We start from the raw sequence: 72,089 nt of genomic DNA, 5'->3' as shown, positions 1-72,089 counted from the left end.
AGAGCAGCTTTTAACCCACAGCTAATGGTCACTTACCATTCACAAGGACTCAGGGCTGTAAAGGACACCTGCCCTCAAAATTGTGCTGAGGTAGGGAATGGATAAAAATTTCAAAACAGGCAAAATTTGCAAGAAGATAGTATGAAGAGGTATGTTTTACTCACTCTCTTTTTAAAGAAAGGAAAATGGATAAAAGCTCAGCCTCAGGAAGTATTAGACTCATGCAATCTAATCTACAAAAAGTTTTCAACTCACACCAGTCGACTGACCATTGGAAAAAAGACTACAAACAATAAATGCCTAAGAGGTTTTAGAGAAATGTGTACCCTCTAGCTGCTGGTGAGATGTAAAAGGGTTAGACGCTAATAATGAGAACAGAAAGGAGCTGCGTTTAAAAGTAAAAATTGAGGTACCATTCAATCCAGCAGGTGCACCAATGGGCCTCTCACCTGAGAAGACCAGAATGAAGAAGACCCGGGCTGCAAAAGCTGCACTGCAGCCTGATTCACAATAGACAAGGCAGTGAAGCAACCAAAATGTCCATCAACAGATGAAAGGATAAAGAAGAAGTGGTCCATGTACACAATGAATACTAGACATGGAAAACAATGAAACACTGCTCTTTGAGGCACCATAGATGATCTTGGAGATAATCACAGAACATGAGGTAAGTCGGAAAGCAAAAGTCCTATATCCTACGATATCACTTATAGGCGTTATCTAAAAACTGACACAAATGAACATATTTCCACAGAGAAAGTCAATCACAGACTTATTAAAAAAACTATGCTTATCTAAAAGGAAAGGTGAGGGGAATGGATAAAGGAAGATTAGCGTTACCATATGTATACAAATACATATTATATACATATATCAAAAAGACTGACCAAATAGCAAGGAAGGTTTACGGAACACTCTGTAATAATTTACACGGGAAGAGGAACTCGACATAAATAGGTATATAGACTATGTAGATGAACCAGAGTGTGTACACCTTGGGCAAGCAACATTCTAACCATTAGGCTAATTGAAAAAAATTAAAACAACAAACTAGGAGTAATGAGACATAAACTTATGGGGGGTTTTCCTGGCACGTTCCATTCAAATTTACAACCTATACAAACGACTTCCAGAATGGTTCTGCTGCCCTAGTACCCAGATTTGGGAATGGAGAAATGCTGCATCCTTGTGGCCGTTTCCCACAACAGCAGCTTTAAACCCACTCCAAAAGGTCACTAAATATTCACCAATTGCAGTTCTGTAAATGACACCTGCCCTCCAAAAAATCCTGAGGCCGAAAATCGACCAAAAAATTCTAGAGTGCAACCTTCCAAAAAGAAAAATTGAAGAGGTATATTATACTCACACATTTTTTCTTTTTTCTTTTAACAGAAAAGAAAAAGGTGTGGAGAAATGATGAATTGTAGGAATTTTTACAGACATGTAAACCCAAATTACAAAAACCTATCAGCTCACACCAGTCAGAATGGCCATCAACAAAAATGCTGCAAACAATAAATGCTGACGTGATTGTGGAGAAATGCGTACCCTCGATTCTAAGGGGGAAGTGGTAAGAGCCACTAATGAAAGCACAATTGAGGTGCCTTGAAAAGGTAAACGTTGAGCTACCATACCAGTCAATCAATCATACCCACTGCTGGGTCTACCACCTGAGAAAATGAAAATCAAAAATCACAGGCTGGCAAACCTGCACTCCAGCAATATTTACCATAGGCAACACTTGGAAGCAACGAAAATGTCCATCAACAGAGGAATGCACCAAGAAGAAGTGGTCCATGTACACAATGGAATATTAGCTATGGAAAACATTGAAGCACTGCTCTTTGAGGCACCATAGATGAGCCTGGAGATAATCACAAAACATGAAGTAGGTCGGAAAGCAAAAGACCTATATTATCACTTATGGCATTATCTAATAACTGACGCAGATGAACATATTTCCAAAGAGAAAGACACTCACAGGCTTAGAAAACAAACTATGCTCATCGAAAAGGAAAGGAGCGGGGAAATCGAGAAATGAAGATTAGTGTTACTATACATATACAAATACATAGTATATACATGTATCAAAAAGACCGAACATATAGCAAGGGAGGTCGACAGAACACTGGAATATTTTACATGGGAAGAGGATCTGTACATTAATAGACATACATAATGTGTAAATGAACCAGATTGTGTACACCTAGGACAAACAATATTCTAAACTTTACCCAGATTAAAAAAATTTTAAAACCAAGAAGAAATAATGAGACATAAACTTATGGGGATTTCTCCTGGCAAATTCCATTCTAATTTACAACCTAGGACAATGACTTCCAGAAAGGCTCTGCTGCCCTAGTACCCAGATTGGGGAATGGAGAAATGCTACCTCCTTGTGGCCGTTTCCCACAACAGCAGCTTTGAACCCACTGCAAAAGGTGACTAAATTTTCACCAACTTGCATTTCTGTAAATGGCACCTGTCTTCCAGAAAATTTCTGGGGTCAAAAATCGACCAAAAACTTCAGAAGAGGGCAACCTTCCTAAGAAGACAATTTCAAGAGCTATATTGTACTCACGGTTTTTTCTTTTAAGAGAAAAGAAAAAGGAATAGGAATATGGTGAATTTTAAAAATTTTAATGACATGCATACCCATGTTACAAAAACCTATCAGCTCGCAGCAGTCAGAATGGCCATTAGGAATAATGCTGCAAAAAATAAACGGTGAAGGGAGTGTGGAGAAATGCGTACCCTCGGTTGTAAGGGGGGGCATGTAAAGAGCCACTAATGAAAACACAATGTAGGTGCTTTGAAAAGGGAAACATTGAGCTACCAGTCAATCAATCACAACCACTGCTTGGCCTATCACCTGAGAAAATGAGAATCAAAAAGTCACAGGCTGGCAAACCTGTACGCCAGCAAGATTTACCATAGCCAGCACTTGGAAGCAATGAAAATGTCCATCAACCGAGGAATGCACCAAGAAGAAGTGGTCCACGTACACAATGGAATATTACTCTAATAATAAATATAAATTAAATTTAAAAACAAACAAAAGCAAGGAGACATCAACATTTGTGGGTTTATCCGGGCACATTGCACTCTCATTTATAACCGAAGAACACCACTGGCCGGTAGGTCTGTTTCCCTAGTACCAGCATGGGAAACGTAGAAAGGCTGCCGCTCTCTGGCCGTTACCTGCAAAAGCAGGTTTAAAGCCTGAGCTAATGGTCACTTCATGTGAACAAGTACTGCAGGGCTGTAAATGAAACCTGCCCTCAAAATGTCTTGAGGGAGATAATGGCCAAAATATTTCAAATGGTGACACATACTTTAAGAAAACACTTTGAAGAAATAAGCTCTAATCACAGCTGGAAAAATAAAAAGGACATGTCTTAAAGCTCAATTTCAACGCATTATGAGACACATGCAAATTCAACCACAAAGAGGTATCAGCTCACACCACTCAGAATAATCATCAGCAAAAACTACAAAGAATAAATCCTGAAGGTGCTGGGAAGAAATACATGCCCTCCACTTTAAGTGGGACGTAACCTGGAAAGAGCCACTAAGGAGAACAGAACAGAGGTGCCTTTAAAAGGTAAACACTGAGCTACCATATGATCCAGCAGACCTATTCCTGGACCTATAAACTAAGAAGACAGAATTGGAAGGACACAGCCACGCAAATCTGCATTGCATACTATTACAATAGCCAAGATATGGAAGTAACCAAAAAGCCCATCGGCAGATGGGTGGACAAAGAAGAACTGCTACCTGTACAGATGGAATATGAGCTAGTGAAAAAATGAAACAATGCCATTTGCAGCACCATAGATGAGTCTAGAAGTAATCACGCAACTTGGAGTAAGTGAGAAAGCGAAAGACACATATACTATCATATCACATATAGGGGTTACCTAAAGAATGATACAAACAAAGATATTTCCACAGACAAACACTATCATAGATACATTAAAAAAAACTTATGGTTGACCAAATGGAAAGGTGTGAGGATTGGATACATTACCATATTGAGGTTAACAGAGAGATACAAACACAAGTGAAATATATAATCACCAAAGACCTATGCAATACCAAGAGAAGACTACTGAACATTGTGTCATAACCTACATGGGAAAAGGATCCAAAGAAGAATAGATATATGTATATGTGTGAAAGAACCACATCTTGCACACCTAGAGCAAACAAAACATTGTATTCAAGTTTGCTGTGATAAATAATAAAAATTAAGTTAAAAATACCAAGAAGAAGTAATGAGACATAAACTTAAAGAGCTTTTTCCTCGCACATTCCATTCTAATTTACAACCTAGAACACCACTTCCAGTAAGGCTCTGTTGCCCTAGTAACCAGATTTGGTAAAGGAGAAATGCTGCCGCCTTGTGGCCAATTCCCGCCAGAGCAGCTTTTAACCCACAGCTAATGGTCACTTACCATTCACAAGGACTCAGGGCTGTAAAGGACACCTGCCCTCAAAATTGTGCTGAGATAGGGAATGGATAAAAATTTCAAAACAGGCAAAATTTGCAAGAAGATAGTATGAAGAGGTATGTTTTACTCACTCTCTTTTTAAAGAAAGGAAAATGGATAAAAGCTCAGCCTCAGGAAGTATTAGACTCATGCAATCTAATCTACAAAAAGTTTTCAACTCACACCAGTCGACTGACCATTGGAAAAAAGACTACAAACAATAAATGCCTAAGAGGTTTTAGAGAACTGTGTACCCTCTAGCTGCTGGTGAAATGTAAAAGGGTTAGACGCTAATAATGAGAACAGAAAGGAGCTGCGTTTAAAAGTAAAAATTGAGGTACCATTCAATCCAGCAGGTGCACCAATGGGCCTCTCACCTGAGAAGACCAGAATGAAGAAGACCCGGGCTGCAAAAGCTGCACTGCAGCCTGATTCACAATAGACAAGGCAGTGAAGCAACCAAAATGTCCATCAACAGATGAAAGGATAAAGAAGAAGTGGTCCATGTACACAATGAATACTAGCCATGGAAAACAATGAAACACTGCTCTTTGAGGCACCATAGATGATCTTGGAGATAATCACAGAACATGAGGTAAGTCGGAAAGCAAAAGTCCTATATCCTACGATATCACTTATAGGCGTTATCTAAAAACTGACACAAATGAACATATTTCCACAGAGAAAGTCAATCACAGACTTATTAAAAAAACTATGCTATCTAAAAGGAAAGGTGAGGGGAATGGATAAATGAAGATTAGCGTTACCATATGTATACAAATACATATTATATACATATATCAAAAAGACTGACCAAATAGCAAGGAAGGTTTACGGAACACTCTGTAATAATTTACACGGGAAGAGGAACTCGACATAAATATGTATATAGACTATGTAGATGAACCAGAGTGTGTATACCTTGGGCAAGCAACATTCTAACCATTAGGCTAATTGAAAAAAATTAAAACAACAAACTAGGAGTAATGAGACATAAACTTATGGGGGGTTTTCCTGGCACGTTCCATTCAAATTTACAACCTATACAAACGACTTCCAGAATGGTTCTGCTGCCCTAGTACCCAGATTTGGGAATGGAGAAATGCTGCATCCTTGTGGCCGTTTCCCACAACAGCAGCTTTAAACCCACTCCAAAAGGTCACTAAATATTCACCAATTGCAGTTCTGTAAATGACACCTGCCCTCCAAAAAATCCTGAGGCCGAAAATCGACCAAAAAATTCTAGAGTGCAACCTTCCAAAAAGAAAAATTGAAGAGGTATATTATACTCACACATTTTTTCTTTTTTCTTTTAACAGAAAAGAAAAAGGTGTGGAGAAATGATGAATTGTAGGAATTTTTACAGACATGTAAACCCAAATTACAAAAACCTATCAGCTCACACCAGTCAGAATGGCCATCAACAAAAATGCTGCAAACAATAAATGCTGACGTGATTGTGGAGAAATGCGTACCCTCGATTCTAAGGGGGAAGTGGTAAGAGCCACTAATGAAAGCACAATTGAGGTGCCTTGAAAAGGTAAACGTTGAGCTACCATACCAGTCAATCAATCATACCCACTGCTGGGTCTACCACCTGAGAAAATGAAAATCAAAAATCACAGGCTGGCAAACCTGCACTCCAGCAATATTTACCATAGGCAACACTTGGAAGCAACGAAAATGTCCATCAACAGAGGAATGCACCAAGAAGAAGTGGTCCATGTACACAATGGAATATTAGCTATGGAAAACATTGAAGCACTGCTCTTTGAGGCACCATAGATGAGCCTGGAGATAATCACAAAACATGAAGTAGGTCGGAAAGCAAAAGACCTATATTATCACTTATGGCATTATCTAATAACTGACGCAGATGAACATATTTCCAAAGAGAAAGACACTCACAGGCTTAGAAAACAAACTATGCTCATCGAAAAGGAAAGGAGCGGGGAAATCGAGAAATGAAGATTAGTGTTACTATACATATACAAATACATAGTATATACATGTATCAAAAAGACCGAACATATAGCAAGGGAGGTCGACAGAACACTGGAATATTTTACATGGGAAGAGGATCTGTACATTAATAGACATACATAATGTGTAAATGAACCAGATTGTGTACACCTAGGACAAACAATATTCTAAACTTTACCCAGATTAAAAAAATTTTAAAACCAAGAAGAAATAATGAGACATAAACTTATGGGGATTTCTCCTGGCAAATTCCATTCTAATTTACAACCTAGGACAATGACTTCCAGAAAGGCTCTGCTGCCCTAGTACCCAGATTGGGGAATGGAGAAATGCTACCTCCTTGTGGCCGTTTCCCACAACAGCAGCTTTGAACCCACTGCAAAAGGTGACTAAATTTTCACCAACTTGCATTTCTGTAAATGGCACCTGTCTTCCAGAAAATTTCTGGGGTCAAAAATCGACCAAAAACTTCAGAAGAGGGCAACCTTCCTAAGAAGACAATTTCAAGAGCTATATTGTACTCACGGTTTTTTCTTTTAAGAGAAAAGAAAAAGGAATAGGAATATGGTGAATTTTAAAAATTTTAATGACATGCATACCCATGTTACAAAAACCTATCAGCTCGCAGCAGTCAGAATGGCCATTAGGAATAATGCTGCAAAAAATAAACGGTGAAGGGAGTGTGGAGAAATGCGTACCCTCGGTTGTAAGGGGGGGCATGTAAAGAGCCACTAATGAAAACACAATGTAGGTGCTTTGAAAAGGGAAACATTGAGCTACCAGTCAATCAATCACAACCACTGCTTGGCCTATCACCTGAGAAAATGAGAATCAAAAAGTCACAGGCTGGCAAACCTGTACGCCAGCAAGATTTACCATAGCCAGCACTTGGAAGCAATGAAAATGTCCATCAACCGAGGAATGCACCAAGAAGAAGTGGTCCACGTACACAATGGAATATTACTCTAATAATAAATATAAATTAAATTTAAAAACAAACAAAAGCAAGGAGACATCAACATTTGTGGGTTTATCCGGGCACATTGCACTCTCATTTATAACCGAAGAACACCACTGGCCGGTAGGTCTGTTTCCCTAGTACCAGCATGGGAAACGTAGAAAGGCTGCCGCTCTCTGGCCGTTACCTGCAAAAGCAGGTTTAAAGCCTGAGCTAATGGTCACTTCATGTGAACAAGTACTGCAGGGCTGTAAATGAAACCTGCCCTCAAAATGTCTTGAGGGAGATAATGGCCAAAATATTTCAAATGGTGACACATACTTTAAGAAAACACTTTGAAGAAATAAGCTCTAATCACAGCTGGAAAAATAAAAAGGACATGTCTTAAAGCTCAATTTCAACGCATTATGAGACACATGCAAATTCAACCACAAAGAGGTATCAGCTCACACCACTCAGAATAATCATCAGCAAAAACTACAAAGAATAAATCCTGAAGGTGCTGGGAAGAAATACATGCCCTCCACTTTAAGTGGGACGTAACCTGGAAAGAGCCACTAAGGAGAACAGAACAGAGGTGCCTTTAAAAGGTAAACACTGAGCTACCATATGATCCAGCAGACCTATTCCTGGACCTATAAACTAAGAAGACAGAATTGGAAGGACACAGCCACGCAAATCTGCATTGCATACTATTACAATAGCCAAGATATGGAAGTAACCAAAAAGCCCATCGGCAGATGGGTGGACAAAGAAGAACTGCTACCTGTACAGATGGAATATGAGCTAGTGAAAAAATGAAACAATGCCATTTGCAGCACCATAGATGAGTCTAGAAGTAATCACGCAACTTGGAGTAAGTGAGAAAGCGAAAGACACATATACTATCATATCACATATAGGGGTTACCTAAAGAATGATACAAACAAAGATATTTCCACAGACAAACACTATCATAGATACATTAAAAAAAACTTATGGTTGACCAAATGGAAAGGTGTGAGGATTGGATACATTACCATATTGAGGTTAACAGAGAGATACAAACACAAGTGAAATATATAATCACCAAAGACCTATGCAATACCAAGAGAAGACTACTGAACATTGTGTCATAACCTACATGGGAAAAGGATCCAAAGAAGAATAGATATATGTATATGTGTGAAAGAACCACATCTTGCACACCTAGAGCAAACAAAACATTGTATTCAAGTTTGCTGTGATAAATAATAAAAATTAAGTTAAAAATACCAACAAGAAGTAATGAGACATAAACTTAAAGAGCTTTTTCCTCGCACATTCCATTCTAATTTACAACCTAGAACACCACTTCCAGTAAGGCTCTGTTGCCCTAGTAACCAGATTTGGTAAAGGAGAAATGCTGCCGCCTTGTGGCCAATTCCCGCCAGAGCAGCTTTTAACCCACAGCTAATGGTCACTTACCATTCACAAGGACTCAGGGCTGTAAAGGACACCTGCCCTCAAAATTGTGCTGAGATAGGGAATGGATAAAAATTTCAAAACAGGCAAAATTTGCAAGAAGATAGTATGAAGAGGTATGTTTTACTCACTCTCTTTTTAAAGAAAGGAAAATGGATAAAAGCTCAGCCTCAGGAAGTATTAGACTCATGCAATCTAATCTACAAAAAGTTTTCAACTCACACCAGTCGACTGACCATTGGAAAAAAGACTACAAACAATAAATGCCTAAGAGGTTTTAGAGAACTGTGTACCCTCTAGCTGCTGGTGAAATGTAAAAGGGTTAGACGCTAATAATGAGAACAGAAAGGAGCTGCGTTTAAAAGTAAAAATTGAGGTACCATTCAATCCAGCAGGTGCACCAATGGGCCTCTCACCTGAGAAGACCAGAATGAAGAAGACCCGGGCTGCAAAAGCTGCACTGCAGCCTGATTCACAATAGACAAGGCAGTGAAGCAACCAAAATGTCCATCAACAGATGAAAGGATAAAGAAGAAGTGGTCCATGTACACAATGAATACTAGCCATGGAAAACAATGAAACACTGCTCTTTGAGGCACCATAGATGATCTTGGAGATAATCACAGAACATGAGGTAAGTCGGAAAGCAAAAGTCCTATATCCTACGATATCACTTATAGGCGTTATCTAAAAACTGACACAAATGAACATATTTCCACAGAGAAAGTCAATCACAGACTTATTAAAAAAACTATGCTTATCTAAAAGGAAAGGTGAGGGGAATGGATAAATGAAGATTAGCATTACCATATGTATACAAATACATATTATATACATATATCAAAAAGACTGACCAAATAGCAAGGAAGGTTTACGGAACACTCTGTAATAATTTACACGGGAAGAGGATCTCTACATAAATAGGTATATAGACTATGTAGATGAACCAGAGTGTGTACACCTTGGGCAAGCAACATTCTAACCATTAGGCTAATTGAAAAAAATTAAAACAACAAACTAGGAGTAATGAGACATAAACTTATGGGGGGTTTACCTGGCACGTTCCATTCAAATTTACAACCTATACAAACGACTTCCAGAATGGTTCTGCTGCCCTAGTACCCAGATTTGGGAATGGAGAAATGCTGCATCCTTGTGGCCGTTTCCCACAACAGCAGCTTTAAACCCACTCCAAAAGGTCACTAAATATTCACCAATTGCAGTTCTGTAAATGACACCTGCCCTCCAAAAAATCCTGAGGCCGAAAATCGACCAAAAAATTCTAGAGTGCAACCTTCCAAAAAGAAAAATTGAAGAGGTATATTATACTCACACATTTTTTCTTTTTTCTTTTAACAGAAAAGAAAAAGGTGTGGAGAAATGATGAATTGTAGGAATTTTTACAGACATGTAAACCCAAATTACAAAAACCTATCAGCTCACACCAGTCAGAATGGCCATCAACAAAAATGCTGCAAACAATAAATGCTGACGTGATTGTGGAGAAATGCGTACCCTCGATTCTAAGGGGGACGTGGTAAGAGCCACTAATGAAAGCACAATTGAGGTGCCTTGAAAAGGTAAACGTTGAGCTACCATACCAGTCAATCAATCATACCCACTGCTGGGTCTACCACCTGAGAAAATGAAAATCAAAAATTACAGGATGGCAAACCTGCACTCCAGCAATATTTACCATAGGCAACACTTGGAAGCAACGAAAATGTCCATCAACAGAGGAATGCACCAAGAAGAAGTGGTCCATGTACACAATGGAATATTAGCTATGGAAAACATTGAAGCACTGCTCTTTGAGGCACCATAGATGAGCCGGGAGATAATCACAAAACATGAAGTAGGTCGGAAAGCAAAAGACCTATATTATCACTTATGGCATTATCTAATAACTGACACAGATGAACATATTTCCAAAGAGAAAGACACTCACAGGCTTAGAAAACAAACTATGCTCATCGAAAAGGAAAGGAGCGGGGAAATCGAGAAATGAAGATTAGTGTTACTATACATATACAAATACATAGTATATACATGTATCAAAAAGACCGAACATATAGCAAGGGAGGTCGACAGAACACTGGAATATTTTACATGGGAAGAGGATCTGTACATTAATAGATATACATAATGTGTAAATGAACCAGATTGTGTACACCTAGGACAAACAATATTCTAAACTTTACCCAGATTAAAAAAATTTTAAAACCAAGAAGAAGTAATGAGACATAAACTTATGGGGATTTCTCCTGGCAAATTCCATTCTAATTTACAACCTAGGACAATGACTTCCAGAAAGGCTCTGCTGCCCTAGTACCCAGATTGGGGAATGGAGAAATGCTACCTCCTTGTGGCCGTTTCCCACAACAGCAGCTTTGAACCCACTGCAAAAGGTGACTAAATTTTCACCAACTTGCATTTCTGTAAATGGCACCTGCCTTCCAGAAAATTTCTGGGGTCAAAAATCGACCAAAAACTTCAGAAGAGGGAAACCTTCCTAAGAAGACAATTTCAAGAGCTATATTGTACTCACGGTTTTTTCTTTTAAGAGAAAAGAAAAAGGAATAGGAATATGGTGAATTTTAAAAATTTTAATGACATGCATACCCATGTTACAAAAACCTATCAGCTCGCAGCAGTCAGAATGGCCATTAGGAATAATGCTGCAAAAAATAAACGGTGAAGGGAGTGTGGAGAAATGCGTACCCTCGGTTGTAAGGGGGGGCATGTAAAGAGCCACTAATGAAAACACAATGTAGGTGCTTTGAAAAGGGAAACATTGAGCTACCAGTCAATCAATCACAACCACTGCTTGGCCTATCACCTGAGAAAATGAGAATCAAAAAGTCACAGGCTGGCAAACCTGTACGCCAGCAAGATTTACCATAGCCAGCACTTGGAAGCAATGAAAATGTCCATCAACCGAGGAATGCACCAAGAAGAAGTGGTCCACGTACACAATGGAATATTACTCTAATAATAAATATAAATTAAATTTAAAAACAAACAAAAGCAAGGAGACATCAACATTTGTGGGTTTATCCGGGCACATTGCACTCTCATTTATAACCGAAGAACACCACTGGCCGGTAGGTCTGTTTCCCTAGTACCAGCATGGGAAACGTAGAAAGGCTGCCGCTCTCTGGCCGTTACCTGCAAAAGCAGGTTTAAAGCCTGAGCTAATGGTCACTTCATGTGAACAAGTACTGCAGGGCTGTAAATGAAACCTGCCCTCAAAATGTCTTGAGGGAGATAATGGCCAAAATATTTCAAATGGTGACACATACTTTAAGAAAACACTTTGAAGAAATAAGCTCTAATCACAGCTGGAAAAATAAAAAGGACATGTCTTAAAGCTCAATTTCAACGCATTATGAGACACATGCAAATTCAACCACAAAGAGGTATCAGCTCACACCACTCAGAATAATCATCAGCAAAAACTACAAAGAATAAATCCTGAAGGTGCTGGGAAGAAATACATGCCCTCCACTTTAAGTGGGACGTAACCTGGAAAGAGCCACTAAGGAGAACAGAACAGAGGTGCCTTTAAAAGGTAAACACTGAGCTACCATATGATCCAGCAGACCTATTCCTGGACCTATAAACTAAGAAGACAGAATTGGAAGGACACAGCCACGCAAATCTGCATTGCATACTATTACAATAGCCAAGATATGGAAGTAACCAAAAAGCCCATCGGCAGATGGGTGGACAAAGAAGAACTGCTACCTGTACAGATGGAATATGAGCTAGTGAAAAAATGAAACAATGCCATTTGCAGCACCATAGATGAGTCTAGAAGTAATCACGCAACTTGGAGTAAGTGAGAAAGCGAAAGACACATATACTATCATATCACATATAGGGGTTACCTAAAGAATGATACAAACAAAGATATTTCCACAGACAAACACTATCATAGATACATTAAAAAAAACTTATGGTTGACCAAATGGAAAGGTGTGAGGATTGGATACATTACCATATTGAGGTTAACAGAGAGATACAAACACAAGTGAAATATATAATCACCAAAGACCTATGCAATACCAAGAGAAGACTACTGAACATTGTGTCATAACCTACATGGGAAAAGGATCCAAAGAAGAATAGATATATGTATATGTGTGAAAGAACCACATCTTGCACACCTAGAGCAAACAAAACATTGTATTCAAGTTTGCTGTGATAAATAATAAAAATTAAGTTAAAAATACCAACAAGAAGTAATGAGACATAAACTTAAAGAGCTTTTTCCTCGCACATTCCATTCTAATTTACAACCTAGAACACCACTTCCAGTAAGGCTCTGTTGCCCTAGTAACCAGATTTGGTAAAGGAGAAATGCTGCCGCCTTGTGGCCAATTCCCGCCAGAGCAGCTTTTAACCCACAGCTAATGGTCACTTACCATTCACAAGGACTCAGGGCTGTAAAGGACACCTGCCCTCAAAATTGTGCTGAGATAGGGAATGGATAAAAATTTCAAAACAGGCAAAATTTGCAAGAAGATAGTATGAAGAGGTATGTTTTACTCACTCTCTTTTTAAAGAAAGGAAAATGGATAAAAGCTCAGCCTCAGGAAGTATTAGACTCATGCAATCTAATCTACAAAAAGTTTTCAACTCACACCAGTCGACTGACCATTGGAAAAAAGACTACAAACAATAAATGCCTAAGAGGTTTTAGAGAACTGTGTACCCTCTAGCTGCTGGTGAAATGTAAAAGGGTTAGACGCTAATAATGAGAACAGAAAGGAGCTGCGTTTAAAAGTAAAAATTGAGGTACCATTCAATCCAGCAGGTGCACCAATGGGCCTCTCACCTGAGAAGACCAGAATGAAGAAGACCCGGGCTGCAAAAGCTGCACTGCAGCCTGATTCACAATAGACAAGGCAGTGAAGCAACCAAAATGTCCATCAACAGATGAAAGGATAAAGAAGAAGTGGTCCATGTACACAATGAATACTAGCCATGGAAAACAATGAAACACTGCTCTTTGAGGCACCATAGATGATCTTGGAGATAATCACAGAACATGAGGTAAGTCGGAAAGCAAAAGTCCTATATCCTACGATATCACTTATAGGCGTTATCTAAAAACTGACACAAATGAACATATTTCCACAGAGAAAGTCAATCACAGACTTATTAAAAAAACTATGCTTATCTAAAAGGAAAGGTGAGGGGAATGGATAAATGAAGATTAGCATTACCATATGTATACAAATACATATTATATACATATATCAAAAAGACTGACCAAATAGCAAGGAAGGTTTACGGAACACTCTGTAATAATTTACACGGGAAGAGGATCTCTACATAAATAGGTATATAGACTATGTAGATGAACCAGAGTGTGTACACCTTGGGCAAGCAACATTCTAACCATTAGGCTAATTGAAAAAAATTAAAACAACAAACTAGGAGTAATGAGACATAAACTTATGGGGGGTTTACCTGGCACGTTCCATTCAAATTTACAACCTATACAAACGACTTCCAGAATGGTTCTGCTGCCCTAGTACCCAGATTTGGGAATGGAGAAATGCTGCATCCTTGTGGCCGTTTCCCACAACAGCAGCTTTAAACCCACTCCAAAAGGTCACTAAATATTCACCAATTGCAGTTCTGTAAATGACACCTGCCCTCCAAAAAATCCTGAGGCCGAAAATCGACCAAAAAATTCTAGAGTGCAACCTTCCAAAAAGAAAAATTGAAGAGGTATATTATACTCACACATTTTTTCTTTTTTCTTTTAACAGAAAAGAAAAAGGTGTGGAGAAATGATGAATTGTAGGAATTTTTACAGACATGTAAACCCAAATTACAAAAACCTATCAGCTCACACCAGTCAGAATGGCCATCAACAAAAATGCTGCAAACAATAAATGCTGACGTGATTGTGGAGAAATGCGTACCCTCGATTCTAAGGGGGACGTGGTAAGAGCCACTAATGAAAGCACAATTGAGGTGCCTTGAAAAGGTAAACGTTGAGCTACCATACCAGTCAATCAATCATACCCACTGCTGGGTCTACCACCTGAGAAAATGAAAATCAAAAATTACAGGATGGCAAACCTGCACTCCAGCAATATTTACCATAGGCAACACTTGGAAGCAACGAAAATGTCCATCAACAGAGGAATGCACCAAGAAGAAGTGGTCCATGTACACAATGGAATATTAGCTATGGAAAACATTGAAGCACTGCTCTTTGAGGCACCATAGATGAGCCGGGAGATAATCACAAAACATGAAGTAGGTCGGAAAGCAAAAGACCTATATTATCACTTATGGCATTATCTAATAACTGACACAGATGAACATATTTCCAAAGAGAAAGACACTCACAGGCTTAGAAAACAAACTATGCTCATCGAAAAGGAAAGGAGCGGGGAAATCGAGAAATGAAGATTAGTGTTACTATACATATACAAATACATAGTATATACATGTATCAAAAAGACCGAACATATAGCAAGGGAGGTCGACAGAACACTGGAATATTTTACATGGGAAGAGGATCTGTACATTAATAGATATACATAATGTGTAAATGAACCAGATTGTGTACACCTAGGACAAACAATATTCTAAACTTTACCCAGATTAAAAAAATTTTAAAACCAAGAAGAAGTAATGAGACATAAACTTATGGGGATTTCTCCTGGCAAATTCCATTCTAATTTACAACCTAGGACAATGACTTCCAGAAAGGCTCTGCTGCCCTAGTACCCAGATTGGGGAATGGAGAAATGCTACCTCCTTGTGGCCGTTTCCCACAACAGCAGCTTTGAACCCACTGCAAAAGGTGACTAAATTTTCACCAACTTGCATTTCTGTAAATGGCACCTGCCTTCCAGAAAATTTCTGGGGTCAAAAATCGACCAAAAACTTCAGAAGAGGGAAACCTTCCTAAGAAGACAATTTCAAGAGCTATATTGTACTCACGGTTTTTTCTTTTAAGAGAAAAGAAAAAGGAATAGGAATATGGTGAATTTTAAAAATTTTAATGACATGCATACCCATATTACAAAAACCTATCAGCTCACAGCAGTCAGAATGGCCATTAGGAATAATGCTGCAAAAAATAAACGGTGAAGGGAGTGTGGAGAAATGCGTACCCTCGGTTGTAAGGGGGGGCATGTAAAGAGCCACTAATGAAAACACAATGTAGGTGCTTTGAAAAGGGAAACATTGAGCTACCAGTCAATCAATCACAACCACTGCTTGGCCTATCACCTGAGAAAATGAGAATCAAAAAGTCACAGGCTGGCAAACCTGTACGCCAGCAAGATTTACCATAGCCAGCACTTGGAAGCAATGAAAATGTCCATCAACCGAGGAATGCACCAAGAAGAAGTGGTCCACGTACACAATGGAATATTACTGTAATAATAAATATAAATTAAATTTAAAAACAAACAAAAGCAAAGAGACATCAACATTTGTGGGTTTATCCGGGCACATTGCACTCTCATTTATAACCGAAGAACACCACTGGCCGGTAGGTCTGTTTCCCTAGTACCAGCATGGGAAACGTAGAAAGGCTGCCGCTCTCTGGCCGTTACCTGCAAAAGCAGGTTTAAAGCCTGAGCTAATGGTCACTTCATGTGAACAAGTACTGCAGGGCTGTAAATGAAACCTGCCCTCAAAATGTCTTGAGGGAGATAATGGCCAAAATATTTCAAATGGTGACACATACTTTAAGAAAACACTTTGAAGAAATAAGCTCTAATCACAGCTGGAAAAATAAAAAGGACATGTCTTAAAGCTCAAATTCAACCATTATGAGACACATGCAAATTCAACCACAAAGAGGTATCAGCTCACATCACTCAGAATAATCATCAGCAAAAACTACAAAGAATAAATCCTGAAGGTGCTGGGAAGAAATACATGCCCTCCACTTTAAGTGGGACGTAACCTGGAAAGAGCCACTAAGGAGAACAGAACAGAGGTGCCTTTAAAAGGTAAACACTGAGCTACCATATGATCCAGCAGACCTATTCCTGGACCTATAAACTAAGAAGACAGAATTGGAAGGACACAGCCACGCAAATCTGCATTGCATACTATTACAATAGCCAAGATATGAAAGTAACCAAAAAGCCCATCGACAGATGGGTGGAAAAAGAAGAACTGCTACCTGTACAGATGGAATATGAGCTAGTGAAAAAATGAAACAATGCCATTTGCAGCACCATAGATGAGTCTAGAAGTAATCACGCAACTTGGAGTAAGTGAGAAAGCGAAAGACACATATACTATCATATCACATATAGGGGTTACCTAAAGAATGATACAAACAAAGATATTTCCACAGACAAACACTATCATAGATACATTAAAAAAAAACTTATGGTTGACCAAATGGAAAGGTGTGAGGATTGGATACATTACCATATTGAGGTTAACAGAGAGATACAAACACAAGTGAAATATATAATCACCAAAGACCTATGCAATACCAAGAGAAGACTACTCAACATTGTGTCATAACCTACATGGGAAAAGGATCCGAAGAAGAATAGATATATGTATATGTGTGAAAGAACCACATCTTGCACACCTAGAGCAAACAAAACATTGTATTCAAGTTTGCTGTGATAAATAATAAAAATTAAGTTAAAAATACCAACAAGAAGTAATGAGACATAAACTTAAAGAGCTTTTTCCTCGCACATTCCATTCTAATTTACAACCTAGAACACCACTTCCAGTAAGGCTCTGTTGCCCTAGTAACCAGATTTGGTAAAGGAGAAATGCTGCCGCCTTGTGGCCAATTCCCGCCAGAGCAGCTTTTAACCCACAGCTAATGGTCACTTACCATTCACAAGGACTCAGGGCTGTAAAGGACACCTGCCCTCAAAATTGTGCTGAGGTAGGGAATGGATAAAAATTTCAAAACAGGCAAAATTTGCAAGAAGATAGTATGAAGAGGTATGTTTTACTCACTCTCTTTTTAAAGAAAGGAAAATGGATAAAAGCTCAGCCTCAGGAAGTATTAGACTCATGCAATCTAATCTACAAAAAGTTTTCAACTCACACCAGTCGACTGACCATTGGAAAAAAGACTACAAACAATAAATGCCTAAGAGGTTTTAGAGAAATGTGTACCCTCTAGCTGCTGGTGAGATGTAAAAGGGTTAGACGCTAATAATGAGAACAGAAAGGAGCTGCGTTTAAAAGTAAAAATTGAGGTACCATTCAATCCAGCAGGTGCACCAATGGGCCTCTCACCTGAGAAGACCAGAATGAAGAAGACCCGGGCTGCAAAAGCTGCACTGCAGCCTGATTCACAATAGACAAGGCAGTGAAGCAACCAAAATGTCCATCAACAGATGAAAGGATAAAGAAGAAGTGGTCCATGTACACAATGAATACTAGACATGGAAAACAATGAAACACTGCTCTTTGAGGCACCATAGATGATCTTGGAGATAATCACAGAACATGAGGTAAGTCGGAAAGCAAAAGTCCTATATCCTACGATATCACTTATAGGCGTTATCTAAAAACTGACACAAATGAACATATTTCCACAGAGAAAGTCAATCACAGACTTATTAAAAAAACTATGCTTATCTAAAAGGAAAGGTGAGGGGAATGGATAAAGGAAGATTAGCGTTACCATATGTATACAAATACATATTATATACATATATCAAAAAGACTGACCAAATAGCAAGGAAGGTTTACGGAACACTCTGTAATAATTTACACGGGAAGAGGATCTCTACATAAATAGGTATATAGACTATGTAGATGAACCAGAGTGTGTACACCTTGGGCAAGCAACATTCTAACCATTAGGCTAATTGAAAAAAATTAAAACAACAAACTAGGAGTAATGAGACATAAACTTATGGGGGGTTTTCCTGGCACGTTCCATTCAAATTTACAACCTATACAAACGACTTCCAGAATGGTTCTGCTGCCCTAGTACCCAGATTTGGGAATGGAGAAATGCTGCATCCTTGTGGCCGTTTCCCACAACAGCAGCTTTAAACCCACTCCAAAAGGTCACTAAATATTCACCAATTGCAGTTCTGTAAATGACACCTGCCCTCCAAAAAATCCTGAGGCCGAAAATCGACCAAAAAATTCTAGAGTGCAACCTTCCAAAAAGAAAAATTGAAGAGGTATATTATACTCACACATTTTTTCTTTTTTCTTTTAACAGAAAAGAAAAAGGTGTGGAGAAATGATGAATTGTAGGAATTTTTACAGACATGTAAACCCAAATTACAAAAACCTATCAGCTCACACCAGTCAGAATGGCCATCAACAAAAATGCTGCAAACAATAAATGCTGACGTGATTGTGGAGAAATGCGTACCCTCGATTCTAAGGGGGACGTGGTAAGAGCCACTAATGAAAGCACAATTGAGGTGCCTTGAAAAGGTAAACGTTGAGCTACCATACCAGTCAATCAATCATACCCACTGCTGGGTCTACCACCTGAGAAAATGAAAATCAAAAATTACAGGATGGCAAACCTGCACTCCAGCAATATTTACCATAGGCAACACTTGGAAGCAACGAAAATGTCCATCAACAGAGGAATGCACCAAGAAGAAGTGGTCCATGTACACAATGGAATATTAGCTATGGAAAACATTGAAGCACTGCTCTTTGAGGCACCATAGATGAGCCGGGAGATAATCACAAAACATGAAGTAGGTCGGAAAGCAAAAGACCTATATTATCACTTATGGCATTATCTAATAACTGACACAGATGAACATATTTCCAAAGAGAAAGACACTCACAGGCTTAGAAAACAAACTATGCTCATCGAAAAGGAAAGGAGCGGGGAAATCGAGAAATGAAGATTAGTGTTACTATACATATACAAATACATAGTATATACATGTATCAAAAAGACCGAACATATAGCAAGGGAGGTCGACAGAACACTGGAATATTTTACATGGGAAGAGGATCTGTACATTAATAGATATACATAATGTGTAAATGAACCAGATTGTGTACACCTAGGACAAACAATATTCTAAACTTTACCCAGATTAAAAAAATTTTAAAACCAAGAAGAAGTAATGAGACATAAACTTATGGGGATTTCTCCTGGCAAATTCCATTCTAATTTACAACCTAGGACAATGACTTCCAGAAAGGCTCTGCTGCCCTAGTACCCAGATTGGGGAATGGAGAAATGCTACCTCCTTGTGGCCGTTTCCCACAACAGCAGCTTTGAACCCACTGCAAAAGGTGACTAAATTTTCACCAACTTGCATTTCTGTAAATGGCACCTGCCTTCCAGAAAATTTCTGGGGTCAAAAATCGACCAAAAACTTCAGAAGAGGGAAACCTTCCTAAGAAGACAATTTCAAGAGCTATATTGTACTCACGGTTTTTTCTTTTAAGAGAAAAGAAAAAGGAATAGGAATATGGTGAATTTTAAAAATTTTAATGACATGCATACCCATATTACAAAAACCTATCAGCTCACAGCAGTCAGAATGGCCATTAGGAATAATGCTGCAAAAAATAAACGGTGAAGGGAGTGTGGAGAAATGCGTACCCTCGGTTGTAAGGGGGGGCATGTAAAGAGCCACTAATGAAAACACAATGTAGGTGCTTTGAAAAGGGAAACATTGAGCTACCAGTCAATCAATCACAACCACTGCTTGGCCTATCACCTGAGAAAATGAGAATCAAAAAGTCACAGGCTGGCAAACCTGTACGCCAGCAAGATTTACCATAGCCAGCACTTGGAAGCAATGAAAATGTCCATCAACCGAGGAATGCACCAAGAAGAAGTGGTCCACGTACACAATGGAATATTACTGTAATAATAAATATAAATTAAATTTAAAAACAAACAAAAGCAAAGAGACATCAACATTTGTGGGTTTATCCGGGCACATTGCACTCTCATTTATAACCGAAGAACACCACTGGCCGGTAGGTCTGTTTCCCTAGTACCAGCATGGGAAACGTAGAAAGGCTGCCGCTCTCTGGCCGTTACCTGCAAAAGCAGGTTTAAAGCCTGAGCTAATGGTCACTTCATGTGAACAAGTACTGCAGGGCTGTAAATGAAACCTGCCCTCAAAATGTCTTGAGGGAGATAATGGCCAAAATATTTCAAATGGTGACACATACTTTAAGAAAACACTTTGAAGAAATAAGCTCTAATCACAGCTGGAAAAATAAAAAGGACATGTCTTAAAGCTCAAATTCAACCATTATGAGACACATGCAAATTCAACCACAAAGAGGTATCAGCTCACATCACTCAGAATAATCATCAGCAAAAACTACAAAGAATAAATCCTGAAGGTGCTGGGAAGAAATACATGCCCTCCACTTTAAGTGGGACGTAACCTGGAAAGAGCCACTAAGGAGAACAGAACAGAGGTGCCTTTAAAAGGTAAACACTGAGCTACCATATGATCCAGCAGACCTATTCCTGGACCTATAAACTAAGAAGACAGAATTGGAAGGACACAGCCACGCAAATCTGCATTGCATACTATTACAATAGCCAAGATATGAAAGTAACCAAAAAGCCCATCGACAGATGGGTGGAAAAAGAAGAACTGCTACCTGTACAGATGGAATATGAGCTAGTGAAAAAATGAAACAATGCCATTTGCAGCACCATAGATGAGTCTAGAAGTAATCACGCAACTTGGAGTAAGTGAGAAAGCGAAAGACACATATACTATCATATCACATATAGGGGTTACCTAAAGAATGATACAAACAAAGATATTTCCACAGACAAACACTATCATAGATACATTAAAAAAAAACTTATGGTTGACCAAATGGAAAGGTGTGAGGATTGGATACATTACCATATTGAGGTTAACAGAGAGATACAAACACAAGTGAAATATATAATCACCAAAGACCTATGCAATACCAAGAGAAGACTACTCAACATTGTGTCATAACCTACATGGGAAAAGGATCCGAAGAAGAATAGATATATGTATATGTGTGAAAGAACCACATCTTGCACACCTAGAGCAAACAAAACATTGTATTCAAGTTTGCTGTGATAAATAATAAAAATTAAGTTAAAAATACCAACAAGAAGTAATGAGACATAAACTTAAAGAGCTTTTTCCTCGCACATTCCATTCTAATTTACAACCTAGAACACCACTTCCAGTAAGGCTCTGTTGCCCTAGTAACCAGATTTGGTAAAGGAGAAATGCTGCCGCCTTGTGGCCAATTCCCGCCAGAGCAGCTTTTAACCCACAGCTAATGGTCACTTACCATTCACAAGGACTCAGGGCTGTAAAGGACACCTGCCCTCAAAATTGTGCTGAGGTAGGGAATGGATAAAAATTTCAAAACAGGCAAAATTTGCAAGAAGATAGTATGAAGAGGTATGTTTTACTCACTCTCTTTTTAAAGAAAGGAAAATGGATAAAAGCTCAGCCTCAGGAAGTATTAGACTCATGCAATCTAATCTACAAAAAGTTTTCAACTCACACCAGTCGACTGACCATTGGAAAAAAGACTACAAACAATAAATGCCTAAGAGGTTTTAGAGAAATGTGTACCCTCTAGCTGCTGGTGAGATGTAAAAGGGTTAGACGCTAATAATGAGAACAGAAAGGAGCTGCGTTTAAAAGTAAAAATTGAGGTACCATTCAATCCAGCAGGTGCACCAATGGGCCTCTCACCTGAGAAGACCAGAATGAAGAAGACCCGGGCTGCAAAAGCTGCACTGCAGCCTGATTCACAATAGACAAGGCAGTGAAGCAACCAAAATGTCCATCAACAGATGAAAGGATAAAGAAGAAGTGGTCCATGTACACAATGAATACTAGACATGGAAAACAATGAAACACTGCTCTTTGAGGCACCATAGATGATCTTGGAGATAATCACAGAACATGAGGTAAGTCGGAAAGCAAAAGTCCTATATCCTACGATATCACTTATAGGCGTTATCTAAAAACTGACACAAATGAACATATTTCCACAGAGAAAGTCAATCACAGACTTATTAAAAAAACTATGCTTATCTAAAAGGAAAGGTGAGGGGAATGGATAAAGGAAGATTAGCGTTACCATATGTATACAAATACATATTATATACATATATCAAAAAGACTGACCAAATAGCAAGGAAGGTTTACGGAACACTCTGTAATAATTTACACGGGAAGAGGATCTCTACATAAATAGGTATATAGACTATGTAGATGAACCAGAGTGTGTACACCTTGGGCAAGCAACATTCTAACCATTAGGCTAATTGAAAAAAATTAAAACAACAAACTAGGAGTAATGAGACATAAACTTATGGGGGGTTTTCCTGGCACGTTCCATTCAAATTTACAACCTATACAAACGACTTCCAGAATGGTTCTGCTGCCCTAGTACCCAGATTTGGGAATGGAGAAATGCTGCATCCTTGTGGCCGTTTCCCACAACAGCAGCTTTAAACCCACTCCAAAAGGTCACTAAATATTCACCAATTGCAGTTCTGTAAATGACACCTGCCCTCCAAAAAATCCTGAGGCCGAAAATCGACCAAAAAATTCTAGAGTGCAACCTTCCAAAAAGAAAAATTGAAGAGGTATATTATACTCACACATTTTTTCTTTTTTCTTTTAACAGAAAAGAAAAAGGTGTGGAGAAATGATGAATTGTAGGAATTTTTACAGACATGTAAACCCAAATTACAAAAACCTATCAGCTCACACCAGTCAGAATGGCCATCAACAAAAATGCTGCAAACAATAAATGCTGACGTGATTGTGGAGAAATGCGTACCCTCGATTCTAAGGGGGAAGTGGTAAGAGCCACTAATGAAAGCACAATTGAGGTGCCTTGAAAAGGTAAACGTTGAGCTACCATACCAGTCAATCAATCATACCCACTGCTGGGTCTACCACCTGAGAAAATGAAAATCAAAAATCACAGGCTGGCAAACCTGCACTCCAGCAATATTTACCATAGGCAACACTTGGAAGCAACGAAAATGTCCATCAACAGAGGAATGCACCAAGAAGAAGTGGTCCATGTACACAATGGAATATTAGCTATGGAAAACATTGAAGCACTGCTCTTTGAGGCACCATAGATGAGCCTGGAGATAATCACAAAACATGAAGTAGGTCGGAAAGCAAAAGACCTATATTATCACTTATGGCATTATCTAATAACTGACGCAGATGAACATATTTCCAAAGAGAAAGACACTCACAGGCTTAGAAAACAAACTATGCTCATCGAAAAGGAAAGGAGCGGGGAAATCGAGAAATGAAGATTAGTGTTACTATACATATACAAATACATAGTATATACATGTATCAAAAAGACCGAACATATAGCAAGGGAGGTCGACAGAACACTGGAATATTTTACATGGGAAGAGGATCTGTACATTAATAGACATACATAATGTGTAAATGAACCAGATTGTGTACACCTAGGACAAACAATATTCTAAACTTTACCCAGATTAAAAAAATTTTAAAACCAAGAAGAAATAATGAGACATAAACTTATGGGGATTTCTCCTGGCAAATTCCATTCTAATTTACAACCTAGGACAATGACTTCCAGAAAGGCTCTGCTGCCCTAGTACCCAGATTGGGGAATGGAGAAATGCTACCTCCTTGTGGCCGTTTCCCACAACAGCAGCTTTGAACCCACTGCAAAAGGTGACTAAATTTTCACCAACTTGCATTTCTGTAAATGGCACCTGTCTTCCAGAAAATTTCTGGGGTCAAAAATCGACCAAAAACTTCAGAAGAGGGCAACCTTCCTAAGAAGACAATTTCAAGAGCTATATTGTACTCACGGTTTTTTCTTTTAAGAGAAAAGAAAAAGGAATAGGAATATGGTGAATTTTAAAAATTTTAATGACATGCATACCCATGTTACAAAAACCTATCAGCTCACAGCAGTCAGAATGGCCATTAGGAATAATGCTGCAAAAAATAAACGGTGAAGGGAGTGTGGAGAAATGCGTACCCTCGGTTGTAAGGGGGGGCATGTAAAGAGCCACTAATGAAAACACAATGTAGGTGCTTTGAAAAGGGAAACATTGAGCTACCAGTCAATCAATCACAACCACTGCTTGGCCTATCACCTGAGAAAATGAGAATCAAAAAGTCACAGGCTGGCAAACCTGTACGCCAGCAAGATTTACCATAGCCAGCACTTGGAAGCAATGAAAATGTCCATCAACCGAGGAATGCACCAAGAAGAAGTGGTCCACGTACACAATGGAATATTACTGTAATAATAAATATAAATTAAATTTAAAAACAAACAAAAGCAAGGAGACATCAACATTTGTGGGTTTATCCGGGCACATTGCACTCTCATTTATAACCGAAGAACACCACTGGCCGGTAGGTCTGTTTCCCTAGTACCAGCATGGGAAACGTAGAAAGGCTGCCGCTCTCTGGCCGTTACCTGCAAAAGCAGGTTTAAAGCCTGAGCTAATAGTCACTTCATGTGAACAAGTACTGCAGGGCTGTAAATGAAACCTGCCCTCAAAATGTCTTGAGGGAGATAATGGCCAAAATATTTCAAATGGTGACACATACTTTAAGAAAACACTTTGAAGAAATAAGCTCTAATCACAGCTGGAAAAATAAAAAGGACATGTCTTAAAGCTCAATTTCAACGCATTATGAGACACATGCAAATTCAACCACAAAGAGGTATCAGCTCACACCACTCAGAATAATCATCAGCAAAAACTACAAAGAATAAATCCTGAAGGTGCTGGGAAGAAATACATGCCCTCCACTTTAAGTGGGACGTAACCTGGAAAGAGCCACTAAGGAGAACAGAACAGAGGTGCCTTTAAAAGGTAAACACTGAGCTACCATATGATCCAGCAGACCTATTCCTGGACCTATAAACTAAGAAGACAGAATTGGAAGGACACAGCCACGCAAATCTGCATTGCATACTATTACAATAGCCAAGATATGGAAGTAACCAAAAAGCCCATCGGCAGATGGGTGGACAAAGAAGAACTGCTACCTGTACAGATGGAATATGAGCTAGTGAAAAAATGAAACAATGCCATTTGCAGCACCATAGATGAGTCTAGAAGTAATAACGCAACTTGGAGTAAGTGAGAAAGCGAAAGACACATATACTATCATATCACATATAGGGGTTACCTAAAGAATGATACAAACAAAGATATTTCCACAGACAAACACTATCATAGATACATTAAAAAAAACTTATGGTTGACCAAATGGAAAGGTGTGAGGATTGGATACATTACCATATTGAGGTTAACAGAGAGATACAAACACAAGTGAAATATATAATCACCAAAGACCTATGCAATACCAAGAGAAGACTACTGAACATTGTGTCATAACCTACATGGGAAAAGGATCCAAAGAAGAATAGATATATGTATATGTGTGAAAGAACCACATCTTGCACACCTAGAGCAAACAAAACATTGTATTCAAGTTTGCTGTGATAAATAATAAAAATTAAGTTAAAAATACCAACAAGAAGTAATGAGACATAAACTTAAAGAGCTTTTTCCTCGCACATTCCATTCTAATTTACAACCTAGAACACCACTTCCAGTAAGGCTCTGTTGCCCTAGTAACCAGATTTGGTAAAGGAGAAATGCTGCCGCCTTGTGGCCAATTCCCGCCAGAGCAGCTTTTAACCCACAGCTAATGGTCACTTACCATTCACAAGGACTCAGGGCTGTAAAGGACACCTGCCCTCAAAATTGTGCTGAGGTAGGGAATGGATAAAAATTTCAAAACAGGCAAAATTTGCAAGAAGATAGTATGAAGAGGTATGTTTTACTCACTCTCTTTTTAAAGAAAGGAAAATGGATAAAAGCTCAGCCTCAGGAAGTATTAGACTCATGCAATCTAATCTACAAAAAGTTTTCAACTCACACCAGTCGACTGACCATTGGAAAAAAGACGACAAACAATAAATGCCTAAGAGGTTTTAGAGAACTGTGTACCCTCTAGCTGCTGGTGAGATGTAAAAGGGTTAGACGCTAATAATGAGAACAGAAAGGAGCTGCGTTTAAAAGTAAAAATTGAGGTACCATTCAATCCAGCAGGTGCACCAATGGGCCTCTCACCTGAGAAGACCAGAATGAAGAAAACCCGGGCTGCAAAAGCTGCACTGCAGCCTGATTCACAATAGACAAGGCAGTGAAGCAACCAAAATGTCCATCAACAGATGAAAGGATAAAGAAGAAGTGGTCCATGTACACAATGAATACTAGCCATGGAAAACAATGAAACACTGCTCTTTGAGGCACCATAGATGATCTTGGAGATAATCACAGAACATGAGGTAAGTCGGAAAGCAAAAGTCCTATATCCTACGATATCACTTATAGGCGTTATCTAAAAACTGACACAAATGAACATATTTCCACAGAGAAAGTCAATCACAGACTTATTAAAAAAACTATGCTTATCTAAAAGGAAAGGTGAGGGGAATGGATAAAGGAAGATTAGCGTTACCATATGTATACAAATACATATTATATACATATATCAAAAAGACTGACCAAATAGCAAGGAAGGTTTACGGAACACTCTGTAATAATTTACACGGGAAGAGGATCTCTACATAAATAGGTATATAGACTATGTAGATGAACCAGAGTGTGTACACCTTGGGCAAGCAACATTCTAACCATTAGGCTAATTGAAAAAAATTAAAACAACAAACTAGGAGTAATGAGACATAAACTTATGGGGGGTTTTCCTGGCACGTTCCATTCAAATTTACAACCTATACAAACGACTTCCAGAATGGTTCTGCTGCCCTAGTACCCAGATTTGGGAATGGAGAAATGCTGCATCCTTGTGGCCGTTTCCCACAACAGCAGCTTTAAACCCACTCCAAAAGGTCACTAAATATTCACCAATTGCAGTTCTGTAAATGACACCTGCCCTCCAAAAAATCCTGAGGCCGAAAATCGACCAAAAAATTCTAGAGTGCAACCTTCCAAAAAGAAAAATTGAAGAGGTATATTATACTCACACATTTTTTCTTTTTTCTTTTAACAGAAAAGAAAAAGGTGTGGAGAAATGATGAATTGTAGGAATTTTTACAGACATGTAAACCCAAATTACAAAAACCTATCAGCTCACACCAGTCAGAATGGCCATCAACAAAAATGCTGCAAACAATAAATGCTGACGTGATTGTGGAGAAATGCGTACCCTCGATTCTAAGGGGGAAGTGGTAAGAGCCACTAATGAAAGCACAATTGAGGTGCCTTGAAAAGGTAAACGTTGAGCTACCATACCAGTCAATCAATCATACCCACTGCTGGGTCTACCACCTGAGAAAATGAAAATCAAAAATCACAGGCTGGCAAACCTGCACTCCAGCAATATTTACCATAGGCAACACTTGGAAGCAACGAAAATGTCCATCAACAGAGGAATGCACCAAGAAGAAGTGGTCCATGTACACAATGGAATATTAGCTATGGAAAACATTGAAGCACTGCTCTTTGAGGCACCATAGATGAGCCTGGAGATAATCACAAAACATGAAGTAGGTCGGAAAGCAAAAGACCTATATTATCACTTATGGCATTATCTAATAACTGACGCAGATGAACATATTTCCAAAGAGAAAGACACTCACAGGCTTAGAAAACAAACTATGCTCATCGAAAAGGAAAGGAGCGGGGAAATCGAGAAATGAAGATTAGTGTTACTATACATATACAAATACATAGTATATACATGTATCAAAAAGACCGAACATATAGCAAGGGAGGTCGACAGAACACTGGAATATTTTACATGGGAAGAGGATCTGTACATTAATAGACATACATAATGTGTAAATGAACCAGATTGTGTACACCTAGGACAAACAATATTCTAAACTTTACCCAGATTAAAAAAATTTTAAAACCAAGAAGAAATAATGAGACATAAACTTATGGGGATTTCTCCTGGCAAATTCCATTCTAATTTACAACCTAGGACAATGACTTCCAGAAAGGCTCTGCTGCCCTAGTACCCAGATTGGGGAATGGAGAAATGCTACCTCCTTGTGGCCGTTTCCCACAACAGCAGCTTTGAACCCACTGCAAAAGGTGACTAAATTTTCACCAACTTGCATTTCTGTAAATGGCACCTGTCTTCCAGAAAATTTCTGGGGTCAAAAATCGACCAAAAACTTCAGAAGAGGGCAACCTTCCTAAGAAGACAATTTCAAGAGCTATATTGTACTCACGGTTTTTTCTTTTAAGAGAAAAGAAAAAGGAATAGGAATATGGTGAATTTTAAAAATTTTAATGACATGCATACCCATGTTACAAAAACCTATCAGCTCACAGCAGTCAGAATGGCCATTAGGAATAATGCTGCAAAAAATAAACGGTGAAGGGAGTGTGGAGAAATGCGTACCCTCGGTTGTAAGGGGGGGCATGTAAAGAGCCACTAATGAAAACACAATGTAGGTGCTTTGAAAAGGGAAACATTGAGCTACCAGTCAATCAATCACAACCACTGCTTGGCCTATCACCTGAGAAAATGAGAATCAAAAAGTCACAGGCTGGCAAACCTGTACGCCAGCAAGATTTACCATAGCCAGCACTTGGAAGCAATGAAAATGTCCATCAACCGAGGAATGCACCAAGAAGAAGTGGTCCACGTACACAATGGAATATTACTCTAATAATAAATATAAATTAAATTTAAAAACAAACAAAAGCAAGGAGACATCAACATTTGTGGGTTTATCCGGGCACATTGCACTCTCATTTATAACCGAAGAACACCACTGGCCGGTAGGTCTGTTTCCCTAGTACCAGCATGGGAAACGTAGAAAGGCTGCCGCTCTCTGGCCGTTACCTGCAAAAGCAGGTTTAAAGCCTGAGCTAATAGTCACTTCATGTGAACAAGTACTGCAGGGCTGTAAATGAAACCTGCCCTCAAAATGTCTTGAGGGAGATAATGGCCAAAATATTTCAAATGGTGACACATACTTTAAGAAAACACTTTGAAGAAATAAGCTCTAATCACAGCTGGAAAAATAAAAAGGACATGTCTTAAAGCTCAATTTCAACGCATTATGAGACACATGCAAATTCAACCACAAAGAGGTATCAGCTCACACCACTCAGAATAATCATCAGCAAAAACTACAAAGAATAAATCCTGAAGGTGCTGGGAAGAAATACATGCCCTCCACTTTAAGTGGGACGTAACCTGGAAAGAGCCACTAAGGAGAACAGAACAGAGGTGCCTTTAAAAGGTAAACACTGAGCTACCATATGATCCAGCAGACCTATTCCTGGACCTATAAACTAAGAAGACAGAATTGGAAGGACACAGCCACGCAAATCTGCATTGCATACTATTACAATAGCCAAGATATGGAAGTAACCAAAAAGCCCATCGGCAGATGGGTGGACAAAGAAGAACTGCTACCTGTACAGATGGAATATGAGCTAGTGAAAAAATGAAACAATGCCATTTGCAGCACCATAGATGAGTCTAGAAGTAATCACGCAACTTGGAGTAAGTGAGAAAGCGAAAGACACATATACTATCATATCACATATAGGGGTTACCTAAAGAATGATACAAACAAAGATATTTCCACAGACAAACACTATCATAGATACATTAAAAAAAACTTATGGTTGACCAAATGGAAAGGTGTGAGGATTGGATACATTACCATATTGAGGTTAACAGAGAGATACAAACACAAGTGAAATATATAATCACCAAAGACCTATGCAATACCAAGAGAAGACTACTGAACATTGTGTCATAACCTACATGGGAAAAGGATCCAAAGAAGAATAGATATATGTATATGTGTGAAAGAACCACATCTTGCACACCTAGAGCAAACAAAACATTGTATTCAAGTTTGCTGTGATAAATAATAAAAATTAAGTTAAAAATACCAACAAGAAGTAATGAGACATAAACTTAAAGAGCTTTTTCCTCGCACATTCCATTCTAATTTACAACCTAGAACACCACTTCCAGTAAGGCTCTGTTGCCCTAGTAACCAGATTTGGTAAAGGAGAAATGCTGCCGCCTTGTGGCCAATTCCCGCCAGAGCAGCTTTTAACCCACAGCTAATGGTCACTTACCATTCACAAGGACTCAGGGCTGTAAAGGACACCTGCCCTCAAAATTGTGCTGAGGTAGGGAATGGATAAAAATTTCAAAACAGGCAAAATTTGCAAGAAGATAGTATGAAGAGGTATATTTTACTCACTCTCTTTTTAAAGAAAGGAAAATGGATAAAAGCTCAGCCTCAGGAAGTATTAGACTCATGCAATCTAATCTACAAAAAGTTTTCAACTCACACCAGTCGACTGACCATTGGAAAAAAGACTACAAACAATAAATGCCTAAGAGGTTTTAGAGAACTGTGTACCCTCTAGCTGCTGGTGAGATGTAAAAGGGTTAGACGCTAATAATGAGAACAGAAAGGAGCTGCGTTTAAAAGTAAAAATTGAGGTACCATTCAATCCAGCAGGTGCACCAATGGGCCTCTCACCTGAGAAGACCAGAATGAAGAAGACCCGGGCTGCAAAAGCTGCACTGCAGCCTGATTCACAATAGACAAGGCAGTGAAGCAACCAAAATGTCCATCAACAGATGAAAGGATAAAGAAGAAGTGGTCCATGTACACAATGAATACTAGCCATGGAAAACAATGAAACACTGCTCTTTGAGGCACCATAGATGATCTTGGAGATAATCACAGAACATGAGGTAAGTCGGAAAGCAAAAGTCCTATATCCTACGATATCACTTATAGGCGTTATCTAAAAACTGACACAAATGAACATATTTCCACAGAGAAAGTCAATCACAGACTTATTAAAAAAACTATGCTTATCTAAAAGGAAAGGTGAGGGGAATGGATAAATGAAGATTAGCGTTACCATATGTATACAAATACATATTATATACATATATCAAAAAGACTGACCAAATAGCAAGGAAGGTTTACGGAACACTCTGTAATAATTTACACGGGAAGAGGATCTCTACATAAATAGGTATATAGACTAAGTAGATGAACCAGAGTGTGTACACCTTGGGCAAGCAACATTCTAACCATTAGGCTAATTGAAAAAAATTAAAACAACAAACTAGGAGTAATGAGACATAAACTTATGGGGGGTTTTCCTGGCACGTTCCATTCAAATTTACAACCTATACAAACGACTTCCAGAATGGTTCTGCTGCCCTAGTACCCAGATTTGGGAATGGAGAAATGCTGCATCCTTGTGGCCGTTTCCCACAACAGCAGCTTTAAACCCACTCCAAAAGGTCACTAAATATTCACCAATTGCAGTTCTGTAAATGACACCTGCCCTCCAAAAAATCCTGAGGCCGAAAATCGACCAAAAAATTCTAGAGTGCAAACTTCCAAAAAGAAAAATTGAAGAGGTATATTATACTCACACATTTTTTCTTTTTTCTTTTAACAGAAAAGAAAAAGGTGTGGAGAAATGATGAATTGTAGGAATTTTTACAGACATGTAAACCCAAATTACAAAAACCTATCAGCTCACAACAGTCAGAATGGCCATCAACAAAAATGCTGCAAACAATAAATGCTGACGTGATTGTGGAGAAATGCGTACCCTCGATTCTAAGGGGGAAGAGGTAAGAGCCACTAATGAAAGCACAATTGAGGTGCCTTGAAAAGGTAAACGTTGAGCTACCATACCAGTCAATCAATCATACCCACTGCTGGGTCTACCACCTGAGAAAATGAAAATCAAAAATCACAGGCTGGCAAACCTGCACTCCAGCAATATTTACCATAGGCAACACTTGGAAGCAACGAAAATGTCCATCAACAGAGGAATGCACCAAGAAGAAGTGGTCCATGTACACAATGGAATATTAGCTATGGAAAACATTGAAGCACTGCTCTTTGAGGCACCATAGATGAGCCTGGAGATAATCACAAAACATGAAGTAGGTCGGAAAGCAAAAGACCTATATTATCACTTATGGCATTATCTAATAACTGACACAGATGAACATATTTCCAAAGAGAAAGACACTCACAGGCTTAGAAAACAAACTATGCTCATCGAAAAGGAAAGGAGCGGGGAAATCGAGAAATGAAGATTAGTGTTACTATACATATACAAATACATAGTATATACATGTATCAAAAAGACCGAACATATAGCAAGGGAGGTCGACGGAACACTGTAATATTTTACATGGGAAGAGGATCTGTACATTAATAGACATACATAATCTGTAAATGAACCAGATTGTGTACACCTAGGACAAACAATATTCTAAACTTTACCCAGATTAAAAAAATTTTAAAACCAAAAAGAAGTAATGAGACATAAACTTATGGGGATTTCTCCTGGCAAATTCCATTCTAATTTACAACCTAGGACAATGACTTCCAGAAAGGCTCTGCTGCCCTAGTACCCAGATTGGGGAATGGAGAAATGCTACCTCCTTGTGGCCGTTTCCCACAACAGCAGCTTTGAACCCACTGCAAAAGGTGACTAAATTTTCACCAACTTGCATTTCTGTAAATGGCACCTGCCTTCCAGAAAATTTCTGGGGTCAAAAATCGACCAAAAACTTCAGAAGAGGGCAACCAGCGAAGAAGAAAATTTCAAGAGCTATATTGTACTCACGTTTTTTTCTTTTAAGAGAAAAGAAAAAGGTATAGGAATATGATGAATTTTAAAAATTTTAATGACATGCATACCCATGTTACAAAAACCTATCAGCTCACAGCAGTCAGAATGGCCATTAGGAATAATGCTGCAAAAAATAAACGGTGAAGGGAGTGTGGAGAAATGCGTACCCTCGGTTGTAAGGGGGGGCATGTAAAGAGCCACTAATGAAAACACAATGTAGGTGCTTTGAAAAGGGAAACATTGAGCTACCAGTCAATCAATCACAACCACTGCTTGGCCTACCACCTGAGAAAATGAGAATCAAAAAGTCACAGGCTGGCAAACCTGTACGCCAGCAAGATTTACCATAGCCAGCACTTGGAAGCAATGAAAATGTCCATCAACCGAGGAATGCACCAAGAAGAAGTGGTCCACGTACACAATGGAATATTACTGTAATAATAAATATAAATTAAATTTAAAAACAAACAAAAGCAAGGAGACATCAACATTTGTGGGTTTATCCGGGCACATTGCACTCTCATTTATAACCGAAGAACACCACTGGCCGGTAGGTCTGTTTCCCTAGTACCAGCATGGGAAACGTAGAAAGGCTGCCGCTCTCTGGCCGTTACCTGCAAAAGCAGGTTTAAAGCCTGAGCTAATAGTCACTTCATGTGAACAAGTACTGCAGGGCTGTAAATGAAACCTGCCCTCAAAATGTCTTGAGGGAGATAATGGCCAAAATATTTCAAATGGTGACACATACTTTAAGAAAACACTTTGAAGAAATAAGCTCTAATCACAGCTGGAAAAATAAAAAGGACATGTCTTAAAGCTCAATTTCAACGCATTATGAGACACATGCAAATTCAACCACAAAGAGGTATCAGCTCACACCACTCAGAATAATCATCAGCAAAAACTACAAAGAATAAATCCTGAAGGTGCTGGGAAGAAATACATGCCCTCCACTTTAAGTGGGACGTAACCTGGAAAGAGCCACTAAGGAGAACAGAACAGAGGTGCCTTTAAAAGGTAAACACTGAGCTACCATATGATCCAGCAGACCTATTCCTGGACCTATAAACTAAGAAGACAGAATTGGAAGGACACAGCCACGCAAATCTGCATTGCATACTATTACAATAGCCAAGATATGGAAGTAACCAAAAAGCCCATCGGCAGATGGGTGGACAAAGAAGAACTGCTACCTGTACAGATGGAATATGAGCTAGTGAAAAAATGAAACAATGCCATTTGCAGCACCATAGATGAGTCTAGAAGTAATCACGCAACTTGGAGTAAGTGAGAAAGCGAAAGACACATATACTATCATATCACATATAGGGGTTACCTAAAGAATGATACAAACAAAGATATTTCCACAGACAAACACTATCATAGATACATTAAAAAAAACTTATGGTTGACCAAATGGAAAGGTGTGAGGATTGGATACATTACCATATTGAGGTTAACAGAGAGATACAAACACAAGTGAAATATATAATCACCAAAGACCTATGCAATACCAAGAGAAGACTACTGAACATTGTGTCATAACCTACATGGGAAAAGGATCCAAAGAAGAATAGATATATGTATATGTGTGAAAGAACCACATCTTGCACACCTAGAGCAAACAAAACATTGTATTCAAGTTTGCTGTGATAAATAATAAAAATTAAGTTAAAAATACCAACAAGAAGTAATGAGACATAAACTTAAAGAGCTTTTTCCTCGCACATTCCATTCTAATTTACAACCTAGAACACCACTTCCAGTAAGGCTCTGTTGCCCTAGTAACCAGATTTGGTAAAGGAGAAATGCTGCCGCCTTGTGGCCAATTCCCGCCAGAGCAGCTTTTAACCCACAGCTAATGGTCACTTACCATTCACAAGGACTCAGGGCTGTAAAGGACACCTGCCCTCAAAATTGTGCTGAGGTAGGGAATGGATAAAAATTTCAAAACAGGCAAAATTTGCAAGAAGATAGTATGAAGAGGTATATTTTACTCACTCTCTTTTTAAAGAAAGGAAAATGGATAAAAGCTCAGCCTCAGGAAGTATTAGACTCATGCAATCTAATCTACAAAAAGTTTTCAACTCACACCAGTCGACTGACCATTGGAAAAAAGACTACAAACAATAAATGCCTAAGAGGTTTTAGAGAACTGTGTACCCTCTAGCTGCTGGTGAGATGTAAAAGGGTTAGACGCTAATAATGAGAACAGAAAGGAGCTGCGTTTAAAAGTAAAAATTGAGGTACCATTCAATCCAGCAGGTGCACCAATGGGCCTCTCACCTGAGAAGACCAGAATGAAGAAGACCCGGGCTGCAAAAGCTGCACTGCAGCCTGATTCACAATAGACAAGGCAGTGAAGCAACCAAAATGTCCATCAACAGATGAAAGGATAAAGAAGAAGTGGTCCATGTACACAATGAATACTAGCCATGGAAAACAATGAAACACTGCTCTTTGAGGCACCATAGATGATCTTGGAGATAATCACAGAACATGAGGTAAGTCGGAAAGCAAAAGTCCTATATCCTACGATATCACTTATAGGCGTTATCTAAAAACTGACACAAATGAACATATTTCCACAGAGAAAGTCAATCACAGACTTATTAAAAAAACTATGCTTATCTAAAAGGAAAGGTGAGGGGAATGGATAAATGAAGATTAGCGTTACCATATGTATACAAATACATATTATATACATATATCAAAAAGACTGACCAAATAGCAAGGAAGGTTTACGGAACACTCTGTAATAATTTACACGGGAAGAGGATCTCTACATAAATAGGTATATAGACTAAGTAGATGAACCAGAGTGTGTACACCTTGGGCAAGCAACATTCTAACCATTAGGCTAATTGAAAAAAATTAAAACAACAAACTAGGAGTAATGAGACATAAACTTATGGGGGGTTTTCCTGGCACGTTCCATTCAAATTTACAACCTATACAAACGACTTCCAGAATGGTTCTGCTGCCCTAGTACCCAGATTTGGGAATGGAGAAATGCTGCATCCTTGTGGCCGTTTCCCACAACAGCAGCTTTAAACCCACTCCAAAAGGTCACTAAATATTCACCAATTGCAGTTCTGTAAATGACACCTGCCCTCCAAAAAATCCTGAGGCCGAAAATCGACCAAAAAATTCTAGAGTGCAAACTTCCAAAAAGAAAAATTGAAGAGGTATATTATACTCACACATTTTTTCTTTTTTCTTTTAACAGAAAAGAAAAAGGTGTGGAGAAATGATGAATTGTAGGAATTTTTACAGACATGTAAACCCAAATTACAAAAACCTATCAGCTCACACCAGTCAGAATGGCCATCAACAAAAATGCTGCAAACAATAAATGCTGACGTGATTGTGGAGAAATGCGTACCCTCGATTCTAAGGGGGAAGAGGTAAGAGCCACTAATGAAAGCACAATTGAGGTGCCTTGAAAAGGTAAACGTTGAGCTACCATACCAGTCAATCAATCATACCCACTGCTGGGTCTACCACCTGAGAAAATGAAAATCAAAAATCACAGGCTGGCAAACCTGCACTCCAGCAATATTTACCATAGGCAACACTTGGAAGCAACGAAAATGTCCATCAACAGAGGAATGCACCAAGAAGAAGTGGTCCATGTACACAATGGAATATTAGCTATGGAAAACATTGAAGCACTGCTCTTTGAGGCACCATAGATGAGCCTGGAGATAATCACAAAACATGAAGTAGGTCGGAAAGCAAAAGACCTATATTATCACTTATGGCCTTATCTAATAACTGACACAGATGAACATATTTCCAAAGAGAAAGACACTCACAGGCTTAGAAAACAAACTATGCTCATCGAAAAGGAAAGGAGCGGGGAAATCGAGAAATGAAGATTAGTGTTACTATACATATACAAATACATAGTATATACATGTATCAAAAAGACCGAACATATAGCAAGGGAGGTCGACGGAACACTGTAATATTTTACATGGGAAGAGGATCTGTACATTAATAGACATACATAATGTGTAAATGAACCAGATTGTGTACACCTAGGACAAACAATATTCTAAACTTTACCCAGATTAAAAAAATTTTAAAACCAAGAAGAAGTAATGAGACATAAACTTATGGGGATTTCTCCTGGCAAATTCCATTCTAATTTACAACCTAGGACAATGACTTCCAGAAAGGCTCTGCTGCCCTAGTACCCAGATTGGGGAATGGAGAAATGCTACCTCCTTGTGGCCGTTTCCCACAACAGCAGCTTTGAACCCACTGCAAAAGGTGACTAAATTTTCACCAACTTGCATTTCTGTAAATGGCACCTGCCTTCCAGAAAATTTCTGGGGTCAAAAATCGACCAAAAACTTCAGAAGAGGGCAACCTTCCTAAGAAGACAATTTCAAGAGCTATATTGTACTCACGGTTTTTTCTTTTAAGAGAAAAGAAAAAGGAATAGGAATATGGTGAATTTTAAAAATTTTAATGACATGCATACCCATGTTACAAAAACCTATCAGCTCACAGCAGTCAGAATGGCCATTAGGAATAATGCTGCAAAAAATAAACGGTGAAGGGAGTGTGGAGAAATGCGTACCCTCGGTTGTAAGGGGGGGCATGTAAAGAGCCACTAATGAAAACACAATGTAGGTGCTTTGAAAAGGGAAACATTGAGCTACCAGTCAATCAATCACAACCACTGCTTGGCCTACCACCTGAGAAAATGAGAATCAAAAAGTCACAGGCTGGCAAACCTGTACGCCAGCAAGATTTACCATAGCCAGCACTTGGAAGCAATGAAAATGTCCATCAACCGAGGAATGCACCAAGAAGAAGTGGTCCACGTACACAATGGAATATTACTGTAATAATAAATATAAATTAAATTTAAAAACAAACAAAAGCAAGGAGACATCAACATTTGTGGGTTTATCCGGGCACATTGCACTCTCATTTATAACCGAAGAACACCACTGGCCGGTAGGTCTGTTTCCCTAGTACCAGCATGGGAAACGTAGAAAGGCTGCCGCTCTCTGGCCGTTACCTGCAAAAGCAGGTTTAAAGCCTGAGCTAATGGTCACTTCATGTGAACAAGTACTGCAGGGCTGTAAATGAAACCTGCCCTCAAAATGTCTTGAGGGAGATAATGGCCAAAATATTTCAAATGGTGACACATACTTTAAGAAAACTCTTTGAAGAAATAAGCTCTAATCACAGCTGGAAAAATAAAAAGGACATGTCTTAAAGCTCAAATTCAACCATTATGAGACACATGCAAATTCAACCACAAAGAGGTATCAGCTCACATCACTCAGAATAATCATCAGCAAAAACTACAAAGAATAAATCCTGAAGGTGCTGGGAAGAAATACATGCCCTCCACTTTAAGTGGGACGTAACCTGGAAAGAGCCACTAAGGAGAACAGAACAGAGGTGCCTTTAAAAGGTAAACACTGAGCTACCATATGATCCAGCAGACCTATTCCTGGACCTATAAACTAAGAAGACAGAATTGGAAGGACACAGCCACGCAAATCTGCATTGCATACTATTACAATAGCCAAGATATGAAAGTAACCAAAAAGCCCATCGACAGATGGGTGGAAAAAGAAGAACTGCTACCTGTACAGATGGAATATGAGCTAGTGAAAAAATGAAACAATGCCATTTGCAGCACCATAGATGAGTCTAGAAGTAATCACGCAACTTGGAGTAAGTGAGAAAGCGAAAGACACATATACTATCATATCACATATAGGGGTTACCTAAAGAATGATACAAACAAAGATATTTCCACAGACAAACACTATCATAGATACATTAAAAAAAAACTTATGGTTGACCAAATGGAAAGGTGTGAGGATTGGATACATTACCATATTGAGGTTAACAGAGATACAAACACAAGTGAAATATATAATCACCAAAGACCTATGCAATACCAAGAGAAGACTACTCAACATTGTGTCATAACCTACATGGGAAAAGGATCCGAAGAAGAATAGATATATGTATATGTGTGAAAGAACCACATCTTGCACACCTAGAGCAAACAAAACATTGTATTCAAGTTTGCTGTGATAAATAATAAAAATTAAGTTAAAAATACCAACAAGAAGTAATGAGACATAAACTTAAAGAGCTTTTTCCTCGCACATTCCATTCTAATTTACAACCTAGAACACCACTTCCAGTAAGGCTCTGTTGCCCTAGTAACCAGATTTGGTAAAGGAGAAATGCTGCCGCCTTGTGGCCAATTCCCGCCAGAGCAGCTTTTAACCCACAGCTAATGGTCACTTACCATTCACAAGGACTCAGGGCTGTAAAGGACACCTGCCCTCAAAATTGTGCTGAGGTAGGGAATGGATAAAAATTTCAAAACAGGCAAAATTTGCAAGAAGATAGTATGAAGAGGTATGTTTTACTCACTCTCTTTTTAAAGAAAGGAAAATGGATAAAAGCTCAGCCTCAGGAAGTATTAGACTCATGCAATCTAATCTACAAAAAGTTTTCAACTCACACCAGTCGACTGACCATTGGAAAAAAGACTACAAACAATAAATGCCTAAGAGGTTTTAGAGAACTGTGTACCCTCTAGCTGCTGGTGAGATGTAAAAGGGTTAGACGCTAATAATGAGAACAGAAAGGAGCTGCGTTTAAAAGTAAAAATTGAGGTACCATTCAATCCAGCAGGTGCACCAATGGGCCTCTCACCTGAGAAGACCAGAATGAAGAAGACCCGGGCTGCAAAAGCTGCACTGCAGCCTGATTCACAATAGACAAGGCAGTGAAGCAACCAAAATGTCCATCAACAGATGAAAGGATAAAGAAGAAGTGGTCCATGTACACAATGAATACTAGCCATGGAAAACAATGAAACACTGCTCTTTGAGGCACCATAGATGATCTTGGAGATAATCACAGAACATGAGGTAAGTCGGAAAGCAAAAGTCCTATATCCTACGATATCACTTATAGGCGTTATCTAAAAACTGACACAAATGAACATATTTCCACAGAGAAAGTCAATCACAGACTTATTAAAAAAACTATGCTTATCTAAAAGGAAAGGTGAGGGGAATGGATAAAGGAAGATTAGCGTTACCATATGTATACAAATACATATTATATACATATATCAAAAAGACTGACCAAATAGCAAGGAAGGTTTACGGAACACTCTGTAATAATTTACACGGGAAGAGGATCTCTACATAAATAGGTATATAGACTATGTAGATGAACCAGAGTGTGTACACCTTGGGCAAGCAACATTCTAACCATTAGGCTAATTGAAAAAAATTAAAACAACAAACTAGGAGTAATGAGACATAAACTTATGGGGGGTTTTCCTGGCACGTTCCATTCAAATTTACAACCTATACAAACGACTTCCAGAATGGTTCTGCTGCCCTAGTACCCAGATTTGGGAATGGAGAAATGCTGCATCCTTGTGGCCGTTTCCCACAACAGCAGCTTTAAACCCACTCCAAAAGGTCACTAAATATTCACCAATTGCAGTTCTGTAAATGACACCTGCCCTCCAAAAAATCCTGAGGCCGAAAATCGACCAAAAAATTCTAGAGTGCAACCTTCCAAAAAGAAAAATTGAAGAGGTATATTATACTCACACATTTTTTCTTTTTTCTTTTAACAGAAAAGAAAAAGGTGTGGAGAAATGATGAATTGTAGGAATTTTTACAGACATGTAAACCCAAATTACAAAAACCTATCAGCTCACACCAGTCAGAATGGCCATCAACAAAAATGCTGCAAACAATAAATGCTGACGTGATTGTGGAGAAATGCGTACCCTCGATTCTAAGGGGGAAGTGGTAAGAGCCACTAATGAAAGCACAATTGAGGTGCCTTGAAAAGGTAAACGTTGAGCTACCATACCAGTCAATCAATCATACCCACTGCTGGGTCTACCACCTGAGAAAATGAAAATCAAAAATCACAGGCTGGCAAACCTGCACTCCAGCAATATTTACCATAGGCAACACTTGGAAGCAACGAAAATGTCCATCAACAGAGGAATGCACCAAGAAGAAGTGGTCCATGTACACAATGGAATATTAGCTATGGAAAACATTGAAGCACTGCTCTTTGAGGCACCATAGATGAGCCTGGAGATAATCACAAAACATGAAGTAGGTCGGAAAGCAAAAGACCTATATTATCACTTATGGCATTATCTAATAACTGACGCAGATGAACATATTTCCAAAGAGAAAGACACTCACAGGCTTAGAAAACAAACTATGCTCATCGAAAAGGAAAGGAGCGGGGAAATCGAGAAATGAAGATTAGTGTTACTATACATATACAAATACATAGTATATACATGTATCAAAAAGACCGAACATATAGCAAGGGAGGTCGACAGAACACTGGAATATTTTACATGGGAAGAGGATCTGTACATTAATAGACATACATAATGTGTAAATGAACCAGATTGTGTACACCTAGGACAAACAATATTCTAAACTTTACCCAGATTAAAAAAATTTTAAAACCAAGAAGAAATAATGAGACATAAACTTATGGGGATTTCTCCTGGCAAATTCCATTCTAATTTACAACCTAGGACAATGACTTCCAGAAAGGCTCTGCTGCCCTAGTACCCAGATTGGGGAATGGAGAAATGCTACCTCCTTGTGGCCGTTTCCCACAACAGCAGCTTTGAACCCACTGCAAAAGGTGACTAAATTTTCACCAACTTGCATTTCTGTAAATGGCACCTGTCTTCCAGAAAATTTCTGGGGTCAAAAATCGACCAAAAACTTCAGAAGAGGGAAACCTTGCTAAGAAGACAATTTCAAGAGCTATATTGTACTCACGGTTTTTTCTTTTAAGAGAAAAGAAAAAGGAATAGGAATATGGTGAATTTTAAAAATTTTAATGACATGCATACCCATGTTACAAAAACCTATCAGCTCACAGCAGTCAGAATGGCCATTAGGAATAATGCTGCAAAAAATAAACGGTGAAGGGAGTGTGGAGAAATGCGTACCCTCGGTTGTAAGGGGGGGCATGTAAAGAGCCACTAATGAAAACACAATGTAGGTGCTTTGAAAAGGGAAACATTGAGCTACTAGTCAATCAATCACAACCACTGCTTGGCCTATCACCTGAGAAAATGAGAATCAAAAAGTCACAGGCTGGCAAACCTGTACGCCAGCAAGATTTACCATAGCCAGCACTTGGAAGCAATGAAAATGTCCATCAACCGAGGAATGCACCAAGAAGAAGTGGTCCACGTACACAATGGAATATTACTGTAATAATAAATATAAATTAAATTTAAAAACAAACAAAAGCAAGGAGACATCAACATTTGTGGGTTTATCCGGGCACATTGCACTCTCATTTATAACCGAAGAACACCACTGGCCGGTAGGTCTGTTTCCCTAGTACCAGCATGGGAAACGTAGAAAGGCTGCCGCTCTCTGGCCGTTACCTGCAAAAGCAGGTTTAAAGCCTGAGCTAATAGTCACTTCATGTGAACAAGTACTGCAGGGCTGTAAATGAAACCTGCCCTCAAAATGTCTTGAGGGAGATAATGGCCAAAATATTTCAAATGGTGACACATACTTTAAGAAAACACTTTGAAGAAATAAGCTCTAATCACAGCTGGAAAAATAAAAAGGACATGTCTTAAAGCTCAATTTCAACGCATTATGAGACACATGCAAATTCAACCACAAAGAGGTATCAGCTCACACCACTCAGAATAATCATCAGCAAAAACTACAAAGAATAAATCCTGAAGGTGCTGGGAAGAAATACATGCCCTCCACTTTAAGTGGGACGTAACCTGGAAAGAGCCACTAAGGAGAACAGAACAGAGGTGCCTTTAAAAGGTAAACACTGAGCTACCATATGATCCAGCAGACCTATTCCTGGACCTATAAACTAAGAAGACAGAATTGGAAGGACACAGCCACGCAAATCTGCATTGCATACTATTACAATAGCCAAGATATGGAAGTAACCAAAAAGCCCATCGGCAGATGGGTGGACAAAGAAGAACTGCTACCTGTACAGATGGAATATGAGCTAGTGAAAAAATGAAACAATGCCATTTGCAGCACCATAGATGAGTCTAGAAGTAATCACGCAACTTGGAGTAAGTGAGAAAGCGAAAGACACATATACTATCATATCACATATAGGGGTTACCTAAAGAATGATACAAACAAAGATATTTCCACAGACAAACACTATCATAGATACATTAAAAAAAACTTATGGTTGACCAAATGGAAAGGTGTGAGGATTGGATACATTACCATATTGAGGTTAACAGAGAGATACAAACACAAGTGAAATATATAATCACCAAAGACCTATGCAATACCAAGAGAAGACTACTGAACATTGTGTCATAACCTACATGGGAAAAGGATCCAAAGAAGAATAGATATATGTATATGTGTGAAAGAACCACATCTTGCACACCTAGAGCAAACAAAACATTGTATTCAAGTTTGCTGTGATAAATAATAAAAATTAAGTTAAAAATACCAACAAGAAGTAATGAGACATAAACTTAAAGAGCTTTTTCCTCGCACATTCCATTCTAATTTACAACCTAGAACACCACTTCCAGTAAGGCTCTGTTGCCCTAGTAACCAGATTTGGTAAAGGAGAAATGCTGCCGCCTTGTGGCCAATTCCCGCCAGAGCAGCTTTTAACCCACAGCTAATGGTCACTTACCATTCACAAGGACTCAGGGCTGTAAAGGACACCTGCCCTCAAAATTGTGCTGAGGTAGGGAATGGATAAAAATTTCAAAACAGGCAAAATTTGCAAGAAGATAGTATGAAGAGGTATGTTTTACTCACTCTCTTTTTAAAGAAAGGAAAATGGATAAAAGCTCAGCCTCAGGAAGTATTAGACTCATGCAATCTAATCTACAAAAAGTTTTCAACTCACACCAGTCGACTGACCATTGGAAAAAAGACTACAAACAATAAATGCCTAAGAGGTTTTAGAGAACTGTGTACCCTCTAGCTGCTGGTGAGATGTAAAAGGGTTAGACGCTAATAATGAGAACAGAAAGGAGCTGCGTTTAAAAGTAAAAATTGAGGTACCATTCAATCCAGCAGGTGCACCAATGGGCCTCTCACCTGAGAAGACCAGAATGAAGAAGACCCGGGCTGCAAAAGCTGCACTGCAGCCTGATTCACAATAGACAAGGCAGTGAAGCAACCAAAATGTCCATCAACAGATGAAAGGATAAAGAAGAAGTGGTCCATGTACACAATGAATACTAGCCATGGAAAACAATGAAACACTGCTCTTTGAGGCACCATAGATGATCTTGGAGATAATCACAGAACATGAGGTAAGTCGGAAAGCAAAAGTCCTATATCCTACGATATCACTTATAGGCGTTATCTAAAAACTGACACAAATGAACATATTTCCACAGAGAAAGTCAATCACAGACTTATTAAAAAAACTATGCTTATCTAAAAGGAAAGGTGAGGGGAATGGATAAATGAAGATTAGCGTTACCATATGTATACAAATACATATTATATACATATATCAAAAAGACTGACCAAATAGCAAGGAAGGTTTACGGAACACTCTGTAATAATTTACACGGGAAGAGGATCTCTACATAAATAGGTATATAGACTATGTAGATGAACCAGAGTGTGTACACCTTGGGCAAGCAACATTCTAACCATTAGGCTAATTGAAAAAAATTAAAACAACAAACTAGGAGTAATGAGACATAAACTTATGGGGGGTTTACCTGGCACGTTCCATTCAAATTTACAACCTATACAAACGACTTCCAGAATGGTTCTGCTGCCCTAGTACCCAGATTTGGGAATGGAGAAATGCTGCATCCTTGTGGCCGTTTCCCACAACAGCAGCTTTAAACCCACTCCAAAAGGTCACTAAATATTCACCAATTGCAGTTCTGTAAATGACACCTGCCCTCCAAAAAATCCTGAGGCCGAAAATCGACCAAAAAATTCTAGAGTGCAACCTTCCAAAAAGAAAAATTGAAGAGGTATATTATACTCACACATTTTTTCTTTTTTCTTTTAACAGAAAAGAAAAAGGTGTGGAGAAATGATGAATTGTAGGAATTTTTACAGACATGTAAACCCAAATTACAAAAACCTATCAGCTCACACCAGTCAGAATGGCCATCAACAAAAATGCTGCAAACAATAAATGCTGACGTGATTGTGGAGAAATGCGTACCCTCGATTCTAAGGGGGACGTGGTAAGAGCCACTAATGAAAGCACAATTGAGGTGCCTTGAAAAGGTAAACGTTGAGCTACCATACCAGTCAATCAATCATACCCACTGCTGGGTCTACCACCTGAGAAAATGAAAATCAAAAATCACAGGATGGCAAACCTGCACTCCAACAATATTTACCATAGGCAACACTTGGAAGCAACGAAAATGTCCATCAACAGAGGAATGCACCAAGAAGAAGTGGTCCATGTACACAATGGAATATTAGCTATGGAAAACATTGAAGCACTGCTCTTTGAGGCACCATAGATGAGCCTGGAGATAATCACAAAACATGAAGTAGGTCGGAAAGCAAAAGACCTATATTATCACTAATGGCATTATCTAATAACTGACACAGATGAACATATTTCCAAAGAGAAAGACACTCACAGGCTTAGAAAACAAACTATGCTCATCGAAAAGGAAAGGAGGGGGGAAATCGAGAAATGAAGATTAGAGTTACTATACATGTACAAATACATAGTATATACATGTATCAAAAAGACGGAACATATAGCAAGGGAGGTCGACGGAACACTGTAATATTTTATATGGGAAGAGGATCTGTACATTAATAGACATACATAATGTATAAATGAACCAGATTGTGTACACCTAGGACAAACAATATTCTAAACTATACCCAGATTAAAAAAATTTTAAAACCAAGAAGAAATAATGAGACATAAACTTATGGGGATTTCTCCTGGCAAATTCCATTCTAATTTACAACCTAGGACAATGACTTCCAGAATGGCTCTGCTGCCCTAGTACCCAGATTGGGGAATGGAGAAATGCTACCTCCTTGTGGCCGTTTCCCACAACAGCAGCTTTGAACCCACTGCAAAAGGTGACTAAATTTTCACCAACTTGCATTTCTGTAAATGGCACCTGCCTTCCAGAAAATTTCTGGGGTCAAAAATCGACCAAAAACTTCAGAAGAGGGCAACCAGCGAAGAAGAAAATTTCAAGAGCTATATTGTACTCACGTTTTTTTCTTTTAAGAGAAAAGAAAAAGGTATAGGAATATGATGAATTTTAAAAATTTTAATGACATGCATACCCATGTTACAAAAACCTATCAGCTCACAGCAGTCAGAATGGCCATTAGGAATAATGCTGCAAAAAATAAACGGTGAAGGGAGTGTGGAGAAATGCGTACCCTCGGTTGTAAGGGGGGGCATGTAAAGAGCCACTAATGAAAACACAATGTAGGTGCTTTGAAAAGGGAAACATTGAGCTACCAGTCAATCAATCACAACCACTGCTTGGCCTACCACCTGAGAAAATGAGAATCAAAAAGTCACAGGCTGGCAAACCTGTACGCCAGCAAGATTTACCATAGCCAGCACTTGGAAGCAATGAAAATGTCCATCAACCGAGGAATGCACCAAGAAGAAGTGGTCCACGTACACAATGGAATATTACTGTAATAATAAATATAAATTAAATTTAAAAACAAACAAAAGCAAGGAGACATCAACATTTGTGGGTTTATCCGGGCACATTGCACTCTCATTTATAACCGAAGAACACCACTGGCCGGTAGGTCTGTTTCCCTAGTACCAGCATGGGAAACGTAGAAAGGCTGCCGCTCTCTGGCCGTTACCTGCAAAAGCAGGTTTAAAGCCTGAGCTAATGGTCACTTCATGTGAACAAGTACTGCAGGGCTGTAAATGAAACCTGCCCTCAAAATGTCTTGAGGGAGATAATGGCCAAAATATTTCAAATGGTGACACATACTTTAAGAAAACACTTTGAAGAAATAAGCTCTAATCACAGCTGGAAAAATAAAAAGGACATGTCTTAAAGCTCAATTTCAACGCATTATGAGACACATGCAAATTCAACCACAAAGAGGTATCAGCTCACACCACTCAGAATAATCATCAGCAAAAACTACAAAGAATAAATCCTGAAGGTGCTGGGAAGAAATACATGCCCTCCACTTTAAGTGGGACGTAACCTGGAAAGAGCCACTAAGGAGAACAGAACAGAGGTGCCTTTAAAAGGTAAACACTGAGCTACCATATGATCCAGCAGACCTATTCCTGGACCTATAAACTAAGAAGACAGAATTGGAAGGACACAGCCACGCAAATCTGCATTGCATACTATTACAATAGCCAAGATATGGAAGTAACCAAAAAGCCCATCGGCAGATGGGTGGACAAAGAAGAACTGCTACCTGTACAGATGGAATATGAGCTAGTGAAAAAATGAAACAATGCCATTTGCAGCACCATAGATGAGTCTAGAAGTAATCACGCAACTTGGAGTAAGTGAGAAAGCGAAAGACACATATACTATCATATCACATATAGGGGTTACCTAAAGAATGATACAAACAAAGATATTTCCACAGACAAACACTATCATAGATACATTAAAAAAAACTTATGGTTGACCAAATGGAAAGGTGTGAGGATTGGATACATTACCATATTGAGGTTAACAGAGAGATACAAACACAAGTGAAATATATAATCACCAAAGACCTATGCAATACCAAGAGAAGACTACTGAACATTGTGTCATAACCTACATGGGAAAAGGATCCAAAGAAGAATAGATATATGTATATGTGTGAAAGAACCACATCTTGCACACCTAGAGCAAACAAAACATTGTATTCAAGTTTGCTGTGATAAATAATAAAAATTAAGTTAAAAATACCAACAAGAAGTAATGAGACATAAACTTAAAGAGCTTTTTCCTCGCACATTCCATTCTAATTTACAACCTAGAACACCACTTCCAGTAAGGCTCTGTTGCCCTAGTAACCAGATTTGGTAAAGGAGAAATGCTGCCGCCTTGTGGCCAATTCCCGCCAGAGCAGATTTTAACCCACAGCTAATGGTCACTTACCATTCACAAGGACTCAGGGCTGTAAAGGACACCTGCCCTCAAAATTGTGCTGAGGTAGGGAATGGATAAAAATTTCAAAACAGGCAAAATTTGCAAGAAGATAGTATGAAGAGGTATGTTTTACTCACTCTCTTTTTAAAGAAAGGAAAATGGATAAAAGCTCAGCCTCAGGAAGTATTAGACTCATGCAATCTAATCTACAAAAAGTTTTCAACTCACACCAGTCGACTGACCATTGGAAAAAAGACTACAAACAATAAATGCCTAAGAGGTTTTAGAGAACTGTGTACCCTCTAGCTGCTGGTGAGATGTAAAAGGGTTAGACGCTAATAATGAGAACAGAAAGGAGCTGCGTTTAAAAGTAAAAATTGAGGTACCATTCAATCCAGCAGGTGCACCAATGGGCCTCTCACCTGAGAAGACCAGAATGAAGAAGACCCGGGCTGCAAAAGCTGCACTGCAGCCTGATTCACAATAGACAAGGCAGTGAAGCAACCAAAATGTCCATCAACAGATGAAAGGATAAAGAAGAAGTGGTCCATGTACACAATGAATACTAGCCATGGAAAACAATGAAACACTGCTCTTTGAGGCACCATAGATGATCTTGGAGATAATCACAGAACATGAGGTAAGTCGGAAAGCAAAAGTCCTATATCCTACGATATCACTTATAGGCGTTATCTAAAAACTGACACAAAGGAACCTATTTCCACAGAGAAAGTCAATCACAGACTTATTAAAAAAACTATGCTTATCTAAAAGGAAAGGTGAGGGGAATGGATAAATGAAGATTAGCATTACCATATGTATACAAATACATATTATATACATATATCAAAAAGACTGACCAAATAGCAAGGAAGGTTTACGGAACACTCTGTAATAATTTACACGGGAAGAGGATCTCTACATAAATAGGTATATAGACTATGTAGATGAACCAGAGTGTGTACACCTTGGGCAAGCAACATTCTAACCATTAGGCTAATTGAAAAAAATTAAAACAACAAACTAGGAGTAATGAGACATAAACTTATGGGGGGTTTACCTGGCACGTTCCATTCAAATTTACAACCTATACAAACGACTTCCAGAATGGTTCTGCTGCCCTAGTACCCAGATTTGGGAATGGAGAAATGCTGCATCCTTGTGGCCGTTTCCCACAACAGCAGCTTTAAACCCACTCCAAAAGGTCACTAAATATTCACCAATTGCAGTTCTGTAAATGACACCTGCCCTCCAAAAAATCCTGAGGCCGAAAATCGACCAAAAAATTCTAGAGTGCAACCTTCCAAAAAGAAAAATTGAAGAGGTATATTATACTCACACATTTTTTCTTTTTTCTTTTAACAGAAAAGAAAAAGGTGTGGAGAAATGATGAATTGTAGGAATTTTTACAGACATGTAAACCCAAATTACAAAAACCTATCAGCTCACACCAGTCAGAATGGCCATCAACAAAAATGCTGCAAACAATAAATGCTGACGTGATTGTGGAGAAATGCGTACCCTCGATTCTAAGGGGGAAGAGGTAAGAGCCACTAATGAAAGCACAATTGAGGTGCCTTGAAAAGGTAAACGTTGAGCTACCATACCAGTCAATCAATCATACCCACTGCTGGGTCTACCACCTGAGAAAATGAAAATCAAAAATCACAGGCTGGCAAACCTGCACTCCAGCAATATTTACCATAGGCAACACTTGGAAGCAACGAAAATGTCCATCAACAGAGGAATGCACCAAGAAGAAGTGGTCCATGTACACAATGGAATATTAGCTATGGAAAACATTGAAGCACTGCTCTTTGAGGCACCATAGATGAGCCTGGAGATAATCACAAAACATGAAGTAGGTAGGAAAGCAAAAGACCTATATTATCACTTATGGCATTATCTAATAACTGACACAGATGAACATATTTCCAAAGAGAAAGACACTCACAGGCTTAGAAAACAAACTATGCTCATCGAAAAGGAAAGGAGCGGGGAAATCGAGAAATGAAGATTAGTGTTACTATACATATACAAATACATAGTATATACATGTATCAAAAAGACCGAACATATAGCAAGGGAGGTCGACAGAACACTGTAATATTTTACATGGGAAGAGGATCTGTACATTAATAGACATACATAATGTGTAAATGAACCAGATTGTGTACACCTAGGACAAACAATATTCTAAACTTTACCCAGATTAAAAAAATTTTAAAACCAAGAAGAAGTAATGAGACATAAACTTATGGGGATTTCTCCTGGCAAATTCCATTCTAATTTACAACCTAGGACAATGACTTCCAGAAAGGCTCTGCTGCCCTAGTACCCAGATTGGGGAATGGAGAAATGCTACCTCCTTGTGGCCGTTTCCCACAACAGCAGCTTTGAACCCACTGCAAAAGGTGACTAAATTTTCACCAACTTGCATTTCTGTAAATGGCACCTGCCTTCCAGAAAATTTCTGGGGTCAAAAATCGACCAAAAACTTCAGAAGAGGGAAACCTTCCTAAGAAGACAATTTCAAGAGCTATATTGTACTCACGGTTTTTTCTTTTAAGAGAAAAGAAAAAGGAATAGGAATATGGTGAATTTTAAAAATTTTAATGACATGCATACCCATATTACAAAAACCTATCAGCTCACAGCAATCAGAATGGCCATTAGGAATAATGCTGCAAAAAATAAACGGTGAAGGGAGTGTGGAGAAATGCGTACCCTCGGTTTTAAGGGGGGGCATGTAAAGAGCCACTAATGAAAACACAATGTAGGTGCTTTGAAAAGGGAAACATTGAGCTACCAGTCAATCAATCACAACCACTGCTTGGCCTATCACCTGAGAAAATGAGAATCAAAAAGTCACAGGCTGGCAAACCTGTACGCCAGCAAGATTTACCATAGCCAGCACTTGGAAGCAATGAAAATGTCCATCAACCGAGGAATGCACCAAGAAGAAGTGGTCCACGTACACAATGGAATATTACTCTAATAATAAATATAAATTAAATTTAAAAACAAACAAAAGAAAGGAGACATCAACATTTGTGGGTTTATCCGGGCACATTGCACTCTCATTTATAACCGAAGAACACCACTGGCCGGTAGGTCTGTTTCCCTAGTACCAGCATGGGAAACGTAGAAAGGCTGCCGCTCTCTGGCCGTTACCTGCAAAAGCAGGTTTAAAGCCTGAGCTAATGGTCACTTCATGTGAACAAGTACTGCAGGGCTGTAAATGAAACCTGCCCTCAAAATGTCTTGAGGGAGATAATGGCCAAAATATTTCAAATGGTGACACATACTTTAAGAAAACACTTTGAAGAAATAAGCTCTAATCACAGCTGGAAAAATAAAAAGGACATGTCTTAAAGCTCAATTTCAACGCATTATGAGACACATGCAAATTCAACCACAAAGAGGTATCAGCTCACACCACTCAGAATAATCATCAGCAAAAACTACAAAGAATAAATCCTGAAGGTGCTGGGAAGAAATACATGCCCTCCACTTTAAGTGGGACGTAACCTGGAAAGAGCCACTAAGGAGAACAGAACAGAGGTGCCTTTAAAAGGTAAACACTGAGCTACCATATGATCCAGCAGACCTATTCCTGGACCTATAAACTAAGAAGACAGAATTGGAAGGACACAGCCACGCAAATCTGCATTGCATACTATTACAATAGCCAAGATATGGAAGTAACCAAAAAGCCCATCGGCAGATGGGTGGACAAAGAAGAACTGCTACCTGTACAGATGGAATATGAGCTAGTGAAAAAATGAAACAATGCCATTTGCAGCACCATAGATGAGTCTAGAAGTAATCACGCAACTTGGAGTAAGTGAGAAAGCGAAAGACACATATACTATCATATCACATATAGGGGTTACCTAAAGAATGATACAAACAAAGATATTTCCACAGACAAACACTATCATAGATACATTAAAAAAAACTTATGGTTGACCAAATGGAAAGGTGTGAGGATTGGATACATTACCATATTGAGGTTAACAGAGAGATACAAACACAAGTGAAATATATAATCACCAAAGACCTATGCAATACCAAGAGAAGACTACTGAACATTGTGTCATAACCTACATGGGAAAAGGATCCAAAGAAGAATAGATATATGTATATGTGTGAAAGAACCACATCTTGCACACCTAGAGCAAACAAAACATTGTATTCAAGTTTGCTGTGATAAATAATAAAAATTAAGTTAAAAATACCAACAAGAAGTAATGAGACATAAACTTAAAGAGCTTTTTCCTCGCACATTCCATTCTAATTTACAACCTAGAACACCACTTCCAGTAAGGCTCTGTTGCCCTAGTAACCAGATTTGGTAAAGGAGAAATGCTGCCGCCTTGTGGCCAATTCCCGCCAGAGCAGATTTTAACCCACAGCTAATGGTCACTTACCATTCACAAGGACTCAGGGCTGTAAAGGACACCTGCCCTCAAAATTGTGCTGAGGTAGGGAATGGATAAAAATTTCAAAACAGGCAAAATTTGCAAGAAGATAGTATGAAGAGGTATGTTTTACTCACTCTCTTTTTAAAGAAAGGAAAATGGATAAAAGCTCAGCCTCAGGAAGTATTAGACTCATGCAATCTAATCTACAAAAAGTTTTCAACTCACACCAGTCGACTGACCATTGGAAAAAAGACTACAAACAATAAATGCCTAAGAGGTTTTAGAGAACTGTGTACCCTCTAGCTGCTGGTGAGATGTAAAAGGGTTAGACGCTAATAATGAGAACAGAAAGGAGCTGCGTTTAAAAGTAAAAATTGAGGTACCATTCAATCCAGCAGGTGCACCAATGGGCCTCTCACCTGAGAAGACCAGAATGAAGAAGACCCGGGCTGCAAAAGCTGCACTGCAGCCTGATTCACAATAGACAAGGCAGTGAAGCAACCAAAATGTCCATCAACAGATGAAAGGATAAAGAAGAAGTGGTCCATGTACACAATGAATACTAGCCATGGAAAACAATGAAACACTGCTCTTTGAGGCACCATAGATGATCTTGGAGATAATCACAGAACATGAGGTAAGTCGGAAAGCAAAAGTCCTATATCCTACGATATCACTTATAGGCGTTATCTAAAAACTGACACAAAGGAACCTATTTCCACAGAGAAAGTCAATCACAGACTTATTAAAAAAACTATGCTTATCTAAAAGGAAAGGTGAGGGGAATGGATAAATGAAGATTAGCATTACCATATGTATACAAATACATATTATATACATATATCAAAAAGACTGACCAAATAGCAAGGAAGGTTTACGGAACACTCTGTAATAATTTACACGGGAAGAGGATCTCTACATAAATAGGTATATAGACTATGTAGATGAACCAGAGTGTGTACACCTTGGGCAAGCAACATTCTAACCATTAGGCTAATTGAAAAAAATTAAAACAACAAACTAGGAGTAATGAGACATAAACTTATGGGGGGTTTACCTGGCACGTTCCATTCAAATTTACAACCTATACAAACGACTTCCAGAATGGTTCTGCTGCCCTAGTACCCAGATTTGGGAATGGAGAAATGCTGCATCCTTGTGGCCGTTTCCCACAACAGCAGCTTTAAACCCACTCCAAAAGGTCACTAAATATTCACCAATTGCAGTTCTGTAAATGACACCTGCCCTCCAAAAAATCCTGAGGCCGAAAATCGACCAAAAAATTCTAGAGTGCAACCTTCCAAAAAGAAAAATTGAAGAGGTATATTATACTCACACATTTTTTCTTTTTTCTTTTAACAGAAAAGAAAAAGGTGTGGAGAAATGATGAATTGTAGGAATTTTTACAGACATGTAAACCCAAATTACAAAAACCTATCAGCTCACACCAGTCAGAATGGCCATCAACAAAAATGCTGCAAACAATAAATGCTGACGTGATTGTGGAGAAATGCGTACCCTCGATTCTAAGGGGGAAGAGGTAAGAGCCACTAATGAAAGCACAATTGAGGTGCCTTGAAAAGGTAAACGTTGAGCTACCATACCAGTCAATCAATCATACCCACTGCTGGGTCTACCACCTGAGAAAATGAAAATCAAAAATCACAGGCTGGCAAACCTGCACTCCAGCAATATTTACCATAGGCAACACTTGGAAGCAACGAAAATGTCCATCAACAGAGGAATGCACCAAGAAGAAGTGGTCCATGTACACAATGGAATATTAGCTATGGAAAACATTGAAGCACTGCTCTTTGAGGCACCATAGATGAGCCTGGAGATAATCACAAAACATGAAGTAGGTAGGAAAGCAAAAGACCTATATTATCACTTATGGCATTATCTAATAACTGACACAGATGAACATATTTCCAAAGAGAAAGACACTCACAGGCTTAGAAAACAAACTATGCTCATCGAAAAGGAAAGGAGCGGGGAAATCGAGAAATGAAGATTAGTGTTACTATACATATACAAATACATAGTATATACATGTATCAAAAAGACCGAACATATAGCAAGGGAGGTCGACAGAACACTGTAATATTTTACATGGGAAGAGGATCTGTACATTAATAGACATACATAATGTGTAAATGAACCAGATTGTGTACACCTAGGACAAACAATATTCTAAACTTTACCCAGATTAAAAAAATTTTAAAACCAAGAAGAAGTAATGAGACATAAACTTATGGGGATTTCTCCTGGCAAATTCCATTCTAATTTACAACCTAGGACAATGACTTCCAGAAAGGCTCTGCTGCCCTAGTACCCAGATTGGGGAATGGAGAAATGCTACCTCCTTGTGGCCGTTTCCCACAACAGCAGCTTTGAACCCACTGCAAAAGGTGACTAAATTTTCACCAACTTGCATTTCTGTAAATGGCACCTGCCTTCCAGAAAATTTCTGGGGTCAAAAATCGACCAAAAACTTCAGAAGAGGGAAACCTTCCTAAGAAGACAATTTCAAGAGCTATATTGTACTCACGGTTTTTTCTTTTAAGAGAAAAGAAAAAGGAATAGGAATATGGTGAATTTTAAAAATTTTAATGACATGCATACCCATATTACAAAAACCTATCAGCTCACAGCAGTCAGAATGGCCATTAGGAATAATGCTGCAAAAAATAAACGGTGAAGGAAGTGTGGAGAAATGCGTACCCTCGGTTGTAAGGGGGGGCATGTAAAGAGCCACTAATGAAAACACAATGTAGGTGCTTTGAAAAGGGAAACATTGAGCTACCAGTCAATCAATCACAACCACTGCTTGGCCTATCACCTGAGAAAATGAGAATCAAAAAGTCACAGGCTGGCAAACCTGTACGCCAGCAAGATTTACCATAGCCAGCACTTGGAAGCAATGAAAATGTCCATCAACCGAGGAATGCACCAAGAAGAAGTGGTCCACGTACACAATGGAATATTACTGTAATAATAAATATAAATTAAATTTAAAAACAAACAAAAGCAAAGAGACATCAACATTTGTGGGTTTATCCGGGCACATTGCACTCTCATTTATAACCGAAGAACACCACTGGCCGGTAGGTCTGTTTCCCTAGTACCAGCATGGGAAACGTAGAAAGGCTGCCGCTCTCTGGCCGTTACCTGCAAAAGCAGGTTTAAAGCCTGAGCTAATGGTCACTTCATGTGAACAAGTACTGCAGGGCTGTAAATGAAACCTGCCCTCAAAATGTCTTGAGGGAGATAATGGCCAAAATATTTCAAATGGTGACACATACTTTAAGAAAACACTTTGAAGAAATAAGCTCTAATCACAGCTGGAAAAATAAAAAGGACATGTCTTAAAGCTCAAATTCAACCATTATGAGACACATGCAAATTCAACCACAAAGAGGTATCAGCTCACATCACTCAGAATAATCATCAGCAAAAACTACAAAGAATAAATCCTGAAGGTGCTGGGAAGAAATACATGCCATCCACTTTAAGTGGGACGTAACCTGGAAAGAGCCACTAAGGAGAACAGAACAGAGGTGCCTTTAAAAGGTAAACACTGAGCTACCATATGATCCAGCAGACCTATTCCTGGACCTATAAACTAAGAAGACAGAATTGGAAGGACACAGCCACGCAAATCTGCATTGCATACTATTACAATAGCCAAGATATGAAAGTAACCAAAAAGCCCATCGACAGATGGGTGGAAAAAGAAGAACTGCTACCTGTACAGATGGAATATGAGCTAGTGAAAAAATGAAACAATGCCATTTGCAGCACCATAGATGAGTCTAGAAGTAATCACGCAACTTGGAGTAAGTGAGAAAGCGAAAGACACATATACTATCATATCACATATAGGGGTTACCTAAAGAATGATACAAACAAAGATATTTCCACAGACAAACACTATCATAGATACATTAAAAAAAAACTTATGGTTGACCAAATGGAAAGGTGTGAGGATTGGATACATTACCATATTGAGGTTAACAGAGAGATACAAACACAAGTGAAATATATAATCACCAAAGACCTATGCAATACCAAGAGAAGACTACTCAACATTGTGTCATAACCTACATGGGAAAAGGATCCGAAGAAGAATAGATATATGTATATGTGTGAAAGAACCACATCTTGCACACCTAGAGCAAACAAAACATTGTATTCAAGTTTGCTGTGATAAATAATAAAAATTAAGTTAAAAATACCAACAAGAAGTAATGAGACATAAACTTAAAGAGCTTTTTCCTCGCACATTCCATTCTAATTTACAACCTAGAACACCACTTCCAGTAAGGCTCTGTTGCCCTAGTAACCAGATTTGGTAAAGGAGAAATGCTGCCGCCTTGTGGCCAATTCCCGCCAGAGCAGCTTTTAACCCACAGCTAATGGTCACTTACCATTCACAAGGACTCAGGGCTGTAAAGGACACCTGCCCTCAAAATTGTGCTGAGGTAGGGAATGGATAAAAATTTCAAAACAGGCAAAATTTGCAAGAAGATAGTATGAAGAGGTATGTTTTACTCACTCTCTTTTTAAAGAAAGGAAAATGGATAAAAGCTCAGCCTCAGGAAGTATTAGACTCATGCAATCTAATCTACAAAAAGTTTTCAACTCACACCAGTCGACTGACCATTGGAAAAAAGACTACAAACAATAAATGCCTAAGAGGTTTTAGAGAAATGTGTACCCTCTAGCTGCTGGTGAGATGTAAAAGGGTTAGACGCTAATAATGAGAACAGAAAGGAGCTGCGTTTAAAAGTAAAAATTGAGGTACCATTCAATCCAGCAGGTGCACCAATGGGCCTCTCACCTGAGAAGACCAGAATGAAGAAGACCCGGGCTGCAAAAGCTGCACTGCAGCCTGATTCACAATAGACAAGGCAGTGAAGCAACCAAAATGTCCATCAACAGATGAAAGGATAAAGAAGAAGTGGTCCATGTACACAATGAATACTAGACATGGAAAACAATGAAACACTGCTCTTTGAGGCACCATAGATGATCTTGGAGATAATCACAGAACATGAGGTAAGTCGGAAAGCAAAAGTCCTATATCCTACGATATCACTTATAGGCGTTATCTAAAAACTGACACAAATGAACATATTTCCACAGAGAAAGTCAATCACAGACTTATTAAAAAAACTATGCTTATCTAAAAGGAAAGGTGAGGGGAATGGATAAATGAAGATTAGCGTTACCATATGTATACAAATACATATTATATACATATATCAAAAAGACTGACCAAATAGCAAGGAAGGTTTACGGAACACTCTGTAATAATTTAAACGGGAAGAGGATCTCTACATAAATAGGTATATAGACTATGTAGATGAACCAGAGTGTGTACACCTTGGGCAAGCAACATTCTAACCATTAGGCTAATTGAAAAAAATTAAAACAACAAACTAGGAGTAATGAGACATAAACTTATGGGGGGTTTTCCTGGCACGTTCCATTCAAATTTACAACCTATACAAACGACTTCCAGAATGGTTCTGCTGCCCTAGTACCCAGATTTGGGAATGGAGAAATGCTGCATCCTTGTGGCCGTTTCCCACAACAGCAGCTTTAAACCCACTCCAAAAGGTCACTAAATATTCACCAATTGCAGTTCTGTAAATGACACCTGCCCTCCAAAAAATCCTGAGGCCGAAAATCGACCAAAAAATTCTAGAGTGCAACCTTCCAAAAAGAAAAATTGAAGAGGTATATTATACTCACACATTTTTTCTGTTTTCTTTTAACAGAAAAGAAAAAGGTGTGGAGAAATGATGAATTGTAGGAATTTTTACAGACATGTAAACCCAAATTACAAAAACCTATCAGCTCACACCAGTCAGAATGGCCATCAACAAAAATGCTGCAAACAATAAATGCTGACGTGATTGTGGAGAAATGCGTACCCTCGATACTAAGGGGGAAGTGGTAAGAGCCACTAATGAAAGCACAATTGAGGTGCCTTGAAAAGGTAAACGTTGAGCTACCATACCAGTCAATCAATCATACCCACTGCTGGGTCTACCACCTGAGAAAATGAAAATCAAAAATCACAGGCTGGCAAACCTGCACTCCAGCAATATTTACCATAGGCAACACTTGGAAGCAACGAAAATGTCCATCAACAGAGGAATGCACCAAGAAGAAGTGGTCCATGTACACAATGGAATATTAGCTATGGAAAACATTGAAGCACTGCTCTTTGAGGCACCATAGATGAGCCTGGAGATAATCACAAAACATGAAGTAGGTCGGAAAGCAAAAGACCTATATTATCACTTATGGCATTATCTAATAACTGACGCAGATGAACATATTTCCAAAGAGAAAGACACTCACAGGCTTAGAAAACAAACTATGCTCATCGAAAAGGAAAGGAGCGGGGAAATCGAGAAATTAAGATTAGTGTTACTATACATATACAAATACATAGTATATACATGTATCAAAAAGACCGAACATATAGCAAGGGAGGTCGACAGAACACTGGAATATTTTACATGGGAAGAGGATCTGTACATTAATAGACATACATAATGTGTAAATGAACCAGATTGTGTACACCTAGGACAAACAATATTCTAAACTTTACCCAGATTAAAAAAATTTTAAAACCAAGAAGAAATAATGAGACATAAACTTATGGGGATTTCTCCTGGCAAATTCCATTCTAATTTACAACCTAGGACAATGACTTCCAGAAAGGCTCTGCTGCCCTAGTACCCAGATTGGGGAATGGAGAAATGCTACCTCCTTGTGGCCGTTTCCCACAACAGCAGCTTTGAACCCACTGCAAAAGGTGACTAAATTTTCACCAACTTGCATTTCTGTAAATGGCACCTGTCTTCCAGAAAATTTCTGGGGTCAAAAATAGACCAAAAACTTCAGAAGAGGGCAACCTTCCTAAGAAGACAATTTCAAGAGCTATATTGTACTCACGGTTTTTTCTTTTAAGAGAAAAGAAAAAGGAATAGGAATATGGTGAATTTTAAAAATTTTAATGACATGCATACCCATGTTACAAAAACCTATCAGCTCACAGCAGTCAGAATGGCCATTAGGAATAATGCTGCAAAAAATAAACGGTGAAGGGAGTGTGGAGAAATGCGTACCCTCGGTTGTAAGGGGGGGCATGTAAAGAGCCACTAATGAAAACACAATGTAGGTGCTTTGAAAAGGGAAACATTGAGCTACCAGTCAATCAATCACAACCACTGCTTGGCCTATCACCTGAGAAAATGAGAATCAAAAAGTCACAGGCTGGCAAACCTGTACGCCAGCAAGATTTACCATAGCCAGCACTTGGAAGCAATGAAAATGTCCATCAACCGAGGAATGCACCAAGAAGAAGTGGTCCACGTACACAATGGAATATTACTCTAATAATAAATATAAATTAAATTTAAAAACAAACAAAAGCAAGGAGACATCAACATTTGTGTGTTTATCCGGGCACATTGCACTCTCATTTATAACCGAAGAACACCACTGGCCGGTAGGTCTGTTTCCCTAGTACCAGCATGGGAAACGTAGAAAGGCTGCCGCTCTCTGGCCGTTACCTGCAAAAGCAGGTTTAAAGCCTGAGCTAATAGTCACTTCATGTGAACAAGTACTGCAGGGCTGTAAATGAAACCTGCCCTCAAAATGTCTTGAGGGAGATAATGGCCAAAATATTTCAAATGGTGACACATACTTTAAGAAAACACTTTGAAGAAATAAGCTCTAATCACAGCTGGAAAAATAAAAAGGACATGTCTTAAAGCTCAATTTCAACGCATTATGAGACACATGCAAATTCAACCACAAAGAGGTATCAGCTCACACCACTCAGAATAATCATCAGCAAAAACTACAAAGAATAAATCCTGAAGGTGCTGGGAAGAAATACATGCCCTCCACTTTAAGTGGGACGTAACCTGGAAAGAGCCACTAAGGAGAACAGAACAGAGGTGCCTTTAAAAGGTAAACACTGAGCTACCATATGATCCAGCAGACCTATTCCTGGACCTATAAACTAAGAAGACAGAATTGGAAGGACACAGCCACGCAAATCTGCATTGCATACTATTACAATAGCCAAGATATGGAAGTAACCAAAAAGCCCATCGGCAGATGGGTGGACAAAGAAGAACTGCTACCTGTACAGATGGAATATGAGCTAGTGAAAAAATGAAACAATGCCATTTGCAGCACCATAGATGAGTCTAGAAGTAATCACGCAACTTGGAGTAAGTGAGAAAGCGAAAGACACATATACTATCATATCACATATAGGGGTTACCTAAAGAATGATACAAACAAAGATATTTCCACAGACAAACACTATCATAGATACATTAAAAAAAACTTATGGTTGACCAAATGGAAAGGTGTGAGGATTGGATACATTACCATATTGAGGTTAACAGAGAGATACAAACACAAGTGAAATATATAATCACCAAAGACCTATGCAATACCAAGAGAAGACTACTGAACATTGTGTCATAACCTACATGGGAAAAGGATCCAAAGAAGAATAGATATATGTATATGTGTGAAAGAACCACATCTTGCACACCTAGAGCAAACAAAACATTGTATTCAAGTTTGCTGTGATAAATAATAAAAATTAAGTTAAAAATACCAACAAGAAGTAATGAGACATAAACTTAAAGAGCTTTTTCCTCGCACATTCCATTCTAATTTACAACCTAGAACACCACTTCCAGTAAGGCTCTGTTGCCCTAGTAACCAGATTTGGTAAAGGAGAAATGCTGCCGCCTTGTGGCCAATTCCCGCCAGAGCAGCTTTTAACCCACAGCTAATGGTCACTTACCATTCACAAGGACTCAGGGCTGTAAAGGACACCTGCCCTCAAAATTGTGCTGAGGTAGGGAATGGATAAAAATTTCAAAACAGGCAAAATTTGCAAGAAGATAGTATGAAGAGGTATATTTTACTCACTCTCTTTTTAAAGAAAGGAAAATGGATAAAAGCTCAGCCTCAGGAAGTATTAGACTCATGCAATCTAATCTACAAAAAGTTTTCAACTCACACCAGTCGACTGACCATTGGAAAAAAGACTACAAACAATAAATGCCTAAGAGGTTTTAGAGAACTGTGTACCCTCTAGCTGCTGGTGAGATGTAAAAGGGTTAGACGCTAATAATGAGAACAGAAAGGAGCTGCGTTTAAAAGTAAAAATTGAGGTACCATTCAATCCAGCAGGTGCACCAATGGGCCTCTCACCTGAGAAGACCAGAATGAAGAAGACCCGGGCTGCAAAAGCTGCACTGCAGCCTGATTCACAATAGACAAGGCAGTGAAGCAACCAAAATGTCCATCAACAGATGAAAGGATAAAGAAGAAGTGGTCCATGTACACAATGAATACTAGCCATGGAAAACAATGAAACACTGCTCTTTGAGGCACCATAGATGATCTTGGAGATAATCACAGAACATGAGGTAAGTCGGAAAGCAAAAGTCCTATATCCTACGATATCACTTATAGGCGTTATCTAAAAACTGACACAAATGAACATATTTCCACAGAGAAAGTCAATCACAGACTTATTAAAAAAACTATGCTTATCTAAAAGGAAAGGTGAGGGGAATGGATAAATGAAGATTAGCGTTACCATATGTATACAAATACATATTATATACATATATCAAAAAGACTGACCAAATAGCAAGGAAGGTTTACGGAACACTCTGTAATAATTTACACGGGAAGAGGATCTCTACATAAATAGGTATATAGACTATGTAGATGAACCAGAGTGTGTACACCTTGGGCAAGCAACATTCTAACCATTAGGCTAATTGAAAAAAATTAAAACAACAAACTAGGAGTAATGAGACATAAACTTATGGGGGGTTTACCTGGCACGTTCCATTCAAATTTACAACCTATACAAACGACTTCCAGAATGGTTCTGCTGCCCTAGTACCCAGATTTGGGAATGGAGAAATGCTGCATCCTTGTGGCCGTTTCCCACAACAGCAGCTTTAAACCCACTCCAAAAGGTCACTAAATATTCACCAATTGCAGTTCTGTAAATGACACCTGCCCTCCAAAAAATCCTGAGGCCGAAAATCGACCAAAAAATTCTAGAGTGCAACCTTCCAAAAAGAAAAATTGAAGAGGTATATTATACTCACACATTTTTTCTTTTTTCTTTTAACAGAAAAGAAAAAGGTGTGGAGAAATGATGAATTGTAGGAATTTTTACAGACATGTAAACCCAAATTACAAAAACCTATCAGCTCACACCAGTCAGAATGGCCATCAACAAAAATGCTGCAAACAATAAATGCTGACGTGATTGTGGAGAAATGCGTACCCTCGATTCTAAGGGGGACGTGGTAAGAGCCACTAATGAAAGCACAATTGAGGTGCCTTGAAAAGGTAAACGTTGAGCTACCATACCAGTCAATCAATCATACCCACTGCTGGGTCTACCACCTGAGAAAATGAAAATCAAAAATCACAGGATGGCAAACCTGCACTCCAACAATATTTACCATAGGCAACACTTGGAAGCAACGAAAATGTCCATCAACAGAGGAATGCACCAAGAAGAAGTGGTCCATGTACACAATGGAATATTAGCTATGGAAAACATTGAAGCACTGCTCTTTGAGGCACCATAGATGAGCCTGGAGATAATCACAAAACATGAAGTAGGTCGGAAAGCAAAAGACCTATATTATCACTTATGGCATTATCTAATAACTGACACAGATGAACATATTTCCAAAGAGAAAGACACTCACAGGCTTAGAAAACAAACTATGCTCATCGAAAAGGAAAGGAGGGGGGAAATCGAGAAATGAAGATTAGAGTTACTATACATGTACAAATACATAGTATATACATGTATCAAAAAGACCGAACATATAGCAAGGGAGGTCGACGGAACACTGTAATATTTTATATGGGAAGAGGATCTGTACATTAATAGACATACATAATGTATAAATGAACCAGATTGTGTACACCTAGGACAAACAATATTCTAAACTATACCCAGATTAAAAAAATTTTAAAACCAAGAAGAAATAATGAGACATAAACTTATGGGGATTTCTCCTGGCAAATTCCATTCTAATTTACAACCTAGGACAATGACTTCCAGAATGGCTCTGCTGCCCTAGTACCCAGATTGGGGAATGGAGAAATGCTACCTCCTTGTGGCCGTTTCCCACAACAGCAGCTTTGAACCCACTGCAAAAGGTGACTAAATTTTCACCAACTTGCATTTCTGTAAATGGCACCTGCCTTCCAGAAAATTTCTGGGGTCAAAAATCGACCAAAAACTTCAGAAGAGGGCAACCAGCGAAGAAGAAAATTTCAAGAGCTATATTGTACTCACGTTTTTTTCTTTTAAGAGAAAAGAAAAAGGTATAGGAATATGATGAATTTTAAAAATTTTAATGACATGCATACCCATGTTACAAAAACCTATCAGCTCACAGCAGTCAGAATGGCCATTAGGAATAATGCTGCAAAAAATAAACGGTGAAGGGAGTGTGGAGAAATGCGTACCCTCGGTTGTAAGGGGGGGCATGTAAAGAGCCACTAATGAAAACACAATGTAGGTGCTTTGAAAAGGGAAACATTGAGCTACCAGTCAATCAATCACAACCACTGCTTGGCCTACCACCTGAGAAAATGAGAATCAAAAAGTCACAGGCTGGCAAACCTGTACGCCAGCAAGATTTACCATAGCCAGCACTTGGAAGCAATGAAAATGTCCATCAACCGAGGAATGCACCAAGAAGAAGTGGTCCACGTACACAATGGAATATTACTGTAATAATAAATATAAATTAAATTTAAAAACAAACAAAAGCAAGGAGACATCAACATTTGTGGGTTTATCCGGGCACATTGCACTCTCATTTATAACCGAAGAACACCACAGGCCGGTAGGTCTGTTTCCCTAGTACCAGCATGGGAAACGTAGAAAGGCTGCCGCTCTCTGGCCGTTACCTGCAAAAGCAGGTTTAAAGCCTGAGCTAATGGTCACTTCATGTGAACAAGTACTGCAGGGCTGTAAATGAAACCTGCCCTCAAAATGTCTTGAGGGAGATAATGGCCAAAATATTTCAAATGGTGACACATACTTTAAGAAAACACTTTGAAGAAATAAGCTCTAATCACAGCTGGAAAAATAAAAAGGACATGTCTTAAAGCTCAAATTCAACCATTATGAGACACATGCAAATTCAACCACAAAGAGGTATCAGCTCACACCACTCAGAATAATCATCAGCAAAAACTACAAAGAATAAATCCTGAAGGTGCTGGGAAGAAATACATGCCCTCCACTTTAAGTGGGACGTAACCTGGAAAGAGCCACTAAGGAGAACAGAACAGAGGTGCCTTTAAAAGGTAAACACTGAGCTACCATATGATCCAGCAGACCTATTCCTGGACCTATAAACTAAGAAGACAGAATTGGAAGGACACAGCCACGCAAATCTGCATTGCATACTATTACAATAGCCAAGATATGGAAGTAACCAAAAAGCCCATCGACAGATGGGTGGAAAAAGAAGAACTGCTACCTGTACAGATGGAATATGAGCTAGTGAAAAAATGAAACAATGCCATTTGCAGCACCATAGATGAGTCTAGAAGTAATCACGCAACTTGGAGTAAGTGAGAAAGCGAAAGACACATATACTATCATATCACATATAGGGGTTACCTAAAGAATGATACAAACAAAGATATTTCCACAGACAAACACTATCATAGATACATTAAAAAAAACTTATGGTTGACCAAATGGAAAGGTGTGAGGATTGGATACATTACCATATTGAGGTTAACAGAGAGATACAAACACAAGTGAAATATATAATCACCAAAGACCTATGCAATACCAAGAGAAGACTACTCAACATTGTGTCATAACCTACATGGGAAAAGGATCCGAAGAAGAATAGATATATGTATATGTGTGAAAGAACCACATCTTGCACACCTAGAGCAAACAAAACATTGTATTCAAGTTTGCTGTGATAAATAATAAAAATTAAGTTAAAAATACCAACAAGAAGTAATGAGACATAAACTTAAAGAGCTATTTCCTCGCACATTCCATTCTAATTTACAACCTAGAACACCACTTCCAGTAAGGCTCTGTTGCCCTAGTAACCAGATTTGGTAAAGGAGAAATGCTGCCGCCTTGTGGCCAATTCCCGCCAGAGCAGCTTTTATCCCACAGCTAATGGTCACTTACCATTCACAAGGACTCAGGGCTGTAAAGGACACCTGCCCTCAAAATTGTGCTGAGGTAGGGAATGGATAAAAATTTCAAAACAGGCAAAATTTGCAAGAAGATAGTATGAAGAGGTATGTTTTACTCACTCTCTTTTTAAAGAAAGGAAAATGGATAAAAGCTCAGCCTCAGGAAGTATTAGACTCATGCAATCTAATCTACAAAAAGTTTTCAACTCACACCAGTCGACTGACCATTGGAAAAAAGACTACAAACAATAAATGCCTAAGAGGTTTTAGAGAAATGTGTACCCTCTAGCTGCTGGTGAGATGTAAAAGGGTTAGACGCTAATAATGAGAACAGAAAGGAGCTGCGTTTAAAAGTAAAAATTGAGGTACCATTCAATCCAGCAGGTGCACCAATGGGCCTCTCACCTGAGAAGACCAGAATGAAGAAGACCCGGGCTGCAAAAGCTGCACTGCAGCCTGATTCACAATAGACAAGGGAGTGAAGCAACCAAAATGTCCATCAACAGATGAAAGGATAAAGAAGAAGTGGTCCATGTACACAATGAATACTAGACATGGAAAACAATGAAACACTGCTCTTTGAGGCACCATAGATGATCTTGGAGATAATCACAGAACATGAGGTAAGTCGGAAAGCAAAAGTCCTATATCCTACGATATCACTTATAGGCGTTATCTAAAAACTGACACAAAGGAACATATTTCCACAGAGAAAGTCAATCACAGACTTATTAAAAAAACTATGCTTATCTAAAAGGAAAGGTGAGGGGAATGGATAAATGAAGATTAGCGTTACCATATGTATACAAATACATATTATATACATATATCAAAAAGACTGACCAAATAGCAAGGAAGGTTTACGGAACACTCTGTAATAATTTACACGGGAAGAGGATCTCTACATAAATAGGTATATAGACTATGTAGATGAACCAGAGTGTGTACACCTTGGGCAAGCAACATTCTAACCATTAGGCTAATTGAAAAAAATTAAAACAACAAACTAGGAGTAATGAGACATAAACTTATGGGGGGTTTTCCTGGCACGTTCCATTCAAATTTACAACCTATACAAACGACTTCCAGAATGGTTCTGCTGCCCTAGTACCCAGATTTGGGAATGGAGAAATGCTGCATCCTTGTGGCCGTTTCCCACAACAGCAGCTTTAAACCCACTCCAAAAGGTCACTAAATATTCACCAATTGCAGTTCTGTAAATGACACCTGCCCTCCAAAAAATCCTGAGGCCGAAAATCGACCAAAAAATTCTAGAGTGCAACCTTCCAAAAAGAAAAATTGAAGAGGTATATTATACTCACACATTTTTTCTTTTTTCTTTTAACAGAAAAGAAAAAGGTGTGGAGAAATGATGAATTGTAGGAATTTTTACAGACATGTAAACCCAAATTACAAAAACCTATCAGCTCACACCAGTCAGAATGGCCATCAACAAAAATGCTGCAAACAATAAATGCTGACGTGATTGTGGAGAAATGCGTACCCTCGATACTAAGGGGGAAGTGGTAAGAGCCACTAATGAAAGCACAATTGAGGTGCCTTGAAAAGGTAAACGTTGAGCTACCATACCAGTCAATCAATCATACCCACTGCTGGGTCTACCACCTGAGAAAATGAAAATCAAAAATCACAGGCTGGCAAACCTGCACTCCAGCAATATTTACCATAGGCAACACTTGGAAGCAACGAAAATGTCCATCAACAGAGGAATGCACCAAGAAGAAGTGGTCCATGTACACAATGGAATATTAGCTATGGAAAACATTGAAGCACTGCTCTTTGAGGCACCATAGATGAGCCTGGAGATAATCACAAAACATGAAGTAGGTCGGAAAGCAAAAGACCTATATTATCACTTATGGCATTATCTAATAACTGACGCAGATGAACATATTTCCAAAGAGAAAGACACTCACAGGCTTAGAAAACAAACTATGCTCATCGAAAAGGAAAGGAGCGGGGAAATCGAGAAATGAAGATTAGTGTTACTATACATATACAAATACATAGTATATACATGTATCAAAAAGACCGAACATATAGCAAGGGAGGTCGACAGAACACTGGAATATTTTACATGGGAAGAGGATCTGTACATTAATAGACATACATAATGTGTAAATGAACCAGATTGTGTACACCTAGGACAAACAATATTCTAAACTTTACCCAGATTAAAAAAATTTTAAAACCAAGAAGAAATAATGAGACATAAACTTATGGGGATTTCTCCTGGCAAATTCCATTCTAATTTACAACCTAGGACAATGACTTCCAGAAAGGCTCTGCTGCCCTAGTACCCAGATTGGGGAATGGAGAAATGCTACCTCCTTGTGGCCGTTTCCCACAACAGCAGCTTTGAACCCACTGCAAAAGGTGACTAAATTTTCACCAACTTGCATTTCTGTAAATGGCACCTGTCTTCCAGAAAATTTCTGGGGTCAAAAATCGACCAAAAACTTCAGAAGAGGGCAACCTTCCTAAGAAGACAATTTCAAGAGCTATATTGTACTCACGGTTTTTTCTTTTAAGAGAAAAGAAAAAGGAATAGGAATATGGTGAATTTTAAAAATTTTAATGACATGCATACCCATGTTACAAAAACCTATCAGCTCACAGCAGTCAGAATGGCCATTAGGAATAATGCTGCAAAAAATAAACGGTGAAGGGAGTGTGGAGAAATGCGTACCCTCGGTTGTAAGGGGGGGCATGTAAAGAGCCACTAATGAAAACACAATGTAGGTGCTTTGAAAAGGGAAACATTGAGCTACCAGTCAATCAATCACAACCACTGCTTGGCCTATCACCTGAGAAAATGAGAATCAAAAAGTCACAGGCTGGCAAACCTGTACGCCAGCAAGATTTACCATAGCCAGCACTTGGAAGCAATGAAAATGTCCATCAACCGAGGAATGCACCAAGAAGAAGTGGTCCACGTACACAATGGAATATTACTCTAATAATAAATATAAATTAAATTTAAAAACAAACAAAAGCAAGGAGACATCAACATTTGTGTGTTTATCCGGGCACATTGCACTCTCATTTATAACCGAAGAACACCACTGGCCGGTAGGTCTGTTTCCCTAGTACCAGCATGGGAAACGTAGAAAGGCTGCCGCTCTCTGGCCGTTACCTGCAAAAGCAGGTTTAAAGCCTGAGCTAATAGTCACTTCATGTGAACAAGTACTGCAGGGCTGTAAATGAAACCTGCCCTCAAAATGTCTTGAGGGAGATAATGGCCAAAATATTTCAAATGGTGACACATACTTTAAGAAAACACTTTGAAGAAATAAGCTCTAATCACAGCTGGAAAAATAAAAAGGACATGTCTTAAAGCTCAATTTCAACGCATTATGAGACACATGCAAATTCAACCACAAAGAGGTATCAGCTCACACCACTCAGAATAATCATCAGCAAAAACTACAAAGAATAAATCCTGAAGGTGCTGGGAAGAAATACATGCCCTCCACTTTAAGTGGGACGTAACCTGGAAAGAGCCACTAAGGAGAACAGAACAGAGGTGCCTTTAAAAGGTAAACACTGAGCTACCATATGATCCAGCAGACCTATTCCTGGACCTATAAACTAAGAAGACAGAATTGGAAGGACACAGCCACGCAAATCTGCATTGCATACTATTACAATAGCCAAGATATGGAAGTAACCAAAAAGCCCATCGGCAGATGGGTGGACAAAGAAGAACTGCTACCTGTACAGATGGAATATGAGCTAGTGAAAAAATGAAACAATGCCATTTGCAGCACCATAGATGAGTCTAGAAGTAATCACGCAACTTGGAGTAAGTGAGAAAGCGAAAGACACATATACTATCATATCACATATAGGGGTTACCTAAAGAATGATACAAACAAAGATATTTCCACAGACAAACACTATCATAGATACATTAAAAAAAACTTATGGTTGACCAAATGGAAAGGTGTGAGGATTGGATACATTACCATATTGAGGTTAACAGAGAGATACAAACACAAGTGAAATATATAATCACCAAAGACCTATGCAATACCAAGAGAAGACTACTGAACATTGTGTCATAACCTACATGGGAAAAGGATCCAAAGAAGAATAGATATATGTATATGTGTGAAAGAACCACATCTTGCACACCTAGAGCAAACAAAACATTGTATTCAAGTTTGCTGTGATAAATAATAAAAATTAAGTTAAAAATACCAACAAGAAGTAATGAGACATAAACTTAAAGAGCTTTTTCCTCGCACATTCCATTCTAATTTACAACCTAGAACACCACTTCCAGTAAGGCTCTGTTGCCCTAGTAACCAGATTTGGTAAAGGAGAAATGCTGCCGCCTTGTGGCCAATTCCCGCCAGAGCAGCTTTTAACCCACAGCTAATGGTCACTTACCATTCACAAGGACTCAGGGCTGTAAAGGACACCTGCCCTCAAAATTGTGCTGAGGTAGGGAATGGATAAAAATTTCAAAACAGGCAAAATTTGCAAGAAGATAGTATGAAGAGGTATATTTTACTCACTCTCTTTTTAAAGAAAGGAAAATGGATAAAAGCTCAGCCTCAGGAAGTATTAGACTCATGCAATCTAATCTACAAAAAGTTTTCAACTCACACCAGTCGACTGACCATTGGAAAAAAGACTACAAACAATAAATGCCTAAGAGGTTTTAGAGAACTGTGTACCCTCTAGCTGCTGGTGAGATGTAAAAGGGTTAGACGCTAATAATGAGAACAGAAAGGAGCTGCGTTTAAAAGTAAAAATTGAGGTACCATTCAATCCAGCAGGTGCACCAATGGGCCTCTCACCTGAGAAGACCAGAATGAAGAAGACCCGGGCTGCAAAAGCTGCACTGCAGCCTGATTCACAATAGACAAGGCAGTGAAGCAACCAAAATGTCCATCAACAGATGAAAGGATAAAGAAGAAGTGGTCCATGTACACAATGAATACTAGCCATGGAAAACAATGAAACACTGCTCTTTGAGGCACCATAGATGATCTTGGAGATAATCACAGAACATGAGGTAAGTCGGAAAGCAAAAGTCCTATATCCTACGATATCACTTATAGGCGTTATCTAAAAACTGACACAAATGAACATATTTCCACAGAGAAAGTCAATCACAGACTTATTAAAAAAACTATGCTTATCTAAAAGGAAAGGTGAGGGGAATGGATAAATGAAGATTAGCGTTACCATATGTATACAAATACATATTATATACATATATCAAAAAGACTGACCAAATAGCAAGGAAGGTTTACGGAACACTCTGTAATAATTTACACGGGAAGAGGATCTCTACATAAATAGGTATATAGACTATGTAGATGAACCAGAGTGTGTACACCTTGGGCAAGCAACATTCTAACCATTAGGCTAATTGAAAAAAATTAAAACAACAAACTAGGAGTAATGAGACATAAACTTATGGGGGGTTTACCTGGCACGTTCCATTCAAATTTACAACCTATACAAACGACTTCCAGAATGGTTCTGCTGCCCTAGTACCCAGATTTGGGAATGGAGAAATGCTGCATCCTTGTGGCCGTTTCCCACAACAGCAGCTTTAAACCCACTCCAAAAGGTCACTAAATATTCACCAATTGCAGTTCTGTAAATGACACCTGCCCTCCAAAAAATCCTGAGGCCGAAAATCGACCAAAAA

This window comes from Balaenoptera physalus (assembly GCF_965194825.1).
Source record: "Balaenoptera physalus genome assembly, chromosome: 8".
In the NCBI taxonomy this organism is placed as follows: domain Eukaryota; kingdom Metazoa; phylum Chordata; class Mammalia; order Artiodactyla; family Balaenopteridae; genus Balaenoptera; species Balaenoptera physalus.
This window is presented reverse-complemented; position numbering follows the sequence as displayed.